The 72,089-nt window shown below is 42.6% G+C and overlaps 1 protein-coding gene across 1 annotated transcript; it reads right to left on the reverse strand.

Annotated features, from left to right (window-relative positions):
• Positions 1-941: 941 nt before the first annotated feature.
• On the reverse strand, positions 942-41,031 carry erf.L (ETS2 repressor factor L homeolog). The gene is given in 4 exon segments (NM_001368035.1): positions 942-2,278; positions 2,787-2,902; positions 4,389-4,623; positions 40,981-41,031. Coding segments are annotated over 4 exon segments (1,524 nt in total). The 5' UTR covers positions 41,003-41,031; the 3' UTR covers positions 942-1,127.
• Positions 41,032-72,089: the final 31,058 nt, after the last annotated feature.

The following is a 72,089-nucleotide window of genomic DNA, read 5'->3' on the forward strand; positions in this document are numbered from 1 at the left end:
CACACACCAGCCATGTTTTTATGTATCAGATTTGGGGGATGGGGCAACAAAATATAAAAGCCTTATATCATAACAAGGAAACATTACTCCTGCAGTAGTATATGTCCTGCATAACAGATTCCCTGGAATTATGGGGAAAAGTTTAAAATCTGGAAAAGGGGTTGTTTGGTAGAAAGCCCATAAATGTATAGTTTTTGTGCTTCGAGAGCAGTAAAATAACCAACAGGGGTAACATTCTGTATAACAATATGCATTTTTTCCCCATTCATTAATACTTTAAACCTCTATACATTAAAATTTAATTAAAAAAAAAAAAAAAAATCCTTGCCCACCCTCCCCCCAAAAAAATAAGAAACATTGAACGAACCAAGAGAAAGAGAGGTTGCCAAAATCCAGCCTTCTGTAAGTAAGAGAAAAGGGGTGCACAACATCATATAAAACAGTCTATAAAATGCAGAGAAAGCCAATATTTTGTAAGGCAGCAAAAAAAGGGAAAAACAAGATCATTGGTTGTTTCAGATTCAAAGTATTAACGATCAAAGGCCCTATGGCAGCAGACCCCTAAATTAAGCTGATGCACAGGAGTCAGGAGTATGCCCAGGATGAAATGAGGGGTGTTGCACCCCAATAAACCTGAGGAAGCACCAGTCTTACGCTGGCAAAAGCAGAACCCGGGCGAAAGGGTTTACAAATATGGGTTTGCAGCTTTGGGATCTGCTGTTCTCTAGAGCCGACTGCAATGAAGCCTCTGAGCAGTTATCTATTCATGGGAGAGGCAATATTTACATATTTACTTAGAAAGGGTTAAGGGCGGCCACTGAGCAAGTGATGTAGAATGTGCTCGTCTTGGGTTTAAGGAAGAAAAAAAAAAAAGTCTTTAGCAAATCTGTAATTAATCTGGTCTGTACTCGCGGTCTTTTCATGTCAAAAATAAAATACAATTTTTTTTTTTTAGCAATTATAAAAATCAATATTTTCAGACTTAAAATTTGTATGTGTTTGGTTTAAGAAGGGTCCGCAAAGACACGAGCAAATCTCTGGCAACAATCAATGTGAGAGTTTTGTTTTCTCCGCCCATGCGGTGCTTCAAGTTTTTTCTCTCTCACAGGGGGCCAATATAACCTCAATTAGGAATCCCGGTTTTCCAGGGAGAGTTCCTCTGTGGCACGCTGCAGGTCAGTACTCACTCTTCTACAAGGAACGCCAGCAGGCTGAGGGGGTAAAATGAGCTCCTCCTGGTTCCCCCGCACTTTTTTATCAGACTCTTCTCCACCCACTCCCTCTGCTTCCAAACGCTGGTCCTCACTCCAACGCCGCTTGAAGCGCAACTTGAGTGGGATACATCGGCCACTCTCTCCCCCAGAATGAACCGGCTCCTCTTCCCTCCCAAAAGGGGCAGGAGGAGGAGCTTTCTGCTCTGGTGCACTGGGAGCTTTAAATACTTCCTCGTCCTCTTCTTCCTCCTCACTTATATCTGTAACTTCCACCATAAGCTCCTCTTCGTCCTCTTCGGTGTCAGAAATTGGCTCCACCTTTATCTGTGGGACCCCTGAAGAGGAGGATGTAGATGATGCAGCTTCTAAAGGCCGTTCCCTCTGCTTCTTGCCCAGTGGAGGGGGTTGCAGTTTAAACTTAAAGGGTGGTTCCTCAGGAGGCAGATGCAGCGGCTTTTCTGGGCGTTGAGGCTGAGGAACCACAATGCTTGGGTAGTGCAGGAATGCCCGCGGGCTGAGGTGGTAATTATAGACGCTCTGTGTGTGTGCCTGCAGGTAGCGCTTCATGTCTTCAGGATTGAAAGAAAAGTGACTACTCCCTGGGTACATGGGGCTTAGTGTGGGTGACGGGGTGTAGTTCATGTGGTTGGGAGTCATGGACAGGGCAGGTGAGAGCTGTGGAGGGAGAAGACCCGCTGGTGCACCCATGGGTGACACTGGGAATGGGCTGAGAGGCTCGGGCACCCGTGGACGAGGGTAGATCCTAAAGATGCCGTCAGGGGTAATTCGTGGAAGGTGAGGGCTCCTAAATGCAGGAATGTCAGGCCCTGGGCCTCTGCGGTGCTGCTCTTCGCTTATACTTTCCTCTACTTCAGAGTTAGCAGAGGTGCCATCACTGCAGTCACTGACTGAACCCCGGGCCAATCGCCGTGCCACAGAAGAAAAGAGGGTGGGTGATCGCAGCTCTTCAGTGGGAGATAAGATATCTGAGGGGGTGCATGGAGGGAAGCGGAAATGTGTACCTCCGGAAGGAACTGGTGGGGCACTCTGAGGAACCGGCCCTCCTATAAAAGAGAAACAAGAACTTTATAGTATACTCATTATATATATGATATAGTGAATAAAGTACCCCCTATTGTAAAAGATAAGGATACTATAAGTGACCAAGGACCATATCAAAAGCACAAGGATGAAGGCAGAGTGCTTTTATCCAGGTCATGGAACTTCGAGGTGACTTAGAATATCCTCATGTTTTCCAACAAGGGGTAATTTATTAATTATAATACACAAGTTTCAGTGAATCATGTGACATTACATCACTACTCACTGTTTATAAGGATATAATTTACAAGATATTCATGGCTTTGTGTATTAAATGTATATACACACACACACACACCTAGGCTGCCATTCTAAAGTAATATCACACTAGATTTGGAGGACAAACAAAGGTCGCTCTTACAGTCCTGCGAGTGACATGCTTCCTATTCCTCAAAACCACTAATATGGCCATAATGTATAGCAAATGTGCTGCCCTATAGCCACTCAGCAATTAGTTGGACTTGCACTTACCTGTCATGCCCATGTCGATGAATGGGTAGTTCACTAGCACCAGTTTGTTAAAGTTGAACTTGTAGGTAAAGCGTTTGCCTTTGGTTTTATGGAGAATCCTCTTGTTATAATAATACCTGGGAAAAAAGGCGGGAAGAGCATAAATACCAAAATCACACTGGCCATTTGTCTACACCTTGGCTGACACAGAATATTGACATTATTATTACCCAGTTAGTAGGGGTAAAATTCCCATCAAATTTTCCCTGCTGAATTGCGTGTTATAGTTACATGGTATCAGCAATATTTATGGGGGGTTCAATCATTTTTAGTCAAGAGTCTTTGTTTTAACACTGTAATTATCTTTGGTCCTTAAACTGTATGCAGTGTATATTTTACTTGCTGTAACCCTGTAATTAACCCCAGCCAAACAACCTGTCATTCACACACAGCCAGGTGTACCCGAGGCACGAAGGCCTTGTAATTAAAGGGGTGGTACACCTTTAAATTAACTTTTAGTATGATGTAGAGAGGGATTTCTGAGAAATTTGACAGTTGGTTTAAATGACCCTAGCAACAATGCATTGATTTGAATAAGAGACTGGAATATGAAGAGTAGCAATAAAAAAAAAAAAGTAGCAATAACAATACATTTGTAGCTTAACTGAACATTTGTTTTTTAGATTGGGTCAGTGACCCCCATTTGAAAGCTGGAAAGAGTTAGAAGAAGGTGGCAAATCATTCAAAATCTATATATATATATATATATATATATATATATATATATATATATATATATATATATATATATATATATATATATATATATATATATATATATATATATATATATATATATATATAAAAAAAAAAAGACGGCAAATTGAAAAGTTGCTTCGAATTGGCCATTCTAGAACATATTAAAGGTTAACTTGCTTGTGCTGCAAATATAAACGTGGGACAGTGTTGCAGTCTGTAACCCTCATCATTATGGTTCGGAGTTCTGAGTGGCATATACATAGGACTGCCTGTTCATTTCTATAGGCAGAAAACAGCCGTATTCCTGGAGATGGCCCCCTGGCTTAAACAGTGAAAGAAGCCAGAAATGATTTTACCCGCTTCAGTATGAGGCATAGCACCCTCCTGCTTATGAGTCAACAAACAGAATTTCGGCCATTGCACAATGAGAGCTTACATGCTCTGGAACCTGCGACCCCTGCTAAAACTCTTTACTTTTCATCATGGACAGCACCATTCACAGGAAAGTTTTCTTTAAAACGCTTTTATTTAGACATGGGCACCGACCCAGAAAACTTTTGCCATAAAATAAGTAGGGATGCACCGAATCCACCATTTTGGATTCGGCTGCACCCCCTAATCATTCATCAAAGATTTGTCTGAAAACAATCTTTTACTTCCTTTTTTTTTTTTATGACAGTCATGTGATTTCCCTCTCTGCCCCCTAACTTGCATATGCAAATTAGAATTCGGTTTGGCCAGGCAGAATGATTCAGCCGAATTCGAATCCTGAAAAAGGAAGAATCCTGGCCAAATCCTGGATTCAGTGCAACCCTATAAGTTACCTAGCCTATGCACATAACAACGCAATGCCCCCTTGCTCACCTGAGTGCCCGGCTCAGCTTATCATAATTCATCTGTGGTTTGCATTTGCGAGCGCCCCACAGACGCGCCACTTCGTCCGGGTCTTTGATGACAAACTCTCCATAGTCTCCCTGCCAGGCAATGACATCGTGATACTCCTCTTTCCTCAGCAACTCTAGAATGAAATGCCACAGCTGGATCTGTCTCGAGCCCGGGCTAGACTCCGGTTTATAGGCCCAGTCAGGAAAGGCAAACCCTGTTTTTTGGAAAGGAAGACAGCATGTGTTATTATACAATATATACCTTTTATCGGTCCAAATAAATACAACTGACATTTTGAAAATGAGATAAATGAGGGTAACAGATGTGTTGCATGAGTCTCTGGGTGGCTGGTATCAGCAATGCTAATATTTCCCTTAGCCCTCCTTTTGTGTTATAGTTCCCTTAACTATTGCGAAAATGTAAATTTAATATAAGCTTCAGCACGCTGAATTAAGAAACTTTCTAAATACAATTAATTATAAGCTCTGCATAGCTTCTGAAATAATCAAGTTTATCTTCACTATTCCTCGCTCAGCATCTGATTCTCTTCATTCTCTCTTCATGCAGGAGTTGGGTGTCAGATAATTGACCGATATATATCTTATAAGGGGGTTCCTTTTGCCTAGAAGATGTATTAGAGCTCACTCTATTAAAATCACCAGACATGTCTCTCTACATGCAGAATTTGTGTAAAAGGCAGTTATTTTGTTAGATTTTGTTTGTACTGGAATCAGTTATTTGAGTGAGCTCTTATACATCTGCTAGGAAAGGAAGCTCTCCTATAAGATATATTGGATCTAACTGTCGATGAATATCTGACATCCAACATCTGCATGAAGACAGAATGAAGAGATCAGATGCTGAGAGAGGATAGTGAACCTAAACTTGATGATTTCAGAAACGATGCAGAATATTTAATTAATTGTATTTATAAAGTTTCTTATTTCAGTATGAGGAAGCTTATATACAATTTTCATTTTCGTAATAGTTCCCCTTTAAGAGAAGCCAGCACGAAGAGTAGCTTAGTATGACGACATTGCTATTGCGAGCACAGCTATTTAGATACAGCAAAGATGGACCTCTTACTTTGCTAATATCAAAATAAGCATTCCCCTACACAAAGAACAATTCTGCAGAAACGATTACATAGGGTAGATCTCGGTGACTGGCACACTGCAAGCAGATTTACCTCATGTGCTAAATTAGATCATGTCTTCTTCTAAAGCTGGCCATAGACGCAACGATCTGATGGAACGAATCGAGGATTCGTTCGATTTTTGGACCGTGTGTATAGAGTCCTGACATTTTTCGTCCGGCGGAGATCGGTCGTTTGGTCGATCGGACAGGTTAAAAGATTTGTCGGCTGCGGGTAATATCTCTGCATGTATTGCCGATCGTATGATTTTCAGTGGGAGACTGTCACTAGCTTTGGTCGGACATAACTTTCGTACGATTGCTGTCAGGGGCAGAACATCGGCTCATCTGTTCTACTTTATTTGATCGGAATGGTTAGTGGCAGATCGGGAGATGGGGAAGTCCGATCGTACGTCGATTCATACGATCGGATCTTTGCGTCTCTGGCCAGATTTATGGACAGATCTCTCTCCTCCTTCATGGCTGCAGACATCAGCATCATTAGGAGCACATTATTTGAATTTTGTGTAACCTAAATGCATTATTTTGTAATTCCTGGCATTGAATTTCATGTGCTAGACCACGTCTCCTACTCCGTCAAATCACAGTTCATCCGATTAATCCCCCCTTGGGTATCAAATCAGACAAACCTATGCGGCATTAGGTAAAACTCAAACTTTGCTCTTCAGACAGACCACTTGAAATGTCACTTAGAAATATATTAAATACAAAAAAAGCTCCATCATCAATCCCCTAAGGTACTCGCCTCCTCCCCCAGCACTGTTACTTGTTTACTACTTTAGGGTTGGATCAGACGCAGAGCTGTTTGTGAATAAGTCATGAGGAGGACCGTACCAAACGCAGTACTAAAACCATGTTACCATATTACACTTCCCCTCCTTAACTCTTAACCATGAAGTACAAGATACAAGAAAATAAAAATTACTGTACACGACCGTCCATGCAGCTCAGCATTGGCCAGCATTCATTCTTCCAGCTGCCAGGGTCAGACTTACAGGCCTGTAAGGAGCTTACTATATCTATTCTATTCTGTATCACACGTATTTCTATGGCAAATAAACGTGTACAGTGCTACATAACAATACGGGGAACCAGACCCTATGACCTTTGGGAGGCCCCAGAGTTCAGGGGGCCTGATGGGTTATCCTGATTAAGCAACAGGTCTTCCTAAAGCTTTGGGTGCTCCCTAAATAAAGAGTTCTGCGGTGCCCTGATGTTGGCTGAGGCAGTGGCACAAGGCTTGGTCTAATAAGCAAAGGCAGAACAGGCAAGCAGAGAGGGTTTGTACAGGACAGGCCTAAGCCTGTTTTTTTTCACCACATGAAACTGCTGGAGACATGTGATTGCGGAGTGTGAATGTGGTTTGCCAGCTCACAGCACCCTCCATCCTCTAGACACACCACATAGCTCCAGTCTGAGGTCACATCATCACACACAAAGGCCCTTTTCTTATATGGGAAGGGAGAGCAGCCGTCTCCTGCACATTCCCTCCGGGAACAAGTGGTAAAGGGAAAATTCGAGGGGGGGGGGGAAGAGGAGGGAGAGAAGGACTGTCCCATTCCCTCCTCCCGCAAGGGAAGCAGCATCCTTACATGCACGTCCCCACTACACAATACTGATAACACAAACACAGGAGCTGCCATACACACAAGCACAATGCCTAAGCTATAGAAACAGTGGTCTGGTTAGTGAATTCCAAAATGAAACTTAGACCCAAAGAGCTAACAATCTCCCAGTTTATTTATGCAACGAGTAACTTCAGCGGGATACGGGTGGGGCAACTGAACAACATGCATGGGCCATATTGGCACACATACACCCGACTAGTAGTCTTTTTGTGGCAAAACCGTGGCAGCAACCTGACCAATCAGCAACAATGGGTGAGGTCATGGGTTTGCCAAGCACAACTTTCCTTCTGCAGAAGGTGATTCATGCGCGGGTGCTGCCAAACGGTGTGCCTTCTCGGTAGGAGCGAAATAAAACGGCTGCATGCCCTGCAGATGTCTACGATCCGTGGACATATAAGATTTCTGTGTGTCAGGAAATTTTGATACCCCCCTTGCCAACTGATAGGCTCACGAGATACTTTAGCATCCCTTACATAACAGGGTATCTTAGGTTTAGATTGTAAGCTCTAATAAATACAAATATATAGTGCTACGGTTGGGAGACTGCTTTAAGGATAACAAAGGCTGGCAGATATTCCGGTGGCTTTACCCCTTCCCTTGTTCCCTGCGAGTGAGAAGTTCTATTGACCCACAGGAAGACAGCAGAGAATAGAAAGCCACCAAACAGCACTTGGCAATTCCGTTTCTCGGAGGAAAATAAACAAATTCCTTCCTGACTCCAGTAAATAGCCCTCTTCCCTTAGCCGGGATCAATAAACTTACTCTGAGCGGCACGCACTAGGGCTGCAGTACCGGCGGGTCAGCGCCAGGGAAAACCAGCGGCAGATAAACATCAACAGTCCTATTTGATTTGCTCCAGGGCTGTTATTTACTAGAGCCAACTTAGCCGGGAAAAGCAAGAAGAAAACTTTCATGAAGGGGAAATACACACACAAGTGAAACATTTGAGTATAAAAGCCGTGCTCTGTATGGGGGAAAAAATCAAGCCGTGCCCTGGCACTCTAATTAAAGGGAAAATAAATACAGTTTGGAGTGCAAGAACACAGCTTATTATGTGTACAGAACATCTCTTCTCTGGGTATTTGCTGCACATATTTTAATATGAAATACAGCCATTTGAGATGTGCAGTTATCTGGCTGAAAAGAAGTAGCGATGGGAGAATTTATTTGCGGCGATTTTCCTCACTTCGCCGACTGCAAATGTTTTTGTGAAACTGCTGTGAAAATTTGCAGTGGAAAAATGAGCTACGACAAAAAAATTTGTTTGCGCGTCAAAATAGTCGCACATCAAAATTATTCGGACGCCCATTGACTAATGCATTTGGACAAAAGAGTTGCGCGTATAAAAACAGTCGCTTACGGTACATCAAAATAATTTTGATGCCCATTGACCAATGCATTTCGCGAATTTTTCCGAAAGCAAAATGGGACAGATTCACCCATCACTAGTTAGGGTAAGGGCACACGGGGAGATTACCGTAGTCGCCCCGGCGACAAATCGCCTCTTCTTCGGGGAAACATCTCCCAGAACTGCCTTCCCGCCGGCTATAATGAAAATCGCCAGCGGCATGGCACTTAAGGCGCTTCGTTTTCCGATGTCACCTGAAGTTGCCTCACGAGGAAACAAAGCGATGTGAGTGCCATCCCACTGGCGATTTTTCATTATAGCCAGCAGGAAGGCAGTTCGGGGAGATTGTTTCCCATTTTTCCCCCGAAGAAGAGGCGACTTATCTCCCCTAATCTGCCCGTGTGCCCTTAACATATCAGGCAAGGAGGGAAAATTGAATGCTGTTCGCTACTGGAGCCATATTTTTTAGCAGCGGTAGCTCAGGTTATTATCCATCAAGGCTCTAAAGATTCCAGGCTTTTTTTTACGGCGAGTTACAAACAATGAGGCTGCCCCCTCACAATTCCGGGTGACATTTATACAGTTTATGGCCCATTGTGTAGCAGCAAACACGGTTCACCTTTACTTTGTTGACCTACAGTATGTGGAATGTGTTTGTCTGGTGTTCAGGGGAAAAAAATGAAAAGGGCTGGAAGCAGCAGAGGAGAAAATAATGGCTGGTGATACACCACCGTGACCGGAAATTCAAAAGTCCACTTGGCTCGGAACGGAGAAGAGGAACCACGCTCCAATACCGCACAGGTTAAATATCAGCCGGCCCTTTAGACAGCACCAACAAAAACAGGAAGTGGGGGGGGGGGAAAATTGCACGGTCAGCGGCCATTTACACAGCAAATTTCAAGCTCGTCATGAAAACCTCGTAATCACAGAGAATCACTGGAAAAATTAACCAAGCGAGCAGCCATTATAATAATAGCCGGCTTAACATGGATACAGGACTATGGGCTGAAGCCGCTCTTAGCACTACTGACAAAGAGAACATGGCTGCCCAATTGCTCCTGCCATAATCACTTTTTTTAAAGGCAGCTCTCCGACAATTAAACCTCTTATCCCACCAGTTTCATCTATTTGTCCAGACTCTCCAGGAGAGGAGTAAATCAAAGTCTATTTAAGAGCAGCATTTATTAGGCATCTAGATAGCCGCCTTAGAGGATCACTTCTGCCTTAAAACGAATACCGCTAAAAATGTTGTATTTTACATAGTGAACTTACTACACCAGCCTAGACATTCAGCAGTCCTAGAATAGTAATATCCAGGCCTTCAAAGTTGTCCACACAAGCTCACCATCCTGGATTACGTTAAGCCGTCTTTTGTGCTTCAGGGATACTGCACATGCTCAGTGGGCTCTGGGCAGCTGGCAAGATGCTAAGCTTAGGGGTCGTCGGAAATCTTCAAGCAGAAAATGGATTTAACCGTCATATAAGATGATGCTACAGGGCCAATTATTAAATTTGGATGCAGATTACACCGGCTTCTGAGCTGCCATGTAATATGAATCTGAATTATTCATCAATTATTTTTCATACATGAATCAGCAAAAAAGATGATGGGGAGTTACTGGGAGCATCTTTGAAGGTGCAGATCTTTTCGCTGTGGCCAACTTGGACTGTGAGAGAACCCCAAAACATAATCATGTGTAGCATTTCTAGCCTAATTCTTTCTTAAGATTTAATGGTCGTTTAACAATCATATGAAAGCAACACATCCTCTGCTGAGAGCAGCGATTTTCTAAAATACATACCGATATCCCAGATATGTAGTGTGAAAAAAACACACCCAGCAGACTAACAGAAGCCATTTTGGTAAAAATTATTTTGGTCAAAACTCTCAAATTCTAATTGTGAATTATCCAAACTTGATTCAAGCTTTAATTCAAATGTAGAGATTTAACATACTCTGGCCCTGGAATTCGACTATTCGCCACCTTAAACCTGCCGAATTGCTGTCAATGGGAAGAGGTCCAGGGATCAATTTGGTGATGTTTGCAACCTTCCTCACATCAGAGTTATTTTCGGGGGGGGGGGGGGGAACTTGAATCAAGTTTTTTTTAAATTCGAGTTTCTTTGTCGATTCAGTTCGTCCGAGCTGAGAAAATTCGGTTTTATTAATAAATTTAATTAAAAAAAAAACACTCACATGAATTCGAAATTCGACCCTTTATAAATGTGCCTCCCCATGTAGCACCAAAATGCCAGTTGGCCAACCAATGGCAGCGTTTCCCAGCCCAGGTCCTCAGGAATGGAATAAAGGATATCCTTGCACGAACTTAAGCAGATTCATTAAAATATCAGTGCAGCCGACTGCCTATCTTGTGTTTTCCATTCTGTTCTAGCAAACTACACCCAGATCTCACGGGGGTGCGGTTGGGAAACACCGCAAGCTATATATAAAATTCAGACAATAATACACGTCAGAGGTTCCACAGTCAGATTATCTTTTAAGACGTGACGCAGCGCACACCCGATCAGAGTTTAAGCCTCAGGGTAAAAATTTAATACCGTTTACCAATTTAATTTCTACTACAGGTACTGGTTTTTCCTTGGTGCTACAAAATAGTTACCTTACACTTTCATGTGACGGATGACACTTTCATGTGACCGATGCAGGAGTGGCTCAGCAAGCGGACCCGATCTGTAAAGATGGCCATAGAAATAGAGATCCGTTCCAAAATGAGCAGATCTCTCCCCAATATGCCCACATTGAATTGGGTGATATTGGGCTGATCTGCTCCTGGGTAGGGTTGCCACCTGGTTGGTGTTTTACTGGCCTGGCCAGTAAAAATTATGGTTCATCCCAATGTTATTAATAGGGAAAAAAGATAAATATATAGGAAGGCCGGTATTTTATTCCAGAAAAGGTGGCAACCCTAATCGTGGGCCCTACATTCGATACGGGCAGTCGGATCACGGGACCACATGCACAGATGCGGCTGCGTTCAGACGGGATTTTTTAACCTGCCCAATCGAGATCTGGTCGACTTTCAGCAGCTTTAATCGGCCCATGTATGGGGGCATTTAGACTCTTGGGTCACGTATCAGATACAACTTGCTAGACAACTGGCCAATTGTTTTACTTTATTTTTGACGTTGAGTGTAAATTGCCCAAAAGTGTGTGTGTGGTCAGAAAAATTTGGAATGAATAGGTAGCGGCCTGCTTCTATTGTAAGGGTCCCGGTTACCTCCTATAGGCAAGAAAAAAAGATTTTAGGCACGACATGCTTATGCTGCATTTAAAGGGGTTGTTCACCTATAAATTATTTTTTTTAATATGATGTATAGTGATATTCTGAGACAACTTGCAATTGGTTTTTATTTTATATTATTTCTGTTTTTTTTTGCATTATCTGGCTTTATATTCAGCAGCTCTCTAGTGTGCAGTTTCGGCAATCTGTTAGCTAGGGTCCAAATTAAAGGGGATGTATTGTCAAAAATTAAAATCCCCCTTTGCCCTTGGGGAACCGATAAGCCTTTTTCTAATTGCAATCAATTATTTTTTATTATTTTAATTTGTGCTTCAGTTTAACGTTGAGTGCAGTCTGTTTCCCCACATACCTGCTCTTTCAGCTGTGAGCAAAACCTTTGCGGCCTGTGGGCGTCTCTGCTGTTTGACCCACCTGCCTCTTCTGCTGTTCCCGCCTGCCTACCAATGAAGAATGAGAAGCCAGTCTTTTTTGCAGAACGTCACCGTCACTCCCACAGTTGCTTGACTGGCTAATCGTTCTTCATTGGTAGGTGGGCGGGAACAGCAGAAGAGGCAGGCGGGTCATACAGCAGAGACACCCACAGGCGCAAAGGTTTTGCTTGCAGCTGAAAGAACAGGTATGTGGGGGAACGGACTGCGCTCAACTTTAAAGTGAAGCGCAAATGAAAACCGCCAATAAAAAATAATTGATTGCAATTAGAAAAAGACTGATATTGGTTCCCCAAGGGCAAAGGGGGATTTTAATTTTTGACAATACATCCCCTTTAACCCTAGCAACCATGCATTGATTTGAATAAGAGACTGGAATATGAGTAGGAGAGGGCTGGATAGAAATAGGAGTAATAAAAAGAGGTATTTACAATACATGTGTAGACTTACAGAGCATTTGTTTTTAGATGGGGTCAGTGACCCCCATTTGAAAGTTGGAAAGAGTCAGAAGAAGGCAAAAAATTAAAAAAAAAACCTATAAAAAATAAATAACGAAGACCAATTGGAAAACTGCTTAGAATTAACCATTCCATATCAAACTAAAAGTTAACTTAAAGGTAAACCAACCCTTTAAGAAAAAAAATGCCTAAATGATGGAGTAAGGGGTTGTTTACAAGTCATTGTGTCATTGTGGAATAATGGAATTAGAGATTTGGCTAACTGTTCTTGTTATTTTACACTTCAGAATGATTTTGTGTGACTCGGTCTGTATCAGATATCCTCTGTTGTGAGACAATGCACTTTGCACAGCATGCCCGGGCAGGTCTAGGATATTGTTATTATGAGTAGCTGCTGTCTGGGAAGGTGAAAAAGTGTCTGCAAAAACAAGGAGCAAACAAAGAAAAGTGTTGGTAAAGTGACGATCCAACAGTGATTTTGAACTGACCTCTACAGAGTCCCGTTCATTAAGTCTGCGGTTACTATCAAATGTAATTTGTCCACAGGATACTCGACCCCCCCCCCCAACTCATCTCCTCCCAACAGCCCTTGCTGCGTCCAGAGATGCTTCCTATCTGTAAATATAACAGAGGGTAAGGGAGGAGGAGTGGTTCCTGTGGTTCTGCCATTTCCCCAAACCCCAAACAAATCAGGAGGCATCAATAATTTAACGTCCCTGTAATGGACGCCTGGGAGCAAGAGGAGTGAAGCCAAGGACGCAACGAAAGGCATTAAGAGGGTGAGGTCATTTAATGGCAAGATTCTAGGAAGGGGGGGGCAGACATTCTTGTCACACCTAAAACTATGAGGACATTCATCCCATTACAAGAACATAAACCGTGGAGTCTGGGACACAAATGTAAAAACACAGATTGAAATAAAATGAAGTATAATGCATGTTGGCACTACCAAATCATGTACTCCTGGGAAGGGGTAGTGCTACCATCTGGTTTTGTTGGGGTACTGGTGGTCCATAATAGCTTAGGGCTGGGGTGTTTCACTTCAACAAAGCAGTCTTTCTTGTGACTGTCCTTGGTTCATAAAATAGTTCTGCAGAATAACAGATATAAGTAGGAAGAGTGTGAGGACAAGCTTGAAACACCTGCGGACAGTGCAGGAAGCAAATGAATCTCTATAGTGGTAGTGCAGAAGGGACTGTGGGATAGCAGGTATAGTAGGGAGAGATGGTGTCTATAGTAACAGTGGGATAATAGTCTCTGGGAAGGGAGTGTGACTGTGGGATAGCAGGTATAGTAGGGAGAGATGGTGTCTATAGTAGCAGTGGGATAATAGTCTCTGGGAAGGGAGTGTGACTGTGGGATAGCAGGTATAGTAGGGAGAGATGGTGTCTATAGTAACAGTGGGATAATAGTCTATGGGAAGGGAGTGTGGCTGTGGGATAGCAGGTATAGTAGGGAGAGATGGTGCCTATAGTAGCAGTGGTATAATAGTCTCTGGGAAGGGAGTGTGGGATAGCAGGTATAGTAGGGAGAGATGGTGCCTATAGTAACAGTGGTATAATAGTCTCTGGGAAGGGAGTGTGGGATAGCAGGTATAGTAGGGAGAGATGGTGCCTATAGTAACAGTGGGATAATAGTCTCTGGGAAGGGAGTGTGACTGTGGGATAGCAGGTATAGTAGGGAGAGATGGTGTCTATAGTAACAGTGGGATAATAGTCTCTGGGAAGGGAGTGTGACTGTGGGATAGCAGGTATAGTAGGGAGAGATGGTGTCTATAGTAACAGTGGTATAATAGTCTCTGGGAAGGAAGTGTTACTGTGGGATAGCAGGTATAGTAGGGAGAAATGGTGCCTATAGTAACAGTGGGATAATAGTCTCTGGGAAGGGAGTGTGGGATAGCAGGTATAGTAGGGAGAGATGGTGCCTATAGTAACAGTGGGATAATAGTCTCTGGGAAGGGAGTGTGACTGTGGGATAGCAGGTATAGTAGGGAGAGATGGTGCCTATAGTAACAGTGGGATAATAGTCCCTGGGAAGGGACTGTGGCTGTGGGATAACAGGTATAGTAGGGAGAGATGGTGCCTATAGTAACAGTGGGATAATAGTCTCTGGGAAGGGAATGTGGCTGTGGGATAGCAGGTATAGTAGGGAGAGATGGTGCCTATAGTAACAGTGGGATGATAGTCTCTGGGAAGGGAGTGTGACTGTGGGATAGCAGGTATAGTAGGGAGAGATGGTGCCTATAGTAACAGTGGGATAATAGTCTCTGGGAAGGGAGTGTGACTGTGGAATAGCAGGTATAGTAGGGAGAGATGGTGCCTATAGTAACAGTGGATAATAGTCTCTGGGAAGGGAGTGTGGGATAGCAGGTATAGTAGGGAGAGATGGCAAACGTTAATTCACATCAGTTCTGCCTAACCTGCAGTCACTGACAGACAAAACAGACAAACAAAACACCAGTGAATACATCTTTGAGCTTAAGCCCATAAAGAAGAACCAACTTTAAATGTGCCAATTTTTAAGCTGTTGCCAAAACAAATACTTGCTAAACACTTGCTAAAAATCAGACTCCGACCACTGCACCCCATACATCTGACCCACTGAAGTACTGCAATGCACTCTAGAGGCACTAGTCTAGGTGGGTGTAGTGGTGTCAGGACATACACGGTCATACATTTAGGAAAAAAGGTCCTGGCAGCCCCATAGTCTACTCTTGACACAGATAGGCGACGGTGGGGCCACATTCAGGAAAGAAACGGTTCCAAATGTGCGCCAATGGGAGGCGGTGGCTGTCTGAACAGGCAGGAAAGAGAATCCAGTGGCAGTCTCCAAGCAACGGGCTATACAGAGAAAGAGTGAAAGCCAAGCTAAAAATAAACTACTTCAAGAATAAGGATCAGGAAAATACACCCAGATCTACAACACACCAACTATACAGCATGCACATTAACCCCTCAGTGCCCAACATCCACTTACTTTTCAGTCTGTACATAGAATAACATGGATAGACAGGGACACAGGGAGGGATATAGCCACATATAAATAAGCAAAAGGGTAGCCAAAACCCTAAGAAACACAGGCAGAAGATCCTGGGTTTTTTATGGATCATTTGTCTTTCCTTAAGTCTACTAGAAAATCATATAAACACTAAATAAACCCAATAGGCTGGTTTTGCTTCCAATAAGGATTAATTATATCTTGGTTTGGATCAAGTACAAACTACGGTTTTATTATTACATAGAAAAGGGAAATAATTTTAAAAATTTTGGATAAAATGGAATCTATGGAAGGAGGCCTTCCCTTGTAGGATAAAGGTGGCCATACACGACAAGATCTGCTCCAGTGGCGTAACTAGATATTACTGGGCCCCACAGCAAATTATTTTTCAGGCCCCGAAAATGTTTTGGGGTTGACTTGTTTCTCCAATATTTATTGAAATTTTATATGAATTAGGGCCCATGGGGCCCCTATACCTCCTGGGCCCCCCTGCAGCCGTAGGGTCTGCTTCCTCTATAGTTACGCCCCTGATCTGCTCGTTTGGCGAAGTCAGGGATCACAGGAAAAATCAAACCTGCCCGATTGATCGAAATCTGCCCGATTTTTGTCGTGATATATCAGTCTGAGAGACCCATCAGAAGCCCCTACACGGGCAGATCTAAAGTAGGGGTCCCCAACCACCGGGCCACGGCCCTGTTAGTCTTGAACAGGGCCACAGAGCCTAGGGGACAATAAACGTGGCGCCCGAACTGGACGCCGACCCCTCCCCCGGGTCCTTTGGAAAAAAATTGGCTCTACACCGGTCCCTGGGCCAAAAAAGTTTGGGGACCGATAGTCTATAGGACTGATACCGGCAGTTTTAATCTGTCAGTGTATAGTCACTGCTGTATATGTAACTTGCCTGTATGTTTTTGAAGCATGGGAGGAGAATTTTTTCACCCCACGGGGAGAGCATACCCTAACCCTAACTCCACAACGTAAAACTCAATCAATGCTGACTATTTGGGAAGAGGAGTTTGTTTAAATGAGGTGAGCAGGCTGCTGGCAATGCAAGTCTTGAGTGTGCCTAGTCGTTGCCACGTTACACTGGCCCAACATGAGGGGGGCGATTCATGAAGCTTTATCAAATAAGCCACTTCCTGATGTTTGGAGTCCATAAGATAACAGGTAATACCACCTATGATTAACCCAAAGTTGGTGGAAAATAAGATCACCATCCTACGTACATGATACATAGGAGGAGCTCTCTGCAAACAATCAATATCTACTAACGGGAAAACTAACCTGACATTTACATGATGCCATGCCAACGCTCCATGTGCATTCAGATTAGAGTGCTTTAAATTCAGCGCTATTGGGAGTGAGGGGAGACACACACCGGCAATTTGACTGCTCAAGTTCTCTGATGGAGGGCAGTGGCAAAAAATCACCCAATAACCGAGCAGTGTTCACCTCTTGAGCGATGGGGAAAACGGCCACAGAATAAAGTTATTACAGGTAATAAATCCGTTACTCGGAAACCCATTACCCAGAAAGCTCAGAATTACAGAAAGGCCTTCTCCCATAGACTTCAAATTCAAAATTATTTCCCTTTTCTCTGTAATAAAAAAAAAGTAGCTTGTACTTGATCCAAACAAAGATATAATTAATCCTTATTGGAAGCAAAACCAGCTTATTGGGTTTATATAATGATTTACTGGTAGGCTTAAGGTATGAAGATCCAATTTATGTAAAGATCCCTTATCCGGAAAATCCCAAGTCCCAAGCATTCTGGACAATAGGTATCAAGCCTGTACTCTTTACACAGCTGTTTAAATGTGCATGCACCACTTCTAATAAACCTAGCGTCTCCAAAACCGGTTTCCTTCATCAGGTGTGGGCTTATAGAGCTTATAGAGCCCACACTCTGGTTGGGGGGAATTGTTTTTCTTACGAAGACTTATAATGGATAACTTGCCAACTGCTTGTTAAAAGTTGGACATGCAGGTTCCCAAACGGCTTTATCAACAGCATGGTGTGCCGCCAACCTAAATGCCACCTAGTATGAGACTGTGCTTGAATGCTAATTTGCCCTCTCTGAAACTACTTAAAGGGGTGGTTCAATTTTAAATACATTTTTAGTATGTTATAGAATGGCCAATTCTAAGCAACTTGTTCTTTATTATAGTTTTTAAAATATTTGCCTTTTTCTTCTGACTCTTTCCAATTTTCAAATAGGGGTCACTGACCCTATCTATTATTATTATTATTATTATTATTAACATGTATTAATATAGCGCAGCACTGTGTTTACCTAAAGAAAACAAATGCTCTGTAAGACTATACATTTATTGTTATTACTACTACTTTTTTTTTTTTAGTCATCTTTTTATTCAGGCCCTACCCTATCCATATTCCAGTTTCTTGTTCAAATCAATGCATGGTTGCTAGGGTAATATGGACCCTAGCAACCAGATTTCTGAAACTGGAGAGCTGTTGAATAAGAAAGCTAAATAACTCAAAAAACAAAAATAATCAAAAATGAAAACCAATTGCAAATTGTCTCGGAATATCACTCTGTACATCTTACTAAAAGTTAACGCAATGGTGAACAGCCCCTTTAAGCCCTTCATAATATGTGGCCCTTCAGGATTCACAGGTGTAAATCTTGCATATTGTTTTGGTAAAATGACCAACAAAGGGGTAAATGTTGAAACATAGAGATAGGCCTAAAATGAAAAAGTTGAATATCTTGCATTAGAGGCTCTGGCGGCACAGCCTTGTTTAGAAACCCTCTTACTGGCACAAATAGAGTCAGAAGCAGCCAGCTTTCAGCCCAGACATATACAAGTGAACAGTAAGCCACACTGTAGCGCACAGCAACATTATACACAGCAACATTATACACACCCAGTCGCTCTCACACTTAACACTAGCATGATCTCAGCCTCCCTCAGGACATATTTAGGGTAATGTATCAAGTGGTACGATGAACAAAGTTACTTCCACTGGAATGAACAACAGTTTTGGGCACAACCAGTACTACCTGATCCATAGCCCAGAGCGAGTGCTGCAAAGCCCCAGTATGGAGAAGGGTTAAGCCAGTGGCCGCTGTCTCTCTAGCTTGGCTCGGGGCCCAGATGAAAACTCTCTCAGTGTTTGACCTTTTCATCTCTTTCCTCTTTAGGTTTCCTGTACGCACTGAGCAGGATAGGTGCCAAGCCCTCCGTATCCCTCCATGGCAGGACTTTGTCCCGTAGTGCAGTCAGGGATAACGATGCCACCCAGACCTTCTCCTCCTATTGCGCCAATTCATCATCATACACGTGCCTCTTGCCCCAAAATCTGACTGCTTCAGTGTGCAACAGGTATACACTCACAGAGGAGGGCTAGAAAGATTTCGGTTTATAGGTTAAGCATGTGTCGAACTCCTGAAACTGTGTCACACATGTTTAAGTAAGAACAGCTGGCCTTTAAAGAACATGATGTCATGACGCAATACATTATATTATGGGAACACAGAGAAAAGCTGTACGAGTTTTGCACCTTAAGTCACCATTTAGCTAACACAGTCCCTTAAAAAGGGTGCCAAGAAGAAGTGTAGCTTATTGCTGAATATTTCTGCCATGGTTTGACACCAATGAGCTGTAACTGCAGATGGCCAGAGAATGGAACAGGGACGATCTGAGGTTGTTCTTGACTTCATACACTGATTTGCTGTTCAGGTACAAAAGCCCCACAGACCTGGCTGCTGTTAGCACGTGAAACCAGCTGGAGACACAGGGCAGACTTAGGGGGAGAGGAGATACAATGGGACCATTGATATGAGGCCTGGGTCGGACCACTTGACTCGCCCCCAACTCTACAGAATCACTTAACCCCTGATGACCCAAATGGAAACCACTTTATTTTTTTCTGCATATCTCACCTCCATTCCCTCCCCTGGTGATCTCTACCCATGTATAGAGAAAGGGTGAGAAAGAGAGTGACTGATGGAGAGAGAGACAGAGTGTGAGAAAGAGAGGGAGAGAGTGAGTGAGTGATGGGGAGAGAGAGAGGGGGGGGAGTGACTGATGGAGAGAGTGAGGCAGTGTGAGAAAGAGAGAGAGTGAGTGATGGAGAGAGAGTGACTGATGGAGAGTGAGAGAGACTGAGTATGAGAAAGAGAGCGAGAGAGACTGAGTGTGAGAAAGAGGGCAAGAGTGTTAGAGAGAGAGAGAGAGAGAGGGAGGGTGAGAGAGAGAGATCACGAGGACAAGATGATGATGCACGTAGAGCCGCACAATGACAACTCTCAAGAATGAAGAGCATTGACCAAAAATAGCCGCAAATGCGTTTTCCTGTTGGAGCGTGAGCGCTGACTTCATAGGCATACGCAAAGCGCCGACACCCCACCTGCACGGGGAGGGTTAAGCACATGGGTGGGCCACGTGTTGCATTTGTGCTGTGTGTGAGTGGCAGGCATCCAGACGTGAGCCCCCACATCTCCTGGTGAATCACAGCACTCCTTAGCACACGCTCCCTCCCTCTACCCCCCACCTTCCCAAACAACTCTCCCTCCCCCTTAGTCTGACTCAAGCACACAGTTGGGCCTGTTCTCCCTAATTAAAGAGGAAAAGTTAGCAGAGTGTGACATCACAGTCTGAATGTTTCCTTAAGAGCCGACTTCAATGGGGCTCTGTGTGCAAGACTGGAGCAGCTCCACAATGGAATAATGGCTAACTAACTGCAGAGTAGGAATGGAGGGTAAGAATTACATCCATGCTGACCACACCTTACCACCATCTTTAGCCTGTGGGGGACAGTGGATCAAAGAAAAACATAAGAAGTGTATAGACAGTGTGGGTGCAAGGGTGCCCGGGCATGATCAGTGCTCTCTACCAACAGCTGGCAAGTAGCGCAGCATCACATGCCACAACAACAAGCCCTTGTCTGGGGTCCTGCACTCATACACTGAACACCAACACACTGGCCTATTCACAATGGCCGCAGAGTATGGAAACATCTGCTGTGCCTTACTGTACCAGTCACGGCATATAAACAGGAAATGTTCTTATACGAGGGCAAGCAGCATGTATGTCAACAAGCCCTCGCCAACGACTCCGGCTTCTCAAAACAAGGCTCACAGCAACCTTCATTACCCTATGACCTGAGTTAACTGGAACATGAACATACTGGTATGCTTAGCTCTGAACTGTCCAATTGAAATTTATAAACTAGCTATACAGAGTAGGTTTCTGTGCGTTTCTCTCATTCTAGATAGCAAGCTTACAGGCCAAGCCACAGCCTGTTTTTTAAAAGTACAGGTATGGGACCGGTTATCGAGAATGCTCGGGGCCCGGGGTTTTCAGGATAACCGATCTTTCCCTAATTTGGATTTCCATAGCTTACTTCTAGTAGTAAATCATGTAAACTTTAAGTAAACCCAATAGGCTGGTTTTGCTTCTAAGGGCTCTTACACATGAGCGTTCTGACCTGCGCTCCCCTGCGTTCCGTTTTTTGGCAGCCACAGGGGAGCGCAGGAATAGACGCAAGTCATTATTTGAAATGGGGCTGTACTCACTCAGGCACGTGTAGGCGCCGAACGCAGGAAAAATGCAGCATGTTGCGTCTGAACCTGCGTTCGGCGCCTACACGCGCCTGAGTGAGTACAGCCCCATTTCAAATAATGACTTGCGTCTATTCCTGCGCTCCCCTGCGGCTGAACGCCAAAAAACGGAACGCAGGGGAGCGCAGGTCAGAACGCTCATGTGTAAGAGCCCTAATAAGGATTAATTTTAGGGATGCACCGAATCCAGGATTCGGTTCGGGATTCAGCCTTTTCCAACAGGATTCAGCCGAATCCTTCTGCCCGGCCAAACCAAATCCGAATTTGCATATGCAAATAAGGGACAGGGAGGGAAATCGCGTGACTGTCACAAAACAAGGATGTAAAAAATGTTTTCCCCTTCCCACCCCTAATTTGCATCTGTAAAACAGTATTCGGTTCGGGCGAATCTCGAGAAGGATTCGGGGGTTCGGCTGAATCCAAAATAGTCGATTTGGTGTATCCCTATTAATTATATCTTAGTTTGGATCAAGTACAAGGTAATGTTTTATTATTACAGAGAAAAAAGAAATAATTTTCAAAGACCTGGATTATTTGGATAAAATGGAGTCTATGGGAGATGGCCTTGCCGTAATTCGGAGCTTTCTGGATAACGCAACCCCATGCTTGTAATAAAAAAAATGTAAAAGGAAACTACACAATACCCCCACCACACACACTAGTATTTGCTTGATGCATGGTCCATAATTAACCAGAGCTCCAATGATATAATGATATATATGACCACTAGGGGCTCTGTTTCATTGCAATCTATATTAAATGCTTCTGCAAACTGTATGACCCATTTAAACACAACTAAAGAATATCCTACGTGTATACAAGAAGATATTATGTCTTAATAATATGTCTTAAGATATGAATTGCCTTAATAAATGTAAAATAAAGGAAGATAATCCTGTATAAATCAGATATGGTTCTTATGTGTCACAAAATGATATGATCCAAGAGAGTGGCGTATGGAAGAGGCAGCACAAACCATTTTAAAAATGCCACAGTAAATACCTTGTTATTATTAATGGCAATTAGCATTTTCTTCAAAGACCCGAGTGACCCTTTGTTGAAAGAAAGAGTTTAAAGGGTTGGTTTACCTTTAAGTTAATTTTTAGTATGCTACAGAATGGCTTATTCTAAGCAACTTTTAAAACGGTTTATTTATTTTTTAAATTATTTGCATTCTTCTTAAAACTCATTACACCTTTCAAATAGGGGTTCACTGACCCCATCTGACCCCACTCTATAACACATTTATTGTTACTTTTTATTTCTCATCTTTCCCTCCAGGCCTCTACTATTCATATTGCAGTCTCTTATTCAAATCAATGCATGGTTGCTAAGGTAAATTGGACCCTAGCAACCAGATTACTGTAACTGCAAGCAGGAAAGCTGCTGAAAAAAGTTAAACCAATAAAAAATTAAAACAAATTGCAAATGGTCTCAAAATATCCCTCTCTACATCATACTGAAATTTAAATTAAAGGAGAAGGAAAGGCTAGAATTAAGTAAGCTTTATCAGAAAGGTCTATATAAATACACCAGTAAACCCTCAAAGTAATGCTGCTCTGAGTCTTGTGTGAAAAGAAACAGCATTTCTTTCCTTCTATTGTGTACACATGGGCTTCTGCATCAGACTTCCTGTTTTAAGCATAAACCTCTAGGGCTAGGACTTGAGCATGCTCAGTTTGCTCCTCTCTCCCTCTCCTCCTCCCCTCCCTGCTGTAATCTGAGCCTAGAGCTATGAGAGAGCAGGGAAAGAATCGGGCAGGAAGTGATGTCAGACCAAGCAAATATGGCAGCTACTATCCTAAACAAGCACAGAGAGCTTCTAGATCGGTTTACTCGCGTATGGTAAAGAATTATACAGAATAAATATAGCATTCTAGATTGCACTGTTTTGGCTAATCTATTAACAATAAACTGCTTTGGTAGCTTTCCTTCTCCTTTAAAAGTGAACAACCCCCATTTGAAAAGAGGGAAACCCATGGGCACTGCAGGAAGCCTAGAGACCCAAAATGCAGGTTAAATAGAAGAGAAAAAGCAGAGCCCCAGAGCAAAAAACAGTCCAATTGCAGTCTTGAGAGAGATAGAGCTGCAGACAAGCACACACTAACCACACTGCGCCAATGATACCTGCCAGTGCCCTGTAATCACCCACCACAAGGGCAGCAGGATAGAGTTACGGATCAATACAGAGTCTTTTTTTTTCTTCTGGAAACGCTAAACCAAAAGGACGAGCGCAATGATCTCACCTCCATCTCTGGCAAGGTCACAGGGAGAGATATGGAACAGACACACAACATAGAACGCAGGAATTAAATCTATTCGCACACTTAACCCCTTTTGCTTCGACTCGCGTACCTCCTACATAAGAGTTTTACCGTTCACTTTCACTAGGAATTACACACAATAAAAGAGATGCCCCAAAGCAAGAGTATATGGAAAGGGTTAAGAATTAATGGCATATAGCATTCTAATTAAGGACCTGCCAAGATATAAACCAGATGGGAAGCCAACATTGGATTCTCTGCATCCCTAGAAAGTGCAGGAGAGATAAGAGAGAAACACTGCAAGCACAGAAGATTATGGGGCATTAGCCCAAAGCCAGAGAGATTTTAGCCACATATCAGTTGTGTAAGGCAACTCCGGTTCCAGCCAGAGGTATTGTGGGAAGTCTGGCCAGGCATAGTCATGTACCCCACACAGCACTGAATCTCCCAGACAAATAGGGACAGACTCATACATTTACATCGTAATACAGGTATGGGAAACCCTATATCCAGACAGCTCCAAATTATGGAGGGGCTGTCTCCCATAGAATCAGTTTTATCCAAATAATCCAAATTTTACAAAAATATTTTGTTTTACTCTGCAATAATAAAACAGCAGCTTGTACGTGATGCAAACATATATATATATATATATATATATAAAGTCCTTGTGTTTTCTCCGCACTCCAAACAGCAGTAAGTGACCCAGGTGCTACCCGTAATGGAATAGATAAATACGTTGTAGATGGGTGCACACCAGGAACGTTTAAAGTCAAATTACTTAAAGATTAAAACATACTTTATTGAAAAATTTTTTAAAACAGGCCTGTTTTAAAAAATTTTTCAATAAAGTATGTTTTAATCTTTAAGTAATTTGACTTTAAACGTTCCTGGTGTGCACCCATCTACAACGTATATATATATATATATATATATATATATATATATATATATATATATATATATATATATATATATATATATATATATATATATATATATATATATATATATATATATATATATATATATATATATATATATATATATATATATATATATATATAGTGAATAAAGTACCCCCTCTTGTAAAATATAAGGATATTATAAGTTACCGAGGAGTTTCATGACCATATAAAAACACGAGGCCGAAGGCCGAGTGTTTTTATACAGGTCATGGAACTCAGAGGAGCGCAAGTGGAGATTCTGTGAGTTATTTCTTAATAAAAACTTTGCGAATTTAAAGATACATTTGTATTAGTGTTTTTTTTGTTATGTAGAAACTTTTTTTTTTTTTAAATGTATGTTATTTGTCTTTTAAGGTATGAAGATCCAAATTAGGATACGTCATCCGTATGAAAACCCCAGGTTCCCAGCATTCTGGATAAGAGGTCCCATAACTATAATGCAAAGTAGAAGTAGAGTAGAAGTAAAGACTGCGGGCCTCCTTCTAGCCTTAATTGAGAATGATGGAACTTAAACATCTGGGAGTGATCTACTAACCGATATGCAATTGTGACCTCACTATACATCCAATCAGTTTGTGTTCCATGTCAACTAAAAATTACACACACACACAGACTATTTGGATATAATGTTGTCTATGGGAGATAGCCTTTCCGTAATTCTGAGCTTTCTGGATAACGGACCCCATACCTGTAATAATGAAATAGAACCTTGCACTTGATCAAAAAACATAAATGTATCCCTATTGGAAGCAAAACCAGCCTATTGGGTTAATTTAATGTTTACATGATTTTCTAGTAGACTCAAGGTATGAACATCCAAACTACAGAAAGATATGTTATCCAGAATACCCCAGCATTCTGGATAACAGGTCCCACAGCTGTAACACTACCACTGCAGGCATGCCTCTATGAGCTGAGCAGAAGGGGCAAGAATGCAACATGTTGGAGGCTAAAGAATGCTTTGATTGTAATGGTAAAATGAGAAAAAGAACACTGTTCCCTCTCAATCTGTATAGCCATGGGATTAAAAAAAAAAGCATATATAATTGTTTTCAGTGTTCCTCTCTTTGTTCAGTTGTGACTTGGTGATTAATGTGCATACTTGCCCATCAAATGGTGCCCATGACCAAGTACGAATTCAAAAGAACTTACCTTTGATCCTAAAATATTTTTCCACAGCTGAATGCCATGCACCAAGCTGCTTGTACAGGCACGATCCCCGCTCATACACCTCTGTGCATAGCATAGTGTGTACTCAGTTGTTTTCACACAGACATTTCTGCCTAGCTTGTACTAACAAGAGACATGTTTTCTTAGTATGAATAACTAATCACCAGCGTTGGCTGACATGCATGTCACTGTTTATTTCCCCTTTACATACAACTTAACACAGTGTTGGAATTCACTACGATGCTCGTGTTTGCCCAACCATATTAGAGAGGATAAAAAAAAAAGTAGTGTGATGTTTGCACCCCCACACATCGAAAAAAAAAACATACAAAACAAGTGATCTGTTAATTAAAAATGCTTTGCCATATCGCCATTTCTTCCCAGAGACCCCAAACAAACACGGCTTTGTTAGGACCACATCACCTTAAAAGCCACCCTAGCCCCCTCCCTTCTCCTGGCTGGCGGCCCCAAAACCCACCCCAGGGTGTGACAAATTTTAAACAAAGCTCAGCTTGTGATCCCTGGTGAGCTGCCGCGGGCCACTGCATGGGAGTGGTACCTGCAATGGGACATTAACCCATTAGAGTGTGTGTTTGTGTGTGTGGGGGGGGGGGATAAAGCAATGATGATGATGCAGATCCCTGGCAAGAGAAGAGTTAGAATTTGGAGTCTTGTGATATTAAAGGGATACTGTCATGGGAAGACATGTCTTTTTCAAATCAAAACGCAACAGTTAATAGTGCTGCTCCAGCAGCCTGCCAGAAAGTAGTTCCATCCTAAAGTGCAGGCACAAGTCACATGACTGGGGCATCTGGGAAATTGACAATATGCCTAGCCCCATGACAGATTTCAAAACTGAATATAAAAAAATCTGTTCGCTCTCTTGAAAAATGGATTTCAGTGCAGAATTTTGCTGGAGCAGCACTATTAACTGATGGTTTTCCCATGACAGTATCCCTTTAAGGGAAAGTTATTGTTTTACTAGTCAAGAAGGCACACCTTCAATCCTCCAGGTCCTATTGAGGATACAATTCAATATAAAGAAATATAAATAGAAGGTCGATTATGAGACCAGTATGTTCTCAAGTCAGTTGTAGTTCAGCAAGATAGAAAAATTATTTCAAATTTGAGGTGTGTATCAGAACTTTCCCATATGGTGAGATTTGAAATAACTTTTCTATCTTGCTGAACTACAACTCAACTCTTTTTGCCAGTCTACAAGCACATACCACAACCAAGGAACAGTTACTATACTGTATTACTAACATTTAAAAGAGTGATTACCCACCTGGATTCAATCAGTAATTGTTTTTATGCATATTACTTAATTTATTCATTGTCTTTCCTGGCCGGCCAGTTTTTTTAAATTTTTTTTAGAGAATTACGTGTAAGCAATAAATTGCACATTTTTTAAACATACTGGTCTCATCCATACGTCTATTTATATTTCTTTAAGAGAAGAGTTAGGCCTCGCCAGTATACGTTTGGGAAAATAAAATGTCAACAGCCCACAATCTCAACAGTACATCTATTTTAGTGCAGGATTCCCACAAGGTTTCCTTCTGATCTCCAGGGAGAAACCCACAGCTTGTATATACAGGACGGCTATGCACAGAGCCAAGCTCAATGTGGCTTCTGATGGGAGGGACCAGAGGAAACAAAAGTCATTCATTTGGGGGAAAAACACTTTAAACAAAAGTGTGCCACTTTATAACTAATAGGCGAGCAAGGATTGGGGCTGGTATACACATTGTAGAGCAGGGTTTGACTACTACTGAGGCACTAAATGCCTATCCCCCTGCCATGACCAGCTGCAGGATCTTGACTCACAAGAGCAAATAAAGGAGGGACCAAGAGGAACAGAATCCAATGTGATGTCTGAATTCTTAGGTCACAACTGAAAATCCAATAATGAGACAATGCCCATGCACAGGAGCTATCAGCCAATGTGCAAACCCAATACATGAAAAACATCTGTGCACTTCCAGCACCCAGACAAGTATAGGCAGGTGTAGTAGAGACAGTACTCGGAGTAATATTGGAGCTGCCGTACTGAAAATATTTTATAACAAAGGTCTGTAGGACAGCACCTCAAGTGGCCATGCTCTACGGTCTTTTGAAAAGAGCATCTTGAGTTAGACAAGCAATATAGCAGCATCCAATAATAAATTTAGAGAAGGACTGTCCTGCATAAAGAGAAGTATGTATCTATAACTCTATATTTAAAGGGATTCTGTCATGATTTTTGTGGTGTAGTTTCTATTTTTAAATTACACTGTTCACACTGCAAATAATTCACTCTACCATGTAAAATTTTATTCTTATATATATTGTAATATTGGAGTTTTAGGCAGCCATCTCAGGTCATTTTGCCTGGTCATGTGCTTTCAGAAAGAGCCAGCACTTTAGGATCGAACTGCTTTCTGGCAGGCTGCTGTTTCTCCTGCTCAATGTAATTGAAGGATTCGCACTGGGACATGGATTTTACTATTGAGTGCTGTCCTTATGTCTACCAGGCAGCTGGTATCTTCTGTTAGGGAACTGCTATCTGGTATTGATCTATTGTAAGGAAACTATTAGTCGCCAGGAAAACGAAGCGCTCTGAGGCCCATCCAGCCGGCGATTTAGATTCTAGCCGGCGGGAAGGCAGTTTGCGGAAATTAGTCGCCCAAAGAAGAGACGATTTGTCTCTGGGCGACTTAATCTCCCCGAATCTCCACGTGTGTCTCTGCCCTTAGGCTGCTGAGGGGGGTGATATCACTCCAACTTGCAGTACAGAGTGACTGAAGTTTATCAGAGCACAAGTCACATGACTGTGGGCACCTGGGAAACTGACAATTTGTAAAATTAAAAAAATGGCATATTGAAAAATGGATTTCAGTGCAGAAGTATGCTGGAACAGCACTATTAACAGATACATTTTGAAAAAAACACGTTTTCCCATGATAGTATCTCTTTAAGGGAGAGACAGAACACCCTACTGAAAAGGGGTACAACTCCAACAAAGAAGAGACATCTGGGAAAGTAGCACAATAACCCATACACGTTTTGTTCACTGGGCAAAAGCAACTCCTAGTCATACCTTAACTGGGGAGGACAGGGAGGGTGCAGCTTGGGCAGGCCAGGACTCGAGCCGAGCAGAGGCAGGCGGGCATGGTGCCCACAATGCCAACAGCACTTTTCGGATCAGCTGTTTTAACAGAAGAGCAGTACTGTATAACAGACATAACCAACCTGTGGCTTAACAGCTGTTGCTGAACTGCAGCCCCCCTCCCCCAACAGCCTTTATTTGATATTTAAAGAATCTAATGTGAACTTGCCTGTTAGGGAAACAGTATGGCAGTTTCCATGAACATCTCCATTGAGAGAAAAAGAAATGTTCTATAATTCACTCTGTTTATAACCTATATGTTCCCTGCAAGTATTATACAGGTATCCAAGTTTCAGGGCCGAAACTAGGGGTAGGCAGAAGAGGCACATGCCTAGGGCGCAAAGGTAGAGGGGCGCCAGGCACTTACCTCTTCCGACGCCTTCCCCTAGTTCCAGAAGCAGTGTTAGAAGTTTTCTGCTCCTCTACGCATGCACACTTGTGCACCCCCGACGCATGCGCACGTGCTTCCTTGGCGCATGCGCACTTGAGCGTCGCGTCCTCGGCAAACGGGGAGGGGCGGAGTAGGCGCTGGCTTGCCTAGGGCAGCCGGCCTTCTTGGCCCGGCACTGCCAAGTTTACAGTTAGGGTCAGTTCACACGAGGCGATTCGGGGAGATTTTGTCGCCTGGGGACTAATCGCCTCATCTTCTCCCCGAACTGCCTCAGCGGTTTTTCCCATAGGCTACAATGAAAAGTCACCTGCGCTAATGCACACGCGGCGATGCGTTTTCTATAGTCGCCCGAAGTTGCCTGTGGAAACCTTTCAACGGGAATATAACCCAACATTGACAGGTACATGTGCCATTAAAGGAACAGCAACACCAAAAAATTAAAATGTTTTTTGAAGTAATGAAAATATAATGTACTGTTGCCCTGGCACTAGTAAAACTGATTGCCTCACAAACACTACTATAGTTTATATAAACAAGCTGCTGTGATGTGTAGCAATGGTGGAAATTGAACAAAAGGCACAGGTTAAATGGTGGATCACAGATAAAATCATTACTTTCTGCACATCTTATCTGCTATCTGCTGTGTAACCAGAGCTTTTTATCCTCTGAATGGCTGCCCCCATAGTACTCACTATTCACTTTCTCATTTGCTGAAGCATCAGCAGATTAAAATTCTAAACCTGTAGCCCAACTACACACACACATTACTATACAAAACTGTTTCATACAATATTATCTGTGTATGTCTCAAGGCACAAAAATAACAAATACAAATTTGTCCCAAATCTCTGTATAATTGGCCTCTAATCCCCATTAATCTCCTGGTGGTTGGGAGGGAAGGGGGGTTGGGGGTTGTCCTACAATTTGTAAATCTATGCCTTTTTTTACTTCTACCAAAATGTGAAAATGTTTGTTTACATCTGTGAAAAGTTCTACACATACACAGTTACAAATACAACCCAGTAAATCTCATTTGCAGGGTAGATATAAATTCCCTTAGTGTGAATACATATGTACACAAAGGAGTGCACTGCCCTTTAAGGTCACTGCTTCAAAACTCCAATCACTGACTCCAAAGTCCGAAAATTATCTCCCCTCGTTAACATTCCTGCAGTACTTTCATACTGCACTCGCTCAACCCCCACCAGGCCTTTATTTATTTATAAATCCGAGAGCCACATTTAACAAAAGCCCAATAAATTAGCTTGTAGCAATGGTATATTTATTTCCAGAAATCCTGAAATTCCCCCACTTACCAATGAGCGATAGCTCATTTTGGGTTTCAGAGTTTTTTTTGTGTAGGATCCTTGGGGCAAATAGTATAATGTGTATAATAATAGTATAAATAATATAAGCCCTGACGTTCATTTAAACTTTGACTCCCACAGCCATGCAATAATTCACCATAATCTTTAATAATTAAAGGAGACATGCTGATGCAGGAAGCTCCTCAATGTTACCATATCTGCAATAAAGGGGGTTGTTTACCTTTGATTTAACTTTTAGTATGATGTAGAGATTGATAAGCAAACAATTTGGTTTTCATGTTTTAATATTTGTGTGTATGTATATATATATATATATATATATATATATATATATATATATATATATATATATTTTTATTTATTTTTTAATTATTTAGTTTTTTATTCAGCAACTATCCTGTTTGAAATTTCAGCAATCTGTTTGCTAGGGTAGCAAACCATGCATTTATTTGATTAAGAGACTGGAATATGAAAAATAATTAATGTGTAGCCTTATAGAGCATTTGTTTTTAGATGGGGTCAGGGACCCCCATTTCATATGTGGAAAGAGTAAGAAAAAAATGTAACTATAAAAAATAAATAATGAAGACTACTTGAAAAGTTGCTTAGAACTGTCCATTCTATAACATACTAAAAGTTAACCTAAAGGTGAATCACCCCTTTAAATCACAGGTGGTTCGTCCTGCCATGCACATTATACAGGTATGGGATCTGTTATCCGGAAACATTATCCAGAAAGCTCTGCATTACTCAAAGACCATCTCCCATACACTTCATCAAAACATTTAAATTTTTAAAAATAATTTTCTTTTTTCCTCCGTAATAATAAAAAAATACCCCGTACTTGATCCAAACTAAGACATAAGCTAATTTATTAGAAGCAAAACCAGCTTATTCAGTGTATTTAATATTTACATTATTTTCTAGTAGACAAGTTACGGAGATCAAAATTAGAAAAAGATCCACTATCTGGAAAATCCCAGGTCCTGAGCATTCTGGATAACAGGTCCCAAACTTACATATATAATATGTGTGTTATGTATCCTAGTCACAAGATAATGGAGGATTGAACAAATGTTGGGCTGTAAAGTAGGACCTGTCTCAAGAAGGTGCAATTAAACTGAAATCTCTTGCTTACAGAGAGGCATTCTCTATAGACAACAACTGCAAAAACAAACACAGTGTTTATGACCAATAAGGGAAAATATATTGCAATCTACGGATAATGCCTCTGACAAATAAAGCAATATGGCAGCACCCAACAATATGTCCAAAAAAAAAAAAAAAAAAGACTAGAGGGAATGTTCTTTTTCTCTCAATACAACATTCCCCTGAATATTTTATTAGGGGAACCACAACAGATAACATTTTTACTGTAAGTAGTTTATAACCAGGCGTTTTTCGGTTTATATGCGACTTCCCTGTTACAGTAACTCTGGTCGGGTGCACTCAGTGACACAAGACCTAGGAAGTTAGTCAGGATTTTATTTCCCTCTTTGTCTATGTGGTGTGGGTTTTTGAGAAATGCGGACAAGCCCCCGCCATGGGTCTAGGCTAGCTGAGGCCACTGGGAAGTTCAGGTCCATCGACAAACAGGTTACAGAAATAAAGTACAGGTGTGGGACTGGTTATCCAGAATGCTAGGGACCTGGGGTTTACGGATAACAGATCTTTCTGTAATTTGGATCTTCATACCTAAAGTCTACTAGAAGATCATGTAAACATTAAATAAACCCAATAGGTTGGTTTTGCTTCCAATAAGGATTAATTATAGCTCAGTTGGGATCAAGTACAAGCTACTGTTTTATTACTACAGAGAAAAAGGAAATCATTTTAAGAAATTTGGATAAAATTAAGTCTATGGGAGACAACTTTACCGTAATTCAGAGCTTTCTGGATAATGGGTATCCAAGATAACGCGTTCCATACTTGTACTTGGATTGTATTGACTGGAGAAGGTAGGCCCTTTGGTACTCAAGTTTTCAACAGTCTTATTGGCCCAGCTCATAGCCACAACACTATGAGTGATAGTTTTCAGTATTAACAGATGGTCAGAACAGGACAAGCAGATCAATGGCAAATGATTGGGGGGGGGGGAACTGCTCCTCAGTGGGTAACTAGATGTTACTGGATCCCACAGCAAATTCATTTTAGTGCCCCCAACATATCTCGAGTTATGTTTTATCAATATATGTTGAAAATGATCTTTATTTGGGCCTCATGGGGCCTCCTATACCTCCTGTCCCCCTCTGCTTCCTCTGTAGTTACACCCCTGCTTCTCCTACAGGCACACTTTTTAAACATATAATTTTAACAGGAATTGCTATAAAATGCAGTCCAACAAGGTACCCAACTTTTGTTGTCGAATGGCACACAGGGTCATTTTGGGTACTTTTTTTTTTTTTGTAGAGCAAAGATCTTTTTTAAAATGCCTAAATTTAAACTATGTCCACAGGTTAAAAGCTCATTAGGAGACGCTCACGGAACAGGCTGCAACGGGAAACCCTGCATGGACAAGTTACCCCACGTGAGCCCAGACTGAGAATACAGGAATCACAAGGACTGAAGGCAGGATATATACTGCCAGGAACTTGACAGTCTGACTGAGCTTGATTGTTCCCTTGCACGCAATATATCTTTTTTTTTTTTTGTTACGGACTTGGCAGCCAAACGGTTAAGATCCCAGAACACTTTCAAGTTTGCCCTGAAATACCTCTCTCCTCAAGGAACACAACTATTAAATTCAACAGGTGCCACGACAGAAGGTGTTAAAGAAAAACAAAGGCAAACTGCTGGGGCTGAAATACCGGGATACGTGCGCGTCAGCCAAGGTGTGGGAATCCACTCGACTCGTGCAAGTCTAATGCCAAGGACGTGCCAATCACTGCCCCAATCCCTTTCTTGTTCCCATACGTTAAGGAGCAGCTGAAGCCCACTTGTAACTGTCAGCTCTTTGAGCTGTGGAATTAGGTGGGAATAGAAATGAAAGGATTGGGTGTGGGGCACAGTTATCTCTAGATACATCCATAGCAAACATGGTGAGTGTATCATTCCACGCTATCAGATGTGTTTCACGCTATCACATGTGTTCCAAACCCCTCCTCGCCCACATAGGTGCCACTCAGGAGCCCTCCCTCTCCTTCACAGCCTGATCTGTGGGGGCACACAAGATGGAACCTACGCTGCTCTCCTCCACAGTGAGCGTGACTGATCCAGAAGCCTCAGCTACACAAAACACACTGATACAACTGGTGTCAGCCGAGGAGATTTCACTTGATCAGCGGCAGAACAAAACCACCTCCACTTGTACACCCCCATATTTTCTATTAAATCCTGGCCTCCCCCCAAGTACACAGGGGGCTTACAGCTTCATTTCCAGCCTGAGTCATAATTCAATGCTTGAGTGCTTCTTCTTCACAACACATACTTCATGAATCTCTTTAGTAAATGGTCTTTCACTTCGGTGGATGATAAAATATGAAGAAGCACAGCCAGTGTCTGACTGGGACACCAGGGGCCCAACAAAAGACCTTAGACTAGGGGCCTACTCACTACTATTATTCTTCCTCTCCTCACTCAGACTCTATTCTCCTAGTCTCTTTTCTTTACATACTATAATCAATTATTCCATCTATTTATCCTCTTTTTCTCATAGAAATAGGGAATGGCCATGAAATAGGCCATAGGCCAAAACCGGGACTTTTCCTGGTATCTCGATGGGCCAGTCCGACGCGGAGCACAGATTTAAACCACCGTGGGCTGCTGAGGAGTCTGGACGTCGCAGTTCACTTTCTAATGTAAAGAAGCTACATCCATTGTTTAAAGGAAAGCGATTATGCAGTAATTTACTTTTGCACTAAAGTTTTCACTTGGTGTTAATACAAGTCTTAATTAGTGTTGGGTATAATTGTAGGACAAGATATCTGTTCTTTACATTAAATTATACATTGTTTTGGAGAGGTTTCCTCCTTTGCTTCTATAAGTTTCATGGCACATGGCATTTTGTCTACACTCATAAGCAGTTTATAGGGGGCTGCTTTAAAGGGGTTGTTCACCTTTGAAATAACTTTTAGTATGATATAGAGAATGATATTCTGGGATAAATTGCAATTGGTTTTGCTTTTTTATTAGTTAAGGTTTTTGATTATTTAGCTTTATATTCAGCTGTTCTTTAATTTTCAGTGCAAAGTACCCTAGCAACCATGCACTGATTTGAATAAGAGACTGCAATATGAATAGGAGGGGGCCTGAATAGAAAGATTGTTAATTAGCAATAACAATACATTTGTAGCCTTAGGGTCAGGCCACATGAGCAGATTCGGGGAGATTAGTCGCCTCAGTGACAAATCTCCTCTTATTTGGGGCGACAATCTCCTCAAACTGCCTTCCTTTGCCCTCCGCCGGCTAAAATGAAAATCGCCTACGGCAAAGCACACGCGGCACTTCGTTTTCTGATGTCGCCAGAAGTTGCCTCACAAGGAAACTTAGGGCGACTAATCTCCCCAAATCTGCTCAAGTGGCCTGACCCTTACAGAGCATTTGCTTTTTAGAAGGGTTCAGCAACGCTCATTTGACAGCTGAAAAGAGTCAGAAGCAAAAGGCAAATAACTATAAAAAATAATGAAAACCAATTGAAAGGTTGCTTAGAATTGACCACTCTATAACTTACTAAAAGTTACCTTAAAGGTGAATGTCCCCCTTAAATGCTGCATTTTTAAATCAACCCCCTGTGCCATTACGTTAGGTAGACACTGGTGCTATCAGGAAGGGATTGCTGGGAACATGAGGGTCTACCCAAGTAATACCCACCTGAAAGCACTGGCATTGTCTATAGACAGTTTGTGCCACGTCAAGCTGCTGCCACCACATAAGGGCACTTTTACAGTTACTACTCCTGTTATTTCAGTTACTCTTTATGAAACCTGTCTGGGGCTTAAACTCGCACAGTGATGTAAACTTGGGATCTCAGTCATAAACAAGATAGATATGGACTTTTGTAAAATAAACCTACACAAAAATGAAGGCATATTCCTATGGTAGGATAAAACCTGAACAGAATTTTTCCAGTGCTGCTAGGGTTGCCACCTTTTCTGAAAAAGTTTACAGGCTGGCGGGGGGGTGGGAACAAAAGAGGTAGACCATGATGCAAAAGGGGCGGAGCCACATAGTGTTGTGGAAGGGGGTGGAGCAACATCTCAAGGTGGCCAGAAGGCAGAAAAAAACGGTAAGTTCTGAGCGAATTGGGGGCAGGCCAAGGGATTTTTTTTAATATTACAAATATTACAAATAACCGGCAACTACATTGCCGGTAAATTTGTAATACCGGCTCTGGCCTTGGTGTTTTACTGGCTAGGCCGGTACAATACCGGCTCGGTGGCAACCCTACCCTAATAAAATGTTGTTTTCAGGCTGCCACAGAAATGGTTTTGGTAAGTTTCCCTTTTAGTACTTTTACATGTACCATACCTCAGCATATATGTGCATGTGATTGTGGGACACTACACCATATAACATCCCTTAGATGATCACTTATAGGTAGGGATGCCCTGAATGCAGGATTCGGTTTGGGATTTGACCTTTTTCAGCAAGATTCGGCCAAATCCAAGTGCCTGGCCAAGCAAATCCAAAAAATCACATGCTTTAGCCGCATGCTGCATGGGCGGTTCTCTTTAGCCCAGATTTACATATGCAAATTAGGGGTTGGATTCGGTTCAGGATTCTTTCACAAAGGATTCGGGATTTATCGCATCCCTACTTATAGGGTCTGATATTTGCACTGCAACCTCGTCAGTAACGGAATCATCTTTAGTCCATTCCCATTCGCTGATTTTATCTACAGCTTACTGGGAAACTCCCAATCTACCTGCAGTGAGAATATTTGTACAAGCTCATGTGTCACAAGGTACATCAACAAGCATCTCTCACATACACGATAAAGTGAAAATAATTTGCCTTTTGAAACCAGAACTTTCCAGTTTTCAGGAAACGGGTTAAAAAAAAAAAAATAGGTTCATACAACAACACGCAGACATTTAACTCAAAATACACAGATATCCTGTATAGTGTGTGAGCAGTTTTGCTAGTGCCCTAAAACACTGTGTTCCTCACAGTTCTAAAACAGCAGAAAGAAGCTTCAGTGAGCTCTTTTTTATGTACCTAATCAGCATGATTGTCTGACGTCCTTAAGGGTAAGGGCACATGGGCAGATTTGGGGAGATTAGTTGCCCCAGCAACAAATCGCCTCTTCTTCAAGGCGACAATCTCCCCTACCTTCCCGTCTGCTATAACGAAAAATCGCCAGCTGGGTGGCACTTCGTTTTCCAAAGTGGCCGAAGTTTCCTCGTGAGGGTAAGGGCACACTGGCAGATTTGGGGATATTAGTTGCCCCGACTATTACTGCCTTGCCCTACTTTACCCGCCGGCTATAATGAAAAATTGCCAGCGGGATCTTGCGAATCTGCCCGTGTGCCCTTACCCTAACAGCTCTTGAAGAATTCTACAACTTCTTAGACTGTAAGCTCATATGCACATGTTCCCTCATGTGAGCCCTGTTTGTGACTTTGTTATCAGATTAATTACCGATACTACTGTGCTGTACTGTGTAACCTGATAACAATAATATTAAGTGGCTGGCATTCATACGGACAACAAGTGTGGATAACCATCAGACCGGTGCACCTTTCTTTCGCCCGCATGCCTATGTAGTAACTGTGTCTGTAGGTAAAGGCTCTTATCATGAGAACACCTTCTGTATGTTTATAGAAGGGGTGGAGGGGCAAAGAAGCTGGTTATAAATAGGAACATAAAAGGGGAATTTACAATTGTGAGAGCACTCTTCACCTTCTGTGCAATCTGCATATCTAAACCACACAAACAGACCCCCTGACTGCATACTGGCTTTTGTCCCAAGCAGCCCCCACAGGCTCCACTTGTATCACTCCCCCTGACACCGTGTCCCTTCCTTAACAATAATACGAGACAACTTTTATCACCCTGCCCGCCCTGTGGTCAGTCTTCCCAGACTATAAAGGGAAGTTTGGGGCAGCCTGTCTGAAAGATTAAAAAAAAAAAATTCCTAACAAGTTGCCACAAAGTGTTCCTGGAAGAAGCAACGGTCGCTGCTGTCTCTTTAAATGCACCAAACCCCCCCCCCCTTTCCCCATTCCAAACCACACCACCCTCTCACTAATCCCTTGAGCCAAAAGCTAAAAGGCTGGAATTCAATCTCTGCTTCAAAAACTAACATTACATCACTCTGATTCCAGGACAGCTTTAAAGACACAGTCTGCAGCAACTGGGGCACAGACACTGCTACATTTACACACGGTGGAAACCTTACAAGGAATTTCCATCTGTCTGGGCCTGCAACTTAACCCAACACTTTTAACTCCTTCCTTGTAAAGGATAAGTCGCCGCGCCAGGGCAAAGAGTATTTTTCATGTGTTCGGAAACAATTCACGGGCACTAGACAGATACATTTATATAAATAAAGCTGTAGTGAAACTTCTCCGATAGTGAACCCCCTTTGTGATGAGTTCAAAGCAATCTCTGCTTTCCATATGCATTTAACCCGGCTTTTGCCGACTATGGGGAACTTGTATATTCATATAATTTCCCTATTGTTTAATAAAAGAAAGACTTTTTTCTAATCCTGTTTTTGTTTTTTTTAAGACTCACTACACGATTATGTGCAAGGCTCAAGGAGGGACAAGTTTTAACAGAAGCAGAATAGACTTTAGGGAGAGAGGAGGAGGGGGGATGAAGGCTTCAAATTCCAAAAGACAGACAATCAGGCTACCCAGAGAGAGGGGTGGGCTTAAGGTGGCGCCAAATTGAGGGTGAAAGCAGACCTAAAACAATATTGCTGAGAAAGGGAGGGAGAAGGGAACTAAGGACTGAGGTGACAGGTTGTGTCCTCCGAGGATGCCGGACACCTGGAAACAGTTTGTTCGGGTTGGAAACGATTCCCCGTTAGCGCCACGTACAAGGCACCTCCATAACGAGCATTTAAGCGCATTAGCAGCAGTCGCTATATGAATGCGCACAGAAATGTTTGGCTCATTCTCACACAGACACAGTAGGAAATCAGATTTAGGGTAGTTAGCATCGCTCTAGAAATAAAAGGTGTAAAGTAATGCGCACTTAGCTTCCGAACTAGCTCATTTTGTAAAAATAAAAGGCAGCTGTCCTAATTACACACATTAACTTTATTCCAACGCCTGTGCCAGAAACAGTGCTCCAGGAAAGGTAAGAAAACTCTGCAGGCGAACCTCCTTTTAGCACAGATGTCAAACGCAACGCTTGGGGTTGACTAGTGTGTGTGTGTGTGTGGCCCCCCAGCTGTGGTTCAACTACAACACGGGTTAGAGTACAAGTATAACTTAAGACATGAACCTCGGGTAGAGCCAGCCAATAACTTGCGACACCCAAAGAGTTAAACATAATTTTAAATGGCCAGCAGCCTCCATGCAGGATCCATGTAGGCATGTGTTAGCTGCATTCAGAACAAGGAAGTGTGGGCAAAGCAGCACAATAGTGTGTGTGTGTGTGTGTGTCTGTCCCCTTCCTACAGTTGCACGTGCTTACACTGGCTCGCCTCTAATCACGGTGTGGAACAATGCGCCCACTGATATCTGAGGACTCCCCACGTCCCTAATACATGAGCACAAAGGGCCAATGACCGCACGGCTATAAGGTTATAAACTCACAAAAGCAAAGTTCATGAGGGATAAGTCCAGGCCAGGGCCGGCGCTGCTGCCACCTTAACAGCACGTTGTTTGTCGCAGGGAGGAAAAGTTCCATTTGGAACGTAGAGATCGGACACATTGTTTCCTCTGGGGGGGGGGGGGGGCGTCTGAAAACCGATCGATTTCACTGGTGTCAAGGTGCCCCCAAATCCGGGTCAAATGACCCCCTATCAGACTCGGATAATGGATAGTGGAAGTGACAATACAGCTACACACATCAGTACTAACACACACTGCAGTACACATAGGAAGCCTGCGACGATAACAACACAGCGACAAGCTGCTGCCATACTGCTAAACGTGACTGACGCATCACAGCACAATGCCGAGGAACACAAGTGTCGCACAACGTCCAACAAGGGCACAATCCCTATACCGTTACTGTGTATGCTAGTGTTGTTTAGTAGTCGTGTCACTGGACATTGTTACAATGTGTGCTGGGAGGCGGTGTCACACTCTGTGAAGTTAAATCAAGTGGAGCGCTCACCTCCCTAATACACACTTTTTGTAGTGCCAGGTGCTGTACTGTGAGACCCACCCCTGTCACTGGGTCAAATCGATATCCAAAAGAAAGCCAGCAGCACACTGAGTCGGGTTGCAGTTGTGTTCAAAAAGAATTATTTTATTAAGCCCATATGCAAAAAGCCTTTTTGCATATGGGCTTAATAAAATAATTCTTTTTGAACACAACTGCAACCCGACTCAGTGTGCTGCTGGCTTTCTTTTGGACACTCTGTGAAGTTGTCATGTGTTTTGCACATCAACATTCTCTGTTGTGTAGCGGTGTGAATCAGTGTGTCACTTCGTACAGCTGTTCCCTCTGTGCTAATATTGGGCAGCAGTTGTGCCCGGGGTTGTGACTTCTCCCTTTGCAGAGCAGTTGTGTACTTGGGAACCAATTGGGTAGTGATTGTGTGTGTGTCTAGGGGCCCCGAGTCTCACTGTGACTAGTGTTTGTTTGCCTGGGAGACATGTGTAGCACATGAGAGACGTGTGTGTGGCACTTTGTGTAGTATAGGTACAAATGGGACTTGTGTGTAGTACTTGAGAGGCATGTGTGTGGCACTTTGTGTAGTATAGGTACAAATGTGAGTTGTGTGTAGTACTTGAGAGGCATGTGTGTGGCACTTTGTGTTGTATAGGTACAAATGTGAGTTGTGTGTAGTACTTGAGAGACGTGTGTGTGGCACTTTGTGTTGTATAGGTACAACTGGGAGTTGTGTGTAGTACTTGAGAGACGTGTGTGTGGCACTTTGTGTAGTATAGGTACAACTAGGAGTTGTGTTTAGTACTTGAGAGACGTGTGTGTGTGTGGCACTTTGTGTAGTACAGGTACAACTGGCAGTTGTGCGTGGCACTTTGTGTAGCAGTTTGTGATCACGGGAGCTGTGTGTTTCACTCTGTGTGGCGTTTGAGTGCAGTGAGCGGCGTGTGCGACACTTTGTTGGGCGGCCGGGTACTTGAGGAGTTGTGTGTCGCACTGTGTGAGCCTGGGAGGTGTGAATGGCACTCTGTGCAAGAGCGATGTACTTAGGAGCGGTGTGTGACACTTTGTGTAGCAGTTTGCCTACTCTCCGCCGGAGTTGTGTGACAGTTTGCAGCACTTGTGTGTCGGTGGGAGCACAATGTGTACGCGCAGCAATAGCCGTGTGGCCAGGAGCGCGGAGTCGCTGTACGGGAAAGAATACCTGGCTCTGCCGGGGTTTTCATGGCTGTGTCCCGCTGGCGCTGTTCTCCCCTCGGTGCCTGGCTCCGGTCTGTGCAGCTTCTCCTCCTCGGGCCCCGGGCTCTCCTCCTCCTTTTCTCCCCCCGCTCACATTACACTCGCGGGACGCCCACGCCGCGGGGAGCCGCCCCCTCACGACGTCACCCAGCTCACAGCGTCTCCATGGAGATCTCCCTCTTCGCCGACGCACGATACCGACGTCACGGGGAGAGGAGGGGCAGGGAGTGTGTGTGTGAGAGAGATTATTGGCAGTCACATAGAAAGTGATAGGGTCAGGGCAATTCCGCGAGTGTCAGGCGAGACCTGAGCTGCGGGACCGCACTTTGTACCCCTCAACTTCTCCCATTAGGCATAAAGCGAATAAACTTTGCTCTCTAGTCGTAACTCTCTAGTCGTAGTTTGGGAACAGCTGGAGGGCCAACTAGTGACACGATAAACCAGCCGCTTGTGGGGACGGAACTTGTCAGGGCTCCTCTGTGTTTCAGGGGACATTGTGGGAGAGAAGTTTTGTAGCAGTTTAGATATTTATTTTATATACAGGGGGACCAGAAAAAAATGGTGTAAAATCCAGGAAAATATGAAATCAGGGAAATGTATTATGTGTAATACAGCAGAACCCCCATTTTACATCCCCTGAGTTTAAGGTTTCCCCCATTTACATTGTTTTGTGGTCCCACCTATATATTTTGCTTTAATACATTTCCCTGATTTTACATTTTCCTGGATTTTACACCATTTTTTTCTGGTCCCCTGAAAAACATATATAGGACCACAAAGCAACAATGTAAAATGAGGGAAAACTTAAAATCAGGGGATGCTAAATGGTGGTTCTACTGTATCTGTAATGTTCAGTGTGTGGCACTTTAGCTGCTCTTCTTCTTCAACTCCCAGCATCCCACCAACAGAATCCCACCAACAACTTGAGTGTCGCATGTTGGACATCCATAAGCTCAGGCCCGGATTTGTGGCGAGGCCACATAGGCCCGGGCCTAGGGCGGCACATTTTTGGGGGTGGTATGCCGCCCAGCCGCACTGTGGGGAGCCTGTGCTTTTGCACCAGCGTGTGGTAGTGCGGGAGGGCGCTAGGACCGCACGGAGCACACGGCCTAGGGGCGCCGCCCAGCGAATCCGGCGCTGCCTAAGCTCGGACGCTATTTTTCCCTATCAGATTGGAGCCTCAGCTTTCTACAATAACTAGGGCCCCGTGAGCTCAATAGAGAGGGCACAATGTGCCAGTGCTGAGGTTGGGTGAGGGGCAGACTAAAATAATTTAGCTGTGGAGCCCAGAAGTGGCTAATTATGCCCAAGACACTGATCTGCACTATAGCGAGCCGTCCTTCAGAAATGATATTGAACACAGGAGCCACCACAAAATAATGCTGTACAGTAGAACCTTCGAATTTTACGTTTTTCAGGGGTCCAGGAAAAAATGATGTAAACCCGGGAAAATGTAAAATCAGGGAAATGTGTTAAAGTAACTTTTTCTTCAAGTACTGAAAGGATATAAGCACAGAAGTCTGTTTTACTTTGAGATACAATATTTACTGTGTTTATAACAGGGTCGGACTGGCGGGCTCAGGGCCCACCGGGACTAATGTCTGCGTGAAGGCACCACGGCGCTCCTAAATCAATAGGTGCTGCACGCATGAGCAGATGGCGCCTGAAAAAACATTTTTTTTACCCGAATCTGATCGGGAGAGGGGACTGGCCCGGCAGGGGGCCCATTAGGGGTCGGGGCCCACCGGGTTTTTTCCTGACAATGGTTTATAACAAGGATTAAGCTTTGCAGCGTTACACTTACACAATGTTACACTATGGGGGGCATGTGCAAGGTTTCTCTGTCAGTCACATACACAACCTAAAGCAATAAGTGACTGGTGCAGGACTGTATAAGGGGCAGACTCATTGGAATTGACTATTTACAGGCAGAACCATGGCAAAATAAACATCTAGTTTGTATTTTAAACCTCTTTATTTCACAAATACATAACATTCATAGAGGGGAAAAAAAGCAGTTTTTGGGCAGTGGCGTAACTAGATATTACTGGGCCCCACAGCAAATTATTTTTCAGGCCCCCAAAATATTTAGAGGTTGACCAATATTTATTGAAATTGTATATGAATTAGGGCCTCATGGGGCCCCTATACCTCCTGGGCCCCCTTGCAGCCACAGGGTCTGCTTCCTCTGTAGTTACGCCCCTGTTTTTGGGTATATCAGGACAAAATGTTGATGTAAAATCTGGGAAAACATTACTTAAAATCAATGAATTGCACCAATTGAAATGCATTATAAATTGGTGGGACCACATATAAAAAATGTCAAATGCAGGAAAACTTAAAATTAGGGGACTTAAAATTGAGGTTTCACTGTATTTGCGAGGAGCCAAATGAAGCAGTATGTAAATTGTGGGGGTCAGGTAACCGTGTTTAAGGCAATGATGTGCATGGCCTGGGTACATGGATTAGTATATGTAAAGGAGAGGCTGGAAGGCAGGAATGCTCATAGGAAGGGATACGTACTCTAGGACGGGAGTGCCCATCCATTACTAATACGAAGTCTACTTTTAGTGATGTTGTCCCATTATGATCTACATCCATAGTATCACAGTTAGCATTTAGTTTGATGGAAAATATTACTTAAACACGAAACTATCCAGCCCAATTAATTCCATCCAGGATGTGGCATCTTTGCAACAGGATCTTGACAAACTGGCAATCTGGGCAGCTAAGTGGCAAATGAGATTCAATGTTGATAAATGTAAAGTCATGCACCTGGGATGTGAAAATATCCAAAACTGGCCAAATTGGGGATGTTCACGCTGGAGAAGAGACGTTTAAGGGGAGATATGATCACTATGTATAAATATATAAGGGCATCATATAATAATCTCTCAAATGCTTTAATTACCAGTAGATCTTTCCAGCTGACACAAGGTCACCCATTCCGATTAGAAGAAAAGAGGTTCTGCCTAAATATTTAGAAGGGTTTTTTTTACAATGAGAGCTGTCAAGATGTGGAATTGTCTCCCTGAATCAGTGGTACTGGCTGATACATTAGATAGCTTTAAGAAGGGGTTGGATGGCTTCTTAGGGAAGGGAGTACAGGGTTATGGGAAATAGCTCATAGTATAAGTTGATCCAAGGACTAGTCCGATTGCCATTTTGGAGTGAGGAAGGAATTTTTTCCCCCTCTGAGGCAAATTGGAGAGGATTCAGATGTTTTTTTTTTTTGCCTTCCTCTGGATCAAGTGGCAGTTAGGCAGGTTAAAAAAGGTTGAACTTGATGGACCTGTGTCTTTTTTAAACCTAACTTACTATGTTACTATGTAAATACTATATTGATTTATAAGAGAATTTATACTGCTATATTTAAAACAACTATTTCTTATGTAACCATAACAGAATAAATATCTGAATGAAAAGAATAAAACAGAAGGATAATTCAGTCAAGTTATTTGTTGACGGTGTCTTGAGTTCTACTGATCACCAACTAAAGGTCTACTTGTAGATCCCGACCTACCTTTTGGGCACCCCTGCTCTAGGAGGATACCTGGGAATCTGCAGTTTTTGAGAAAAAAGGGAAAGTTAGATGATGTAGGGGGTATGGCCTGAAGAGGAGCACAATGCTATGACCTGTACTTACCCTTTACTTAATAAAAGAAAGGTGACAAACTATGCGTGGGAGGGAGAGACTCAAAGGGAGTGCTTGGGATAATGCAGTGGTGTAATGAATCAATTAGTCCTAAGGTGTTAACAAAGTGCCGCTATATTCTTTTTCAAGTGGCCCATGGGGATAATAGTCACACTTAAGGTCCTCATAGACGCTAAGATTTCTCTTGCCGAACTAACGATTTTAGCGAAGTCCGACCAATCTTTCGAAATTATCGAGCATTTAGTGGGATTCGAACGATCGAACATTTTACGATTTTTCGTCCGACATCTGACATAAAATTGATCGGCCAGGTTAAAAAATCTTTATCAGTCCCAGTGCAATACTGTATGTTTGCAGGGACAAGCAGGCAGCTACCCTTTGTTTTCCTGGCAATATCGCCTGAAATGGTCTTTTTAGTTGATGGACAATTCGTACGATCATTTCGAGATAACCGTGGTCTCACGATGACGATAGGATCTTTTAAAAATCTTTACATCTATGGCCAGCAAGAGGCTAGCAGTACTCATTCATGTCCTGAGCTTAAAGCCAACATAAAACCATAGGCCAAATAGCAAATCCAGCTAATTTTCTCCTTCTCTACCAGTAGATATGCATATGAAAACAATTTTTTGTGTTAGTGCTACCGCATAATGCAACAGGGTTACTAACACTTAAAATGAAATGCCTAAGTTTGTCAAGTGTAAGCCAAGGCCACATGCAACTGTCCCTGACTAATGAAGTCTGCTTCATTAAACACTATGGCTATGCTACTAGAGAGACAAAAGGATTCCAGCAGGGGCTGTGTCAGCAGAAGATCCCTGGGAGTCCCAGGCTTGGACTGGCATTCTGTGAATACTGCTGGTGGGGTTTGGGTTTCTGTTTACTTGTAATGGCTCGGCCTATTTTAAACCTCAGTTTGGGCCTGCTTCTGACATCATGTTTGATATCCTGGTATTGGTATTTCAATAGCATTTTACCAAGTTCATCTAATTTGCATTATATTGGCATTTGGCAGCTATTTCTTTCGCATTCAACAGAATACTGTCAGTGTTTTATAAATAGGCAATGAGATTCACCAAAGGGAAGGGGGGGGGCAGACATGAATACCTTTCAGTTGCATGACATTTAGAGAGACATTTATCAAATTTTTAATTCACGTGAGTTTTTAAAAACTTAGAGAGAAAGTCCCAATGTAAAAACCTAAAAAGGTTATTATGTCACCAGTAGTGTGTGGGACCTACAGCTCGAGGTGGAGGTGTCCAACAAAAGAAGAAAACAGCAGGCACTCACAGATCCCCAGATCCCACAAACAGGCTTGTAAAAGAACTGAGAATTATATTTAGGCCGCAAATAGATAAATACATAGCCTTACCCTTTATGTGCCAGTGGGCACTAATCATAGGCTTCCCTAAACTCCCATGAATTAGAAATTCGATCAATTGAAATTTATTAAAAAAATCAAATTTTTTAAACTCGGATTAATTCGAATTTAAAAAACTTGTTTCGAGTTTTTCCTCCGAAAAAAATCTAATGTCAGTAAGGCTGCAAACAACTCCAAATTGATCCCTGGACGTATGCCATTGACTTAAACAGCAATTCAGCAGGTTTTATGTGGCGAATAGTCAAATTTGAGTTCATAAAGGGCCAGAGTATGATAAATCTCGAAAATCAAATACATTTTTTTTTAAAAACTCGAATTTGAATAATTCCCTAGTCTAAAGCTGGCCATAGACGCAGAGATCAAATTGAACGACTCCTCGGACCGTGTGTGGAGAGTCCCGACATTTTTTTTCTGGCGGAAATCAGTCGTTTGGTCGATCGGACAGGTTAAAAGATTTCTGTCGGCTGCGAGTAATATCTCTGCATGTATTGCCGATCTTACGATTTTAAGAGGGAGACTGTCACTAGTTTGGTTGGACATAACTTTCGTACGATTGCTGTCAGAGGTAGAACATCGGCTGATCTGTTCTATTGTACTTTATTTGATCGGAATGGTTAGTGGCAGGTCAGGAGATGGGGAAGTCCGATCGTAGGTTGATTCATACGATCGGATCTTTGCGTCTGTGGTCACCTTTAACTTGACAGTTTTGACAATAAAAAAATTTGAAAATTCAAATTTTCAATTCAACCCTTGATAAATCTGCCCCTTAATTGTTGCAGTTTCAAGCACTTGTAGACAATCCCAGATTATTCTATTCTTACTGTTGGGTCAAGACGTGTTGGGCACAGTGCTCAATTGAGTCACAGCAAGCTTTTTGTATGGTTTTTTTATTTTGCACCTAATGTTGTGTCTGATAAGTGAGCCTTAGGGTGTTTTGAATGCTAAACTTTTCCAAATGGCCACTGCTACCTGCAAGGCATAACCCATTGATGTTAAAGGAGAAACAAACCCGTACTAGAAAAAACCCCTACCCACCTACCCTGCGTAGACCAACCTCCCTCCTCCCCCACAGCCTAACTCCCCCTAAGTTTTCGAAAATTAACGTGACTTTCGGGCATGTGCAGTTGGGGACTGGAAAGTTACTCCAACTGAGCATGTGCAGAAACTACGCTCAGTTTCTGAAATAGACCGGAAAAAGAAGATGGTGGCCGTGTACTCCCAAGGCCAGATCTGCACGGAGAGGTAAGTAAAAAATTAGGGGCATTTCCCTGGGGAGGGGGGCAGTTAGGCTGTGGGGGAGGAGGAAGGCTGGTCTACGCAAGGTAGGGGGGTAGGGTTTTTTTCTAGTACAGGTTTGTTTCTCCTCTAAAGCTAGCAAGAGCAATGCAATACGTAGCAGTCAATGGCTGAAAGTTGGTGCTTTGATCACCCAGTGGCAATGCACAGTGATTTAAACACTGATACAAATAGATTTGTAGGATGAAAATATGGTGCCATTATATAACATTGTAAAAAAAAAAATCTGTACTAAAAATGCAATGCCAGTGCCCCAGAAACTGCCCTCGGTGATAGCTATGGGAATTGCTAACACATGATTCTTGTTCAAAATTGCCTGTAAGGAATCCACCTTTGGGCCTGGAGTAAAGTGAAAGTGGAGTCAAATTGCATAAAGGGCTATGGATTGTTGCTTGCAGATACAGCGTGAGAGAGAGTGTGAGACCATGGCTAAAGGGAATGATACTCATGAGGATAATATGGTGTGAACAGTTGGGAGACAAGATGGCAGTGATATAGCCACTTCTCACTAGTGGGGCCCCTTTCTCTAACATCTTAATGTCCTGGTCATGCTTTCTGTTTACCTATAGTATTAGCGGAGGTAGTGGGTTTCACCGTGTTAGTCATAGATGAAACAGGAGTAAGTGCATTTTCTACACAGCTTTACACAATACCCTCGGTGGTATTTAACCAGTTATGTGCAACAGATGTCGAATCTATGAACCCAGTCGATTATCCGTGCCTCTGTCTGTTCATGATCCTGCTCAAGGGAAGGGCCGAATAAACAATAACAGTCTGGAAGGAGGATAAACAGATACAAGCCACTGCAGGATTAATATTACATGGGGCATTTTGTCCAGTGCCACCACCCATGGTGTTAGTAATGGAAGGCACCCTGGCTGACGGACACGGAGTGATGATAGGTGAGCCTCCTCACAGGTCCTGTCACCACTCCATGCGCATCAACATCAGGTCGCCTTTCATTATATTTAGTTTAAAGGGATTCTGTCATGATTTTTTTATGATGTAAATTACATACCTCCCAACATTTTGGAAATAAAAAAAGGGACAAAAAAGTTGCTGGGTAAAAATGTTTTGACCACGCCCATTTTCTGCCCACACACCCTAATAACAAAATTTGGCAGGTTATGAAACTTTGAACATATTTCTGTGTTTTTTTTTTCAGTTATTACAGTTTTGCTAAGGAAGGTGAATTGCCCTTTAAGCTGTGAGTCTAACTTTTCCAAGAGACCTGTTATCTTACATTGTTACAATTATTTATTTGCTTATCTCGAAAATTGTTACAAAAGTATCTTATCTGCTGCTCTGGCTGGACTCTCTGCCAAAAGCCAATAAAGTTAGAAACTTTGTTTTTCTGGCTGTTCAGTGCAGAGAAAAACGTGACTTTCCAGAACAAACGAGGGACTGCGGGTTGAGCTGTCAGAAGAGGGACTGTCCCTCTAAAGATGGGACAGTTGGTAGGTATGTTACACTGCAAATAATTCACTCTATCAATATAAAATGTAATTCCTGAACCAGCAAGTGTATTTTTTTTAGTTGTAATATTGGCGTGTAGTCAGCCAACTAAGGTCATTCTGCCTGGTCATGTGCTTTCAGAAAGAGCCAGCACTTCAGGATGGAACTGCTTTCAGGCAGGCTGTTGTTTCTCCTACTCAATGTAACTGAATGTGTTGCAGTGGAACCTGGATTTTACTATTGAATGCTGTTCTTATATCTACCAGGCAGCTGTTATCTTGTGTTAGGGAGCTGCTATCTGGTTACCTTCCCATTGTTCTGTTGTTAGACTGCTGGGGGGAGGGAGGTAATATCACTCCAACCTGCAGTACAGCAGTAAAAGAGTGACTGAAGTTTATCAGAGCACAAGTCACATGACTGGGGGCAGCTGGGAAATTGACAATATGTTTATGCCCATGTCGGATTTCAAAATTAAATATAAAAAATCAGTTTGCTCTTTTGGGAAATGGATTTCAGTGCAGAATTCTGCTGGAGCAGTACTATTAACAGATGCGCTAAAAAAACATTTATTCCTATGACAGTATCCCTTTAAAAAGCAACAGTTAGGGCTTTTATTGGCTGCATTTTTCTGTGTGCCAAACCCATTAGGCTGATAGCCTGTAAAATATGAAATCTGTGGTCCACAAGGTTTGGGGAATAATGTGGCCATTCTCCTGACTCTATATCAGCGCCATAGATTAACTCATTTGTCTATGTCCTTGAGGCATGGAGTGAATTTGCTGGATGAGTAAAGGAGGCCACCTCGGAGTAATTCCTAGATGAGAGTCATTGTGGGTTACTGTGTATTTAGGGTCAGGGGTCCTGCACCAGGAAATGACCAGGCCTCTGTAACATTATCCAACAATAATACCACATTCTTTCACCTTCTTCCCCACCCCCTTGCCATGTGCAGGCAGGGGCTCAGGGAGGTCCTGTTACAGGCACTGAAGAGAAAACTTTGTGTCCATTATTTTTTTTTTTCCAATCGTTAGAACTTAACACACTTGGTGCATGACACCTTGGACGTTGCTCTGACACCCACAGATCAATAATCCTGTGACTGAATGGATTTTTAAAACAAAATGTCAAGGTTCGTGTGACTTTATGGAAAGATCTCGGGACCCATAAAACCAGGAACAGTGTGGAAAATCACCTTATAACTTACAGAAATCCATGCCTTTAAAATATAAAGGTAAAAAATAAAAACATAAGATGAAGAGGTCCAATGTAGAATTTGTAGGCAAAATGTGTTGTCAAAATTAGGGATGAAATGAATTCGGCCAGGATTCTGGCTTTTTCAGCAGAATTTGGATCCGGCTGAATCCTTTTGCCTGGCCGAACCGAACCCTAATTTGCATATGCAAATTAGGGGAGGGGAGGGAAATCGTGTGACTTTTTGTCACAAAACAAGGAAGTAAAAAATGTTTTCCCCTTCCCACCCCTAATTTGCATATGCAAATTCAGTTCGGTATTCAGCCGAATCTTTCGCAAAGGATTCGGGGGTTCGGCCGAATCCAAAATAGTAGATTCGGTGCATCCCTAGTGAAAATGTAGATGCATTCTGCTAATTTCCCATGTGAACTTAATCTGCAGTTTTGATCACAATATCCTAAGGGTAAAGGTCCCCATAGACGCAAAGATTTTTCTTGCCAAACGACCGATTTTAGCGAAGTCCGACCAATCCTTCGAAATTATCGTGCGGTTAGTGGGATTCGAACGATCGTACATCTTACAATTTTTCAGCCGACATCTGTCAGAAAATTGATCAGCCAGGTCAAAAAATCTTTGTTGGTCCCAGTGCAATCTATCTATGTCTGCAGGGCCAAGCAGGCAGCTCCCCTTTGTTTTCCTGGCAATATTGCCTGAAATTGTCTTCAGTTAATGGACAATTTATACGATCGTACGATCATTTCGAGATAATCGTGGTCTCCCGATGATGATCGGATCTTTTAAAAATCTTTACTTCTATGGCCAGCTTAAGGGCACACCTGGCGATTCGGGGAGATTTAGTCGCCTGGCGACTAATTGCCTCTTCTTTGGGGCGACTAATCTCCCCATACGCCTTGTGCCGGCTATAATAAAAAGTCGCCTGTGGCATGCCACACCCGGCGCTTCATATTCCAAAGTTGCCTGAAGTTGCATCACGAGGAAACTTAGGGCAACTTCGGAAAACGCTTAATGTAAATTGCAGACGGGAAGGCAGTTCGGGGAGATAAGTCGCCAGAAGAAGAGGCGATTAGTCGCTGGGCGACTAAATCTCCCTGAATCTGAGCGTGTGTCTCAGCCCTTCAAAATGATTTCCTATTTCTCAGTAATAATAAAACAGTAGCTTGTTCTTGATCCAAACTAAGATATAATTAGTCTTTTCTGGAAGCAGAACCACCCTATTGGGTTTATTTAATGTTTATATGATTTTCTAGCAGACTTAAGGTACGAAGATTCGAATTACAGAAAGATCCATTATCCAGAAAACCCCAGGTCCCGAGCATTCTGGATAACAGGTCCCATACCGTATAACAGAAGTGTCCCATAACTCAAAATTCATAGAAATCGATGTTTTATTCAAAATGCAGGCTGAGAGAAGCAGATCTGCTTAGTGCCCCTGCTCCATTGATTTGAATCCGATTAGCCTGTGTGCAGTCACACGCAGTGGAGATGAAGCTGACATCAGCCCATATACACGAAAGGAGGCAACTCTGAGCTGACCTCCACTGTGTGTGACTGCACACAGACTAATCGGATTCATATCAATGGAGCAGCGACACTGAGCAGATCTGCTTCTCTCAGCCAGCATATTTTTGCAGGCTGAGAGAAGCAGATCTGCTCAGTGCAGAGTTCGAATTTTAAAAAAACCTCAAATGTCAGGAAGGCTGCAAGCTCCAAATTGATCCCTGGACGTCTCCCATTGACTTAAACAGCAATTCTGCAGGTTTAAGTGGCGAATAGTCTAGTTCGAGTTCTTAAAGGGCCAGAGTATGATAAATCTAGAAAATCACATTTGAATTTTTTAAAAAACTCTAATTGAATTTGAATAACTCCCTAGTTGGATTTGACAGTTTTGACCATAAAATTTTTTTAAAAGTCGAATTTTCAATTCGACCCTTGATAAATCTTCCCACTAGAGTGAGAACGGGGGAAAATGGCCATTTGCTCTCCTACATACACGAAAAAGCCCAGTTTAAAGGTCAGTTAGGCAGAGCTTTGGGGTAAATATTTACTATATTTGCTATCCTAGATCTTGAAACTATGGCTGACTGATACACCTATGTGTTCTCTATTGCTGTCCAAAATTACTACATGCTCTGGTGCCCCACCAACCATACTCCATACCAACCCCACCCACTGCAAACTGGCACTGAATTTAAAAAATTGTCCTAGTGCACAACCATAAAACTTTTGTATGTAATCTGGCCTTTAATTCAAAAATTTCTAAGTCACATCATGTAACAACTCTTATAATACAGTTTTACGAAAATGGGGTCTTTGGCACTGGCATCACAAAAGCAACATTATATTAAGGGTCCTATACAAAGACTTTAATAGTGGATCACAGCCATTATGAGCCTTAGTCTAATATGGGTACAACACTGCACCAATGCAGTAATCTACGCCAACCAATCCGCAATTTATTTTGACCAGCCTACTTACAAATAAGATAATGAGAGGCAAGAGCTGATTGGTTGCCACTCGTAACTGCACTAGTGCAACATACCACCTCTGCTGTTAAAGACATTTTTTAAGCAATGTCAACTGCAAGCATATATCACTTTTTGCAAGTGAATTGTACCTTTCACTATCAGCTTGCTCAGTAATCCTTGTACAAACATTTACTACAATGAGACCAATGTAAAAAAAAACTATCTTTCTGATTATACAGAACACTTAACAATTGTGTCTCATGAAAAAAAAGAATGGTGTGTTTGTAAAATATATTTACTTATCAATTCAGGGGATTGCCTTGGCTTTTTCAAAGTCGCAATATGACGTTTACTAAAGTCTAACTTGGGTTTTGATGCAGAACATAAACATAAATGATAAGTGTGCTGGAGATTAAAAAAAAAAAAGACAGCCAATTAGTAAGGCTTAAATACTGAAACTGAAAGCAGTCTTTTTCAAAGTGAAAATTAACTTATTTATACCAATCAATTTAACCTTTGGTACGGTATAGAATGGCCAATTCTAAGCAGCTTTTCAATTGGTCCTCATTATTTATTTATTATACTTTTTGAATTACAGGTATAGGCTCCGTTATCAGGAAACCAATTATTCGGAAAGCTCAGAATTACGGATAGGCTGTCTCCCGTAGACTCAATTTTATTCAAATAATCCAAATTTTTAAAAATGATTTCCTTTTTCTCTATAATAATAAAACAGTAACTTGTACGTGATCCAGACTAAGATATGATTAATCCTTATTGGAATCAAAACCAGCCTATTGGGTTTAATTCATGTTTATATGATTTTCTAGTAGACTTAAGGTATGAAGATCCAAATTACGGAAATATCCATTATCCAGAAAGCCTAAAGTCCCAAGCATTCTGGATAACAGGTCCCATACCTGTATTTGCCTTCCTCTTCTGACTCTTTTCAGCTTTCAAATGGGATCACCCCATCTAAAAATCTGTAATGCTACAAATGTATTGTTATTGCTACTTTTTATTACTCATCTGTGTATTCGGGCCTCTCCTATTCATATTCCAGTCTCTTATTCAAATCAATGCATGGTTGCTAGGGTATCTTGAAACCAGATTGAAACTAGAAACCAGATTGCTGAAAATGCAAACTGGAAAGCTGCTGAATAAAAAGCTAAATAACTCAAAAAACACAAATAATAAAACACGAAAACCAATTACAAATTGTCTCACTAAAATTAACTCAAAAGTGAACAACCCCTTTAATTTTATGCCACCAAGCATCCAAATGACTTTATTTCCATTGTATTTTTGTTGTAGCAGACCCTTTATAAGCAACATCATATCTCAGATACTGCTGCATACCTGCATAACAGAAAGTCAAGCTCCCCCCAGGCCTAAAATCGGCTGGGCCCACAGAAGCAGCATACGCATCACCATGCCTGGAAATTATAGGGTTTCACACCCACTAAACCCACAGCTGATATATGGCCAAATCACACTGGATCCACTTTTTTTTACCTATACAGTACCTGATTGCAATTTTGGCAGTTATGTCTCAAATGTGAGGTCTGACTGTTGACTAAAATGAGCAGACTAGGCCTTGGTGAAAAAAAAGAACCAGTGGGCTTGACTAGAAGAACTTAAGAAGAGTATTATGAATAATTCATAAAGTGAATTTCCAAAGAGGGACATTTTTGATAACACAAAACAATCTTGCCAAAACCTGGAAAGCTGAGTGGTAGGCATTCCTTATATTCAGCTGCTATGCAACTTCAGATAGCTGACTGATGATTTTTTTCCTTATCTCTTTAAAGATCTTGGGACAAAAAACCCTGGGCAGAGACACATGGTCAGATTCGGGAAGATTGGACACCTGGCAACAAATCTCCTCTTCTTTTGTGCGACTAATCTCCAGGCCTGGATTTTCCAACCTGCTGCCCCTAGGCCAGCTCTGCTCTTCCCCCCTCTCCCCTTCCGGTTTGTCCCCCTTCCACTGTCCCCTCCCCTTGCAGGCGCCGTCCTGTTCCCCCTGCCAGGCGATGTCCTCTCCCCTTCCCCCCTGCCAGGTGCTGCCCGTCCCCTCCGCTTCTACCTGCCAGATGCCGTCCCCTTTCTCTGCGTGCGCTCACATGCGCGCACACGCAAGACTTCTTATTTGAGCACAGCACTGGAGATGGACACGCATCTCTAGTGCTAATAGCTAATTTCGATGCGGCTGGGTGGCATGCCACCCCTCCAGTTCTGCCGCCCTAGGCCCGGGCCTTTGTGGCCTCGCCACAAATCCGGGCCTGCTTATCCCCCCGAACTGCCTTCCTGCCCCCTAGAATGTAAATCACAGGCTGGATGGCACTCGGAAAGCTTCGTTTTCTGAAGTTGCCTCACAAGGAAACTTCAGGCGACTTCAGAAAACGAAGCACTCCGAGTGCCATCCCACCGCAGATTTACATTCTAGCCAGCGGGAAGGCAGGGGTCGCCCAGAAGAAGAGAAGATTTGTTGCCAGGCGACTAATCTCCCCGAATCCGTGTGTCTCTGCCCTAAAGAGGGCCCAGTAGAACACACTTTCAATCAGCCTGAGTGCCTTCCTGCTCAGAATGCTCTCAGTATACGATTATATGCATTCTAGAATTCTTTTCCAGGGGAAAATCCTTAGAAAATGGCAGCACTCATGTCAAGGTCAATAAGATGGAACTACTGCTGATATCATTGTATCACAGCAAACTTGAAAAGCGGGTGGTTACTGTATGGAACAAAGGCCAGGCTCTTGTCCAGTTAAGGATATTGCAGGATATTATAGTACTGGTGGTCTCTATAACACCATGTGAGTTACACAAACCAGTCTTTGGAAGGTAATTCTCTTAATTTTGGTTAAGAAAACTGGGTTCGAGAATGGACAAGCCAGGTGCAGTTTTCCAGTTATAAGGTCTGATAGTAGAGTTGTCATCTGTTCGATTTTGACCTGGACAGCCCGGTTTTTTGAAGGTCTGTTCGGGTCAAAACTGGCTGCCTGGTTTTCCTAATTTGGCAGGATTGCCTGAGATTGATGTGGCGATCACATCATAGTCCCGACGTCACAGTCCCTCCCCACCACATCATGGCCCCGCCCCACAACGTCACGCTTCCCCCATCGCTATGTCATGGCCACGCCTCCCCCTGGAGTTCATCGGGGGGAGAGGTGGCAACCCTTCCTGATAGCCTCCTTCCATTATAGTGAGTGGGAACCACACAGCTAGCGTTGCCACCTAGCCAGTATTTTAGATCCCAATGTTATTAACAGGGAAACAAGATAAATATATAGGAAGGCCGGTATTTTTTTCCAGAAAAGGTGGCAACCCTACACACAGTCTATGGCACATGAGGGCTAATAGGTAGTGAGCATTGCTAGACACTGATGACAGTGAAAGGCTGTAAGTGTGACAGAATCGTTGAGTTGAAGGATCCCAATTCTGTAAACTCCTATGAGGAACAACAACATGTGCTGCATAGGGGAGAGGGCAGGTGCTGGACTGGTAGTCAAAATAGGCTCTGGCATTTCAAGAACACCATGACCCAATCATTTTCCCACCAGCCCATTAAATATTGACTTTCTATGGCATCTTATGGCAGCCCCTCTGGCATTTGCCAGAACCCATAGATTGCCAGTCCAGGCCTGGGAGAGGGGGTTTGAGGAAACTGCTGAAGATATCCTTCTCCCAGCAGTGGTGTTTTTGGCTCAGGAGCCTTGCACTTGTGGTATGGAGCTAATGTTGACCTGACTAACTATCAGGACATAGTGTGAATGAAGTTTGGACAGAGGTGGGTTTTGTTTGTGTGCCAAACTAATAGAGTTTGTATCTGGGCAAAAGCTAATCAATGAATCAATAAGGGATGGAACGGATGTCCTTTAAAAGGGTTGGTCACCTTTAGATTCACTGTTAGTATGGTGTAAAGAGTGATATTCTGAGACAATTTGCAATTGTCAATTATTAAGTATTTTTAGAGCGCCAACATATTGCGCAATGGTTTTTCATTTTTAATTATTTGTGGTTTTTAGTTATTTAGCTTTTTATTCAGCAGCTTTGCAGGTCGCAATTTCAGCAATACGGCTGCAAATTACCCTAGCAACCATGCAGAGGCTGGAATATACATAGGAGAGGCCAGAATAGAAAGAGGAGTAATAAAAAACTAACAATGCAATCTGTAGGCTTACAGAGCATTTGTTTTTAGATGGGGTCAGTGATGGAGTCAGAGTTTAAAATCTGGAAAGAGTCAGAAGAAGAATGCAAATTCAAAAAAAATGCTACTATGGGCACCATTTCTCCTATACCTGCTATTCCACAGCCAGTCCCTTCACAGAGACTATTATCCCACTGCTACTATAGGCACCATCTCTCCCTACTATACCTGCTATTCCACAGCCAGTCCCTCCCAGAGACTATTATCCCACTGCTACTATAGGCACCATCTCTCCCTACTATACCTGCTATCCCACAGTCACACTCCCTTCCCAGAGATGATTATACCACTGTTATTATAGGCACGTCTCTCCTTACTATACCTGCTGTCCTACAACCACAGCCACACTCCCTTCCCAGAGACTATATCCCCACTGCTACTATAGGCACCATCTCTCCCTACTATACCTGCTATCCCACAGTCACACTCCCTTCCCAGAGACTATTATCCCACTGTTACTATAGACACCATCTCTCCTTACTATACCTGCGATCCCACAGTCACAGTCCCTTCCCAGAGACTATTATCCCACTGTTACTATAGGCACCATCTCTCCCTACTATACCTGCTATGCCACAGCCACAGTCCCTTCCCAGAAGCTATTATCCCACTGCTATGTATACTTGAATGCAGCTATCATTATTGACGGTGTCCTGTGCATGCTCACTTTCCAGAGAATCTAAAATTTTAAATTGTATTAAAAGGGGCATTTATTCACGGCAGGAAGAGGTCATTTTTCCACTGGTAAGGCCCCATCTATTACATGCCGTACAATTTTGGTCTCCAGTGCTCAAACAGGACATTATTGTATTGGAGAGGGTACAGAGAAGGGCAACTAAGCTGGTAAAAGGTATGGAAAATCTTAGCTATGAGGAAAGACTGGCCAAATTGGGGATGTTCACGCTGGAGAAGAGGCGCTTAAGGGGTGATATGATAACTGTGTATAAATATATAAGGGGATCATATAATAAATTCTCCAATGCTTTATTTACCAGTAGGTCCTTCCAGCTGACACAAGGTCACCCATTCTGATTAGAAGAAAGGAGGTTCTGCTTAAATATTCGGAAGGAGTTTTTTACAGTGAGAGCTTTGAAGATGTGGAATTCTCTCCCTGAATCAGTGGTACAGGCTGATACATTAGATAGATTTAAGAAGGGGTTGGAGGCTTTTTAGCAAGTGAGGGAATACAGCAGGAGTGCCCATACCTTACTACTGTGAGGTCTACTTTTAGTGATGTTGTCCCATTATGATCTACATCCATAAAATAATTTTTAGCATTCTGTTCCATGGAAAATATTACTTAAAAATTGAGAAAATGTATACTGCTATATTTAACAAGTAACTATTTCTTAGGTAACCTTAGTGTAATAAATCTGAATGAAAAGAATGAAACAGGAGGGTCTTTTAGACAAGGTGTTTGGTGATAGTGTCTTGAGATCTACTGCTCACCAGCTAAAGACCTACCTTTGATCTACCTTTTGGGCACCCCTGGAATACAGAGTGGGAGATAGCTCATAGTATAAGTTGATCCAGGGACTGGTCTGATTGCCATTTTGGAGTCAGGAAGGAATTTTTTCCCCCTCTGAGGCAAATTGGAGAGGCTTCAAATGGGGTTTGTTTGCCTTCCTCTGGATCAAGTAGCAGTTAGACAGGTTAAAATTGAGTTAAAAGGTTGAACTTGATGGGCGTGTGTCTTTTTTCAACCCAACTTACTATTGAACTATGTAAATGTGAGGCCTTCATTCTGAAATCATGGAGATCTGCAAATTAGCTTTACATTAACACAATATATGATACAGCTTCCCTTTGCCCTGCTCGCTTTGTGACCCACAACCCTGTGTAGGAGTGATTAGTGGGTTTGTGGTGGTGGTGGGGGGGGGTCTCTCTCACGCACACTCTGCTTCATTTCTTTTTGCTGTAACATTGCTCACACTTTCCAGAGGAAACGGTTTCCAACATGTCCCAGAGTAGGAGGGGTGCATTTTTAACACTGGATTAAAGTACTGTAAAATGAATGCTTTATACCTACCATTTATATTGGACGCTTAAGCATAAAGCATAGAAACAAGCAAAATAGGCAGATGTAACAACACAGAAAGCAACAGCTCAGGTTTATACCCCTATTTGTTTTTTTGTGTGTGTCTATAAGGGAATATTTATCAGATGTCACGGAATATCACCACAAGGAAATGTCGAAGCTCTTCACTTGTGTAGGATTTTTAGGGGTATGTTTACTAAAGCATTAAAAGAGAGCTATATCAATTTTCACCCTTGGATAAATATGCCCCTAAAAAACCAATACAAGTGAATGAAGAACAGAGAAATTCCCCTCTAGCAAACTTCGGTGAGCTCTGTTTTCACCCTTTGATCAATATGCTCCTTTGTTTTATGTTGATCAAACGTCTTAAAGCTGCTGCTTCCTTTGATTTAGGGCCACCAGAAGCTCATTAGAATACAAGTTGATAGCAGGAATTGTATCACCCCCCATCTAACAGATGAGTATTTGTGCCTTCAATCCCTTGTAGTGGATCTTTCATGCGTAGGGGTTGCCAAAAAGCCTGTAACTCACCGACCTAGCTGGTAAATCACCTGCTAGGGCCGGGTCGGTATTAAAAATGTACCTGCATTGTAATTCCAGGTAATTTACTCATTGACAGTATTTTCTAAATTCACCTCTAAATTCTGGTATTTAGGGTAAAATGTGGCAACCCTATTCATGTGTTCCAGTGCAAGGGAATAACACAGCCCTGTATTTCAATGTGATTGTACACATTGTAGCGCAGACAAATACTGAATGCTGGAAACCCAATTCATTTTTGCAGCAGTCTGGGCCCCATGCTTTAATTGGGCTCCTGAGTCATGCCTGTCTCCCCCAATGATGGCCCTGATTGATATGGTATAACAAACAAGGGAAAGTTGTGCTCACCACTATTTTTTAAAACCATTAGGCGGGGGTGCAATGAGGCTGTGACCTTATTGCCTAATGGTTTTAAAAAATAGTGGTGAGCACAACTTTCCCTTGTTTGTTATAGTTTATACAGAAGCAGTGACCAGCTCCATGTTGTAGCTCCCACCCTTCCCAGCTATAGTCAGGTGATTCCACTGGTGTCTAATAAAAGGGCAGCCAAGTTTGGGAGTTTTACTTTGAAAGCAGCTAGTAAGTTGCAGGTAAAACTTAGTCCCTTTGTAAAATGTATAATGAAGCAATAGAATTCTTAATGAATCAGATGAAAATTGAGCATAGGACTGGCCAGATATGGGATGACTTTGACGTAGTTGGCCAGCTTAAATATATTGCAAAATATGTTCAAACAATCCCTGTTTTGTTTAAAGGGTAAGGCATTTTTCAATAGCAGTATGCACAAAATGTCTCTGTCTTAAATATATTGATAATGGGTTGAGTGCAGAGGACTCTTGTATTTGCCTGATTGATATGGCCCATGGCAGAGCAGGACCCAAAAAGACAGGAGGGTACAATATGTGGGCTTCAAAGGGGGCAGGTTGCTTGAGGGGGAGTGGGTGGGGTTTAGGTGTATCATGGGCATGTTCTGGGTGTAATGGGGCCTGGCTTGGCAAGTTGGGGTGTGTCTAGGCATTGAATTTATTTGGCCTTTTTTTGGTCTTTCTACTAAGTTGGTAGTAAGACCCATCACCCAGGCAGCTGTGGACTAATAACTGGGGCCCCTGGTGAGAGCTTTGGTGGTCCTCGCCCTGTTACCGTTTCTGAAGAGCAGCATAAGCAGAGAATCGGTAAGTTATTTCTTAATAAAGACTTTGCGAATTTTAAGTTAAAAGTGTCTTGGTGGTTTTTTTTTTCAGATTTGTACAAAACTAATTTTTGCAACTGTGCAAGACACAAAAATTGAAGTTAGGAGTCAAATGTTATACTTTCAAAGTATCCTGTAGTGGAGGACTGGGACACTTGGGTTTTTACCCACTCTCTACTTCGGAAGTTTTTGAAAGAGACAGAGATTACCCTCCACCTAAGTTTAGTTCATACTTGAGAAAAGTTGAGGGTCATTTTCGTGAGCCAACCAGGGTAGCCACATTTTATCGTGGGCTTCCATATTGGAAGATTGGTGAATTTTTCGTTGGTTGCTTTATGTAGTATATTGTTTTCAGGGTTGCTAGAGACAGTGAGGTTTTTTTTTCCAGTGGCTGGCTATGATAAGTCTGGCTGCCATTAATATATGTTGGCTCAATCTGTGCGCTGCATTGGTGAACCTGTTGGGTTTTTTCCCTAGTAGTAGTGTAAATGGGAAATTAGTATGGAACACTCTTGAGAGGAGGTTGACTACAGAGTCCTAGAAAGATGATACTATTTTACAGGACCACCATATAAATATATATATATATGCTTCATTGTCCCTTCTTCTGGGCATCCTCTGAAGCAATGCTGGCCACAGGCAGGGTAGTCTTTGCACATTTTAAGTTCCGTTTGAACAAAATGCCTGTTTGCTCTTTATATACCCACAACATCTCAGAGATATATGCGCGGCACGAGAATATTCTCTTACCTGGACTGCATGCACTATGGCACCTCTTCTTCTCTCTGTGACAGAACATGCTTCATTCTACGGGAAAGGAGAACATGAGAGACTCGCAGGGAGATCTCCACTGGTACCATAATTGCTTACACATGCACAAATAACCCTGCCTTTGTACTTAATCTCAATCAAACATGAATCACCCCCGAGCAGAAAGATACTGGACGTGTTTGTTTGTGTCGGCCGTTACTTTAAGCAGAATCAAACAAAAGCCAGAAAAATAAAAGCAAACACAGTCTTGGCATAAGCAGGCCTCCTGGCTCATTTGCTTTTAGGGACCCCCAGCCTTGGGGAGGTTGGTCTGTTTTGCCCAGAAATATTCAAAATATGCATCAGTCACAGACTCCTACAAACACACACTTATTTGGCCCAATGCAAACTCTCACTAAAGCTGAATATATTGTAACTATTATGTGTAAACATCAATAGAAATTAAATATTTAGAGCTGAATTAATGTTTGTTTTTTTTATTTTTCATCATAGCTTTTCAACATTCCTTTCTTGTATATTTGAATTTGCTGCCATATTGCTTGCTTCTGAGTTGGCTGTATCTATTCGATGAAATAGCAATAGTCATTGCAGACTCAAAAACTGGGAATGTGTCATGGATGGACATGGAATAAACTTAATGAATACCCAGAGTATGTTCTTCTTAAAGGGTAAATAAGAATTGCCTTCATATTTTCCTCCATTGCTGACTAAACAAAACAAGGCAGTTGCCTCTCAGCACCAAGCATAATTAGGCCAGCACGGTTATTATTATCATTATTAGTAAAGGCATGGAATCTGAAATCCGGAAACCCTTATCCAGAAAGCTCTGAATTATGGAAAGGCTTTCTCCCATAGGGGCAGATTTACAAAAAGGCGAAGTGACTAACGTTAGCGAAAATTCGTCAGCATGATGTCATTTCGTTACTTCGCCATTTTACTAACGGTCTGGTGTAACTTCGCTAGCAAAGGAGTTAGACTCTAGCGGTTATTCTCTACCTTACACCTGGCGAAGTTGCACTCTGGAAAATGGACGTAACTACGCAAATTCACTAAGATGCAGATTTTACTGAACGTTACCTCTTGCACCCGACTTGCCTTCGCCACCTCAGACCAGGCGAAGTGCAATAGCGTAAATAGGACTTTAAAAAATAGTTGAGTCTCTGCCTTTAGAATGTAAGCTCTTGTGAGCAGGACCCTCTGATCCTACTTTATTCTGTAACCCCTGTTTGTTAAATTGATGTAAGACCCCTGTTTGTTATTTATTATTGTAAAGTGCTGTGCAACTTGCTGGCTCCATATTTTGTTATCAAAATTCATTAAATTAAAAAAAGAAGGAAAATTCCTGTAAGTGTGACTCCATAAAGTAATGATATGGGAGCCTGGTCTCATTCTGCCTGATAAGGATCTCAGCAAGCACAGAGTAATGACAGCAGTTATAGGAAGTGGTTATATAAAGTAATATGAGGAGACGGTGTCAGCTGCCTGACATCACGGACAACATGAACCTATTTTCATGGACGGCTTGTGATTGGCTGAGGATGTCGGGTATTGCCATTTAGCTGCAGAGCTGTGGTTCGGCTATCCCCGGATTGCACAATGACAGTAAACCATCACTGCTGACACTTTGTCAAAAGCGAAACTGAACACTTCCCCTTGCTTTTTGAATGGGGCGGCGAGGAAGAGAGACAGTCACTGAGATGTCACACGGAAAGCACCGAAGCAGTTTGCAAATTGACATTCCCATAAATCTAGCCCCCACTCACCTGAATATCTGGTATATACTTACCACATGGGCCTACATATCTCACACTATCATTTGCAATCCCATAGCATTATTTGCTAGAGGGGATTTTCTGGGGTGTGCACTTTTATTCCCACCCCTATCCCCATGTTTATGTCCAGGTGTGATGGCTTATGAAGTAGCTGAAGCCAGAATTAAGGTGGCCAGACATAGACCTATAAAAGATGTCAACTTAGCCCTTTCGGATCAGGTTGGTAGCTTATTGTCCCATCTATGTGGGCAAATCTGACAGACTGCCCGACTGATATCAAAATCTTGAGGTGGTCAATATCACGTTGATTTCCCTTTAATGCTGTTGGGTTGAGGGCCAATTCAACAAGCTGAAGCAGTCCCCACACCATCTGGATATTCAAACCTGCTTGATTGACATCTGGCAGAAATGAGTACACCAGAAATCCAAAAATGAACACCTGGTTTGAGGCCAAGGGAGCAACATGAAAGGAACTGGGCAGCAACATGTTTCTCACTGTAGATGATTATTCATATTTTAAAATAGAAGCTAGATACATCCATAGCATTCAAAGCATTAGACCCTTTACAGGGCTAGACCAATTTGACTGTAGCTGATTGAAGCAATGGAATGCAGGTCCGGACTGAGAATTAAAATAGGCCCTGGCATTTCAGGTACACAGAGGCCCAATCAGCCCACATAGAGGCCCAAACAGCCCAAACCAGCCCACTAAATACTGACTTTCTATGGGACCTTATAGCGGCCACTCTGGCATTTGCCAGAACCCACAGATTGCCAGTCCGGGCCTGGTGGAATGTATAGGGTTTATAGCACACAAAGCTCTTTAGCTAATAACGATACCAATGCAAAGATCTTCTCATTCTGCCATGTTTATTCCCACAATGCAATGTTTTTCTCCACCATGGAAATGGGGGCAATAATGGGGCAAAACAGTTCTTTGCCATTTCATAACAGGGTGTCAGTGGCATGGCCAGAAATAACCTGCCTGGAGTTTAACATCTGCATCCATCGTTGACAGGACCTTTTTGCAAGTAATAGAAAGGGACTTCGAAAGCTGTGCCAGGCTGAGGAAGAAACTGTTTCCCTCCCACTGTCAACACAGTTCTAAAATCCCCAGTGAGGCAGTGAGCGATATGCACAGCAGCGTATCATATTAGACTCCACCAGTATATTCCATTAACCACTACCCCTCCTCCGCTACTGTGCCCAAAAAGCCCTATTTAGCAGCATGTAAATAAAGTATGGGGCAAATTTACTAAAGGGCGAAGTGACTAACGCTGGGTAAAACTGACGTCATTTTGGAACTTCGCCAATTTACTAAAGGTCGCCGATGTAACTTCGCTAGCGAAGGAGATAGACACTAGCGATACTTTGCTCCCTAACGCCAGACGAAGTTGTGCTCTGGTGAATGGACGTAACTACGCAAATTCACTAAAATGCGGATTTTATTGAACGTTACCTCTTGCACCAGACTTGCCTTCACCACCTCCGACCAGGCGAAGTGCAATAGAGTAGATAAGAGTTCTTGAAAAAAAAAACAATGGCGTCTTTTCCTTTTTTCAGGGTGATAGGCTGAAAAAGAGCGCACATTTTTTTGGGGGTAACCGGCTTCCCCCCTACATACAACATATGGCACATAAACTATACACTGGGTTCATGTGTAGGGCAATATAACAACTTTATTTTATTTTATTAAGGTTTCCCCGACTTGTGTAGTGTATTTGCTGCAACCATTCAACCGCCGTATGTAAATTAAGCAACGCTAGCGCAACTTCATTTCGATTGGCGCAGTAACGGTAGCGCAACTTCCCCAGCGTTCCGCACCCTGGAGGCAACTTCGGATTTTAGTGAATTAGCGTTGTCCTGGTGAATCTACACCTGGCGAAGTATTGCGCTGTGAGAGAAGTCGTCGCTGGCGAATTTTATATGTATATAAATATTTATTTAAAACTCAAAAAAATTATTTGGAATTATTCTTTATTTCTTTAAAAACCTAAAAAGTAAATTGAAAGGTTTTGCAAAACCGCTCAGAAGTTCACTTTAATTTTCATTTTGGCTATATGCCTCCTTTAAGGTGCTATTTTTCTGTCATTTATAAATGAATGCTAAGAAGCAGTTGTATCTGAACCTTTTATGCAGTACAACTCAGAAATATGACCTCTCGTCCCCACAGACAAACATCCCTACTCCTGTTTTCTATCACATTACATTCTTTCTTTCTTCTTTATCCCCCGGCAAGAGGAGACTTGGTGAATGTAAAACAATAGAAGTTCAAAGTGAACAATAGGAATTAAAGAGAGTAACATGTTAGACGAGCCTATACACGTACAGAAACACTAGCAGTCAGCCACTTCATTATCTAGTAAAACCTTGCTGGGCAGGATTGCTCCATTCCACTAAATGTCTTGTATTGGGAGGAATGCTTTTGGGGCAAATACACAAGCAGCAAGCCTCAGTGGAGAGGATATGTCTGGCCAAACACTGGGCAGATTTAAGATGGTGATTCGGACTTAATTGGCAGATTATCTGTAACATAAGCAATCATTGTGAGTTACCTCCAAAAGGTCAGCCAAAAGTAGTAAAAAGTACAAAAGCATTTAGTGTGACATGACAGATGAAAGCCTAACGCGTTTCGTGCCTGTTGGGGCACTTACTCATAAACAGGCAATGAATAAGTGCCCCAACAGGCACAAAATGTGTTAGGCTTTCATCAGTCATGTCCCAATAAATGCTTTTGTACTTTTTACTACTTTTTGTTGACTTTTTTTGGAGGTAACTCACAATTTTTGCTTATGTTCCATGTACTTGCACCCATAGACTGGGGTGAACTGTGAGTATATCCTCCCCTTTTTCACTAATTTCTTTTCCTTTACTATTGAAACCTAATTCAATGTGGTAGGGCTTATATTGGCTCTTTGCACCAACTTTTTCTATGGGCCCTCCCTGATGGCCTATCCGATATATATGTGTTTTAAAAACTGGGCAGGTACCTACATCGGTGCATGGATGTGGTCCTCTTCGAACAGGCCTGCATAGGCACCAATTATGATCCAATCGTTGAGTCACAGGTCAAATAATCGGATTAAACCAATTGCAAATTAGGCAAAGAGGTGGATCTTATTGTGCATGGGCAGCTTTACTTAAAGGTGGTCATACAGGCAGAGATTCTCTTGTTTAGCAAGTCAGCAAACGAGCGGATCTCTCCCCGATACACCCACCTTTAGTGGCTCAACAATTGGATCACAACACCGAGAATACTGGCAGTTGTAGTTAGAACCGCATGAACGGACTGATGCGGTCCTCCATCCAACAGGATTTTTAAACCTGGCTGATTGACATATTAATCAGGAGAAGCTCATCTGAGGGCCCCATACACTGCCCAATTTAGTTTGTCGGCAGCTTATAGCGGCCACCTTAAAGGTAATATTCGCTTGTTTGGTTAGGTCGCAAATTAACAAGTCTTTGCCCCAATATGCCCTTGGGTGGGTGATTACAAACTAATGTGATCATTTGTCCCTGCTAGATTGAACAATGAAGGGGATATGAAAAGTCGGAACGAGGGCCGTATCAATAAGACAATGTGGTCCTCGATCCGACAAAAAATCAAGCCTGCCCAATCAACAACAATTTTTGACTGATATTGATGGACAGTCTCTGTAAAGTACATAAATAAGGGGTCATTATCACAGCACAGATATTCCAACTGCTGATCCTCTACTTTTTAGACGCCAGCCTGCTCTAAGGCTTCATGGATCTATTTGTAAAACAGAATTATTTCATATAATCCAGTCCCTGAACATGTGATATGAAGGAAAAGTCTGGCTAGTTCATGGAAAAAATTGCACATCACTATGTTAGAGAACAAGATGGTACAGGCTATATATAGAACAAAAAACAATCTATTTATGTATGTATGTAAAGTTTGGGTCTGGACCTGTTATGCAGAATGTTTGGGACCTGGTGTTTTCTGGATAAGGGATCTTTGTGTAATTTGGATCCCAATACCTGCTAAAAAAAACATTTAAACATTATTTAAACCAAATAGGATTGTTCTGTCTCCAATAAGGATTAAAGGAGAACTAAAGCCTAAAAAATAATATTGCTAAAAATGCCATATTTTATATACTGAACTTATTGCACCAGACTAAAGTTTCAGCTTCTCAAGAGTAGCAATGATCCAGGACTTTAAACTTGTCACAGGGGGTCACCATCTTAGAAAGTGTCTGCGACACTCACATTCTCAGTGGGCTCTGAGCAGCTGTTGAGAAGCTAAGCTTAGGGGTCGTCCAGGGTTGGACTGGGAGGCCCGGGGCCCACAGGGCTGCTGTCCAGGGCCCCCCTCCAGACCTACCCGGCCACCCCTGCCATGCTGCTGCTGCCGTGTGCGCTTGTGTGCAGGCACGAACTGTACTTTCTGGGCGGCCCTGGCAGGGATTGACGTTGCGTGTGTGCGCATGTGCGCTGGCATATGCGCGCAATACGTTTTCTGGGCGCCCACAGCAGGAAAGCGTCGCATCTGGGTGCGGATCTGAGCTGACCAGTCCGACCCTGGGGTCGTCGCTAATTATCAAGCAGAAAATGAGGTTGGTCTGTAATATAAGCTGATGTTACAGGGCTGATTATTAAATTCTGATGTTAGTTGCACTGGTTTCTGTGCTGCCATGTAATAATTATCTGTATTAATTACTAATCAGCCTTATATTGTGACATTTCTATTATATGTGTACTGTATATTGTGAGTGGGTCCCTAAGCTCAGTAAGTGACAGCAGCACAGAGCATGTGCAGTGAATCAGCAGAAAAGAAGATGGGGAGCTACTGGGGCATCTTTCAAGACAGAGATCTTTATTGCTAAAGGGCTGGTACAGAAGCCCAAAACATAATGTACAACATTTCTAGCTACTTCTTTAGTTAAGCTTTAGTTCTCCTTTAAGTCTATCTTAGCTGGGATCAAGTGTACATAGGTACTGTTTTATTAGTACAAAGAAAAAGGAAATAATTTTTAAAAAATTTAATTGATTATAATGGAGTGTATGGGTTTCGGGATGACGGATCCCATTCCTGTATAACACCATAGATGTACATAGAGTAGACAAATGTACAGTCTATCCATACAAGTGTATGTTCAACATGATTGGTTACACAGCGCTAAAGAGCTAACCTTCCTCTGTCAGGAGATGATGGGAGTTGCAGTTGCAGCTGCAGGTGGGATAGAGAGATGATATAGTGTATATATAGTATATAGTAAATACTAAGTATGGCCCCCAGTTAGGGTGGGGGAATTTTCTACTTAATGAATCCCATGAAAGTTGTTGGTATGACGCAGGGAGAATATGGAATGAATGCTGCTGAGTGCTTCCAGAAATCCTCCCAGCCGGCCTCAGACAGAACAGGACTTGGTTAGGAGATGCTGGCTCCCACTTTGTGTTTGTACAGACATTACATCACACAAGGGAATGCATCCCACAGCTGCATCATATTGCACACACTAACACACACACACTAACACCACTGCACAGGGGAACATACTGGTCATTGCCAGGAAGCCCAATGGCATTATTGCTCCAATTACACTCATTTCATAGCAATCACTCTCTCATAGTCTGCTCAGTTTAGCTAGGGTAGAGTTGTCCATAAAAAGGGTACTCTACCCAAATTATTTGATAATGAAAGAAAATGCCAGCCAAAGCAAGCTTCCAATATATGTTAATTGCCAATTTTTAACCGTTTAAAGTTATTTTATATTCCAACTGAAAGAAGTATTTGTTTTGTCCTTTCTGCACTGCAAGTTCTGATTTCTGAAGCAATATAGCAGAAGCCTGGCATTGTGTCCTGGCTGAATCTGAACCAACAGTGCAAATATTACTTTCAATTGCAGTTCCTCAAACCCCACTTAAAAGGCTGACACTTTATACTGGAACGTTAATAAGAATCATATTTTCTCAAGTTATGCAAAAAAAAAAAAAAATGTGGTTGAGGTTGACTTTAAAGAGGTTCCAATTTGACTGCCTTGGTTCCTGTAAATGAAGGGGCCCCAAAGTGGGAGTAGGGAGAGCCTATAGTAGCGGGATATTAGTCTCTGGGAAGGGATTGTGGCTGTGGGATATCAGGTAAAGTAGGGAGAGTTGGTGCCTATAGTAGGGATAATATCCTCGGAGAAGGGACTGTGGGATAGCAGGTATAGTAGGGAGGCATGTTGACTATAGGAGCAGTGGGATAATAGCCTCAGGGAAGGGACTGTGCTGTGGTATAGCAGGTATAGTAGGGAGAGATGGTGCCTATAGTAACAGTGGGATAATAGTCTCTGGGAAGAGACTGTGGCTGTGGGATAGCAGGTATAGTAGGGAGAGATGGTGCCTATAGTAGCAGTGGGATAATATTCTCTGGGAAGGGAGTGTGACTGTGGGATAGCAGGTATAGTAGGGAGAGATGGTGCCTATAGTAGCAGTGGGATAATAGTCTCTGGGAAGGGAGTGTGGCTGTGGGATAGCAGGTATAGTAGGGAGAGATGGTGCCTATAGTAGCAGTGGGATAATAGTCTCTGGGAAGGGAGTGTGGCTGTGGGATAGCAGGTATAGTAGGGAGAGATGGTGCCTATAGTAACAGTGGGATAATAGTCTCTGGGAAGGGAGTGTGACTGTGGGATAGCAGGTATAGTAGGGAGAGATGGTGCCTATAGTAACAGTGGGATAATAGTCTCTGGGAAGAGACTGTGGCTGTGGGATAGCAGGTATATTAGTCTCTGGGAAGGGATTGTGGCTGTGGGATATCAGGTAAAGTAGGGAGAGATGGTGCCTATAGTAGCATTGTGATACTAGTCTCTCTGGCCATTTGTGTGTACTTGAATTCTGAGCACCTATTGACAGCCAAAGCACTTTATATAATTACTGAAGCCCTGGTCCAACTACTTATCATGGTCAGGGCCAGATTTACATAGTGGGCGCCCCTAGGCCCACTGCCGTTCCTCGCCCCTGTCCCCTTCCCTTTATTTGTGCAAATTTTCATCATCTGGACTGGAGCAATGGGGATTGGCGCATGGGAAATTTAAAAAAATTATTGTATCTCCTGCGTATCCCCAGTGTTTTTGAACCAATGTGGGTGTGGTTGGGCAGCATGCTGCCCCCCTAAAATCCTGCCACCCTAGACCCGGGCCTAGGTGGCCTTTCTACAAGTCCATGCCTGATCATGGTGGTAAAACACAGGTATGGGCAACCTGTTGCAGGAGTTTCCAGGTAGAGCTTCCAAGACTTCAGACATCTCTGTTCCTATACTATAGTAGGGAGAGATGGTGACAGTAGAATTTCGGAGGCAGGTTGAGGCCATATCCCTGAATGGGGGGCTCTTTCCAGACATGGGGTAAAGACAAGGAATCTGTGTATATTAAGGAGGCAGTAGTGTCGCTGCCAATGCTGCTTCTGCAGAGTGTATCCACGTCGATATTCTGTATCTGCCTCAGAACAGATGGAATGCAAGGTCTGATACATCTCATTAGGGAGTTCTTAATTAGAAGACATTGTAACGCTAACAACCTGCAAATTACTGTCAAGTGAAAGGCAGAAGCCCCAGGGCTACAAAAAGGGTGCGGGAAAAGTGGGATATCTGTAGAAGTCAGGAGACAAAAAATCTCTCAGAGTAGCACCCACCCTAGCTTCTCTTTCTTACTCCAGCTCTGTTTCTTTTCTCTGCCTCATCTCATCACCTTCTCCCTTTCATGAAATTCTTCCTTGCTGTTTCCACTCGCTCCCACCTCCCTATCCCTGTTCCCCTCTCTGTGTTTATTTGATAATAATACCCCCTGGGGGTGCCCCTGTCCCTTTGTGAGCAGATCTGTGCCGTGTCACACGCTTGTCACACCATCACATGGCGGCTCAGCTTCTGATCACCATGAAATCATTGACACAATTGCTGGTGTCACTATTTGAAGGAGAAAAGTTCAGAGGTCAGCATGGTCACACTGGGAGAATTTGCCCAGGATCAGGGGGCCTGGTCTGTTTAGAGGGCACATTACTGGGCTAAAGGGACTACACCTTGGCTACTGATGCCACAACTAATAAAACACAGGTTTAAGTCTTGAGCACAGAAAGAAAAAGATCTGTATTTATTTAGAAAGCTAATAGAGAAAAGGAAAAGGTACTGTGATGGCTACAAGTCTCTTCCCAGAGACTATTATCCCACTGCTACTATGGGCACCATCTCTCCCTACTATACCTGCTATCCCACAGTCACACTCCCTTACCAGAGACTATTATCCCACTGTTACTATAGGCACCATCTCTCCCTACTATACCTGCTATTCCACAGTCACACTCCCTTCCCAGAGACTATTATCCCACTGTTACTATAGACACCATCTCTCCCTACTATACCTGCTATTCCACAGTCACACTCCCTTCCCAGAGACTATTATACCCACTGTTACTATAGGCACCATCTCTCCCTACTATACCTGCTATCCCACAGTCACACTCCCTTCCCAGAGACTATTATCCCACTGTTACTATAGGCACCATCTCTCCTTACTATACCTGCTATCCCACAGTCACAGTCCCTTCCCAAAGACTATTATCCCACTGTTACTATAGGCTCTATCTCTCCCTACTATACCTGCTATCCCACAGCCACAGTCCCTTCCCAGAGACTATTATCCCACTGTTACTATAGGAACCATCTCTCCTACTATACCTGCTATCCCATAGCCACAGTCCCTTCCCAGAGACTATTATCCCACTGTTACTATAGGCACCATCTCTCCCTACTATACCTGCTATCCCACAGCCGTAGTCCCTTACCAGAGACTATTATCCCACTGTTACTATAGGCACCATCTCTCCCTACTATACCTGCTATCCCACAGCCACAGTCCCTTCCCAGAGACTATTATCCCACTGCTATTATAGGCACTATCTCTCCCTACTATACCTGCTATCTCACAGACACAATACCTTCCTAGAAACTATTATCCCACTGTTACTATAGGCACCATCTCTCCCTACTATCCCACAGCCATTATTTTCAGTACTTGCATGAAAAGTTCATGTATAGTTCCTTACATATTTATATTTTTATGTATTCTATCTTTTAATGTTATTGTT

The sequence above is a fragment of the Xenopus laevis genome, chromosome 7L (genome assembly GCF_017654675.1).
Source record: "Xenopus laevis strain J_2021 chromosome 7L, Xenopus_laevis_v10.1, whole genome shotgun sequence".
NCBI lineage: Eukaryota > Metazoa > Chordata > Amphibia > Anura > Pipidae > Xenopus > Xenopus laevis.